At 35.9% G+C, this 60948-nt stretch overlaps 4 protein-coding genes across 5 annotated transcripts; 2 read left to right on the top strand and 2 right to left on the bottom strand.

Moving 5' to 3' along the window:
- Nucleotides 1-15554: 15554 nt before the first annotated feature.
- hykk (hydroxylysine kinase) lies at nucleotides 15555-19473 on the bottom strand. Of its 2 annotated transcripts, none has more exons than XM_005800333.3 (5): nucleotides 19412-19473; nucleotides 18727-19032; nucleotides 17820-17962; nucleotides 17456-17636; nucleotides 15555-17338 (listed from the first exon to the last, which is right to left on the bottom strand). In XM_005800333.3, exons 2-5 carry the CDS (start codon nucleotides 19028-19030, stop codon nucleotides 16902-16904), a joined length of 1065 nt encoding a protein of 354 aa, XP_005800390.3. In that variant the 5' UTR covers nucleotides 19031-19032; nucleotides 19412-19473; the 3' UTR covers nucleotides 15555-16901. The 2 variants fall into 2 exon arrangements, with proteins under 2 accessions (XP_005800390.3, XP_023194960.1); XM_023339192.1 differs by lacking the exon at nucleotides 19412-19473 and adding an exon at nucleotides 19324-19377.
- A 13477-nt stretch (nucleotides 19474-32950) lies between these two features.
- nmur1 (neuromedin U receptor 1) lies at nucleotides 32951-42922 on the top strand. The gene is made up of 3 exons (XM_023339355.1): nucleotides 32951-33032; nucleotides 39063-40004; nucleotides 41715-42922. Exons 2-3 carry the CDS (start codon nucleotides 39089-39091, stop codon nucleotides 42101-42103), a joined length of 1305 nt encoding a protein of 434 aa, XP_023195123.1. The 5' UTR covers nucleotides 32951-33032; nucleotides 39063-39088; the 3' UTR covers nucleotides 42104-42922.
- A 9418-nt stretch (nucleotides 42923-52340) lies between these two features.
- Nucleotides 52341-57873, bottom strand: tctex1d2 (Tctex1 domain containing 2). The gene is made up of 5 exons (XM_005800313.3): nucleotides 57730-57873; nucleotides 56888-57021; nucleotides 56331-56400; nucleotides 54618-54681; nucleotides 52341-54525 (listed from the first exon to the last, which is right to left on the bottom strand). Exons 1-5 carry the CDS (start codon nucleotides 57777-57779, stop codon nucleotides 54478-54480), a joined length of 366 nt encoding a protein of 121 aa, XP_005800370.1. The 5' UTR covers nucleotides 57780-57873; the 3' UTR covers nucleotides 52341-54477.
- A 683-nt stretch (nucleotides 57874-58556) lies between these two features.
- On the top strand, nucleotides 58557-60058 carry LOC102229071 (receptor-transporting protein 3-like). Its single transcript, XM_005800314.3, has 2 exons — nucleotides 58557-58794; nucleotides 59363-60058. Exons 1-2 carry the CDS (start codon nucleotides 58643-58645, stop codon nucleotides 59691-59693), a joined length of 483 nt encoding a protein of 160 aa, XP_005800371.1. The 5' UTR covers nucleotides 58557-58642; the 3' UTR covers nucleotides 59694-60058.
- The last annotated feature ends 890 nt before the right edge of the window (nucleotides 60059-60948 follow it).

Here is a 60948-nt window from a genome sequence, read left to right on the forward strand (position 1 = left end):
TCATATTAAAGATTTGTGGTAACATCTGACATTTGCATTGTGGGCGTTTTTCAAGCTTTTTAATGCTTGAAGGTCTGGCAGTTGGTAGATGCACAAATCTCATTGTAAAGTATTGTGTGAAGACAATGGGTTAAAGGACTAATGTCCCAACAAGATGTAGAAAAATTTATGTACGTTTAATTTTAGTCACATTGATTACTGGAACAATGTCTTCACAGGTCTGCCTAAAAAGAAAAATCAGACAGCTCTTGTTGATCCAGAATGCTGCTGCTCCTGTTCTCACTGAAACTAGGAAGATGGAGCACATCACCCCAGTTCTAAAGTCCATACACTAGCTCCCTGTTGCTCAGTACTTGTGTTGTTTCCGAGATGTGCAGTTAGGTCTTGTGGTTCTGCTCTGCATCGGAAGAACCCTACCCTCAGAAGCAAATATGGAGAAGCAGCATTCAGCTTCTATGCACCACAAATCTGGAACAAACTTCCAGAAAACTGTGAAATAGCTGAAACACTGAGTTCCTTTAAATCAAGACTAATAAACCACCTGTTTAGAGGCGTTTTCTACCCATAATCACTTAAACACTGACACTGGCACTCGACAAAATGTAATTGTTGTCACTGGTTTCTCAGTTCATGACTATGTGATGTTTTTTATGACTTCTTACTTGTGTGTTTTTATTATGTAAAGCACTTTAAACTGCCTTGTTGCTGAAATGTGTTATACCAATAAACTTGATTGATTAATAGTGAATGCTGCAGATGGTTGTGCCGTGAAATATTGCATTACTGGTAATTTGACTCGTCTATAGTCAAATGGCAAGCCAGATTTGTTTTAAATCTGGAATAAACTATATGGGATGCATCTAAATACTTTTTTTGTTTGTTTCAACTAATTTCAGGTATACCTTTTGCTTATTTGTTGCTGTTAATTGTGGAAAACTACTAACAAATTTCACAAAATCACATACATTGGTTAACAGATGCACACTGTTCACATGAGCGACTAAGCCGAGATTTAATGGTCCCTGAGAAGGAATTTTATATATACTGCAAACAAGTAAAGACCCACACAAGCAGCTCCATGTAACATAGGCTTAATGTCTTTTGGCCTGCTTCTGATCCAGGAGGCCAACAGATGCCTCCCTGTGGGTGTTTTTCTGTAAATACAATTTATATAGCTTCTAATTTATGAGGCTACTCCAAGTAGCCAAAAAAAAGACCTTTGACTTCTATTCCCACAGTTTTTCTCCCCTCCATCAGCAGTTCATTGTAGAGTCCTGTTCATAAATGGTGTACAAGCAGAAAACCTATGTAGGAGTTTGTGGAAAGGACAAAAAACATTGTGAATGGTTTTGACAAACTGTTCTGCTAGAGAAGCAGGATTATTTACATACCACCCCATAAACTGAGCCAGAACATTCTGCTGATATTAGGGCCAGATAGTTTTTTTTAAAGCTATTAGACAATATTTCTCTGGCAAAATCAACTGCATCCCTCATTGGATAGAATTAATAAAGGTGACACAGACTGTAGTAAACATGAACAGCCTGGCACCAGATACTGTGAAAAAGTGGCATCCAAAACTTACCCGGCTTACTGTCAGGTTGCATTAATGAAGATGAAAAACTCGCAAAACTAGGTTTAACCAAAGTTTAAGTGCTGCTCACATTTGTCATAGTCACTCCCACAGAAGTGACAACCATAAAGTCTTGCTGTTAGATTGAAATCTTGTTGGAAGTAAAAGGTTGTTGTCTATAGTTAAATGGCAAGCCAGATTTGTTTTAAATCTGGAATAAACTATACGATATGCATCTAAATACTTGCAACAAAAATAGTGTTTTGTAAAAAAAAATAAACAAACTTCAACACATTTATCATCTCAAGCAGGAAGAACACACTATCCACATTGTTAGGAAACCAGTTCACTTGCTGAACTTAGGCAGATCTAGTAAAAAAGACCTGAGTGGAGATTTACTGACTTTTAATATGGCATGATTATAAACGCCTGACAGGCTGCTGGGAGTATTTCAGAACCTGCTGTGTCCACTGGGATCTTCAGGCACAACCCTCTTTCAGTTTTATAGATTGCAGTCCAAAAATTTAAAAAAACCAAAATCCAGTGGGTCAGAGGACTGACTGAGTTTAGTATACTCCAATGGTCTCCATAGTAACCAGACCTCTGTTCAAGATGTGCAGCTGACAATACGCAACATCTGCATGATGGGGGAAATATTAATACAGATGAAAATCTCTGAGGAATGTTATAAGATCCTATTGAATCAATTCCATGAAAAATTAAAAGTAGTTCTGAAGATAAAAGTAGGTCCAACCCAGTGCTAGCACGGTTTGCATAATAAGCAGGCTAGTGATTGTATGTCAGACTAATAAATGAGATAATTTGGATACTTGGCTCTATCATCTTAACATTACTCCAAGTCCTTCTTTAAGAAGCAACATTTGCAGCAGAGAACTCAGATCTTTGACAAGCGTCCAAAATTCCCAAGCTATAACTTGATTGATCTAAATTTAATAAAAGATAAGAAACATCCGAAGCATGTTTGAGCTAATGTACATTTATTGTTACTTGTTTAAAATGGCATTTCTCCAGACGCTGAAAGAATATGAGTATTATCCTTTGCTTTACTGATCTACCTCCATGTGTTTTTTATTTATTAAAGTGAATACTTTCAAAACTTCCGATGTGATCTTAAATCTTGTTTTCAAACATTCTTCTTTTGTAGTTCAGAAGGTTCTGCGGAGCAAAAGACTGATTGATCTGGGCTCCATTTTCTAGGAGAGCCTCCCGGGTTTGCTGTGTTCTCTGATGCTGGCTGGATTTGAAAGCGAAGGAGGCCAACACCAGTTCTCAGAGGGATTTTGCGTCTTGTAGATGGGTGTGAGGAATCCTCCGGGGCTACACTGACCTTTTCGCTCCTTCCAAGTGATTCACAGTGTGGCTGTCGACACCTCCTACTCATTTCTATTTCTCCTGATCTTTTGCCATCTTTCTCCCATTGGTGGGAAGTTCAGTCCACATCCTTCTCCACAGCAGTTTTATTTTAAAATTATCCATCTATAAAAATGTGTGTACACACACCCAAATCACAAAAATCACATCATGAGCGCCGTCACAAACATGTGCTCTGAAGAGCACTTTTTTGATCCACAAATAAAAACAGAAAATAATCTAAATATTATGTTCCCCATTATAAATGAGAAACAAACTAATGAACCACACTAGAAAATGACAGTTTTAATTCTGTTTTCTTAATCTTGCCAGCAGCTGGGAAGCAAAAATCAACCCCAAGTCACCTCAATTTCTTCCCTCAAAGCATGAGAAGATTTTGCAGACTTACTGAAAATTACTGGTTGAATTAAAAGCCCATTTAATCTGAAAACATAGAGACCGTGAAAGAGGCAAAATATTAGCACAAAAGCTCTCTTTAGGCTTATAGCTACTCCTACAACCAGCACAAGCTTACATTGCTTTATTGTCTCAGTAAAATAGGTTTTTTTTTTCATGCCTCAGCATTTCTATTAATTTCTCTTCTTGTCTTTTGATAGATTGTTTTCGTCAAACAGAGAGGAGATAAACACGCATCATTGCATTTTTACTCCCCAAAACTTTTTTGGACTTCTGATTACTTTTATTTTCATTTATTTGTTTTTCACAGCAGCACATTTCCCAGAACAGATTCTGGGCGCTCATCCTAACCAGCAAATCTGTTTGTTTAATTACTCACCCTGTATATTAAAATAGCTGCAACACTATCATACATGCTAACTCATCTTCACCCACAGTGAGGCATATTTCTACTGAGTCACACCGCTCATGCTGACCCACACACACCTACCTTAGATGCCGGACGAACACACACATATATACATTGTGTAGAGCAGGATTAACTGTTCATGACTTGGAGTCTTTTGTTGTTACAAAGTCAAGTTGAAACTCTACTTTGCTGAAATAATGTGGTTAAAATTGTTGATGCATTGACCAGACTTTGCCATTTCAAACTGTTATTTAAGTTATATGGTGCAAAAATGTGCAATGCACTTTAAAGTACATTTCCTCAGATTTTATTATTACGTGATCATCCAAAGTTTTCTTTCACAAAACACCCTCTCTGACCCACACACACACACACGTTCGGAAATACCACTAGCCCTCACGACATAAACCAGATGCACTGCAACAATGTGTTTCATAAGGAACCGGAATGGCTGGAGGTGGATGAAAAGCAAAACCTCTTTTTTATCTGCAGGGAGCACAGCAGCTGTTACAACAAAGCACGTAATGAACTCAAGTGGCTGAAATTAATAAGAACAACAAGCACCAGCAAATTTCTACAATTTTCTCATTAAGGCTACTGTACCGTTAGCCCTGAGGCCTTCATTCTCAAATTTACATGATGAAAAATCCTCAGTTCATTTTAGCTCATGCTCTTCATTCTATGTGCTGAAAGAAATTATATAATTTCCTTTTTGTAGTTGTTCTTCCTCTCTTATCTTGTTTTTTCTTTACTTTATTCAGCTAAAAACAGTGATCCAATAAGAAACCTTATTTTGAAGGAAACTGCTAAAGCTACAAGAATAGATCCTTTATTTAAACTCATTAGCAGACATTGAAAAGGTTTGTAAGACAAAATTATTTGAAAAAATCATTCATACTCCTCTAACCTCTTTGCATTTTGTAATGGTATAACCACACACTTTGTTGGCCTACAACAAAACAGAATCCATAAAAGACAACTTACAGACAACACAAACTACACATTTCCCATTACCTCAACAGTTATTTGTATCCTCAAAACAAATTATAACAAAACAAAGAATACTAATGCAAAAAAAGAAGAAGCAAACATAAACACGCAAAGCAAACGAATAATCAACAAAATAGCAAAACAAAACATGCAAGCAAATGACAACTTAAACCTGCATGCAAAGGGAACAACATCAAACAGCAAGTAAATATGCAACGAAATAACAAAAAGATAAAGGACTCACCATGAGCGGAGTGAGCCCTTGCCTAAATAAAATTAAGTTGTTAATTGGGCAGTTGACAAACCAGGTGTAAAAGACAGGAAGCAGAAGGACTGGGACAAAACAACAATGACTCCTTCAGGAGGAGGCGGCGGCTCTGACGTGGCTGCGCACGTGCGCTACGTACCTGCAGGGTCAGGTGCGCGCACCAGGGGGTGGGAGCCGCGGACAATTCGACAAAAGCAGCCAACTGCAGTCCAGATCCCAAGACAGGTATGTATGAGCTCATACAACTGGAACAAAATCCAGACAAAAGGAAAACCACAACACACTAATCTGGAAACGATGAACGCAGCGTTTGGGGAAGACACGCTGAGAATGAGATATTTTGGGATTCTACAGCACGGCGTCACCACAAAGCTCAGTAGAGATCGTATGTGTGGGCTCGCGTGCGTGGGGGTGAGCATGCGTAATACACACCTGGAATTAAAGGCTATGTTGGTGCCACCCACCACTCACCTTAAAGGTGAACATGGACCAACATGCCATACAGGAGGAGACACGGCAAATATGTGCTCAGACGGTGGCAGAAAACGAGCACTGAACATGAATCTAAACACTCTCTATACTGTATATAATATAAAAAAAAAACAATGTGGAATTTTTCTTTAATTCACTATTGTGGATTAATGTGTTTTATCACATGAAATCATACACTGAGGTAAGAACAATGTGTGTTAAAACATTCATAGAGAATTAATACTTTTGCAAGGAACTTAAAAGTCAGGCTGCACATTTTAAAAAAGGAAACCAACAAATGTATAACTGAGTGTGTTTTAATGTTCAGTGGGTGGCATAATGTTTTTTGTGGTTTGCATTTCTGCCTCCAAGCAAAAGTATCTTATTTATTTTATTTATTTGCTAAATGTTGTTTTTTTTTCAGAATAAATGGGGGGGGAAAAGAGCTTTCTAAAGATCTGTCCTTATATTTCAGTTTGAGAACAAATGCAGAAAGAGTAAAATAACTTCCTCCAACAAAGTCATTCTAAAACTACATGAGAAAAGATGGTTAATGACCCACAATTCTGGAGGGTACAGGGTGATGCACATGTTTCACTCCATTACTTGCTTCTGGTTCTGCCTGATATGGCCTTTCTGTGGCAGATGTCTTTTTTTCTGCCTTCTCACATTTTACTGCAATTTGAATGTGTTTTGTTTAGGATCACTGCCCTTGGCACTTAGGTTTCAAGTTGAGCTGTGCTGTTCTCGATGTTGGCATTAGGTACAGAAAAAATTAACAGTGCTTGAAGGGAGATGTATATAGTCTCTTAAAAGACATACTGTGCTTTGCACACTTTCACTCACTCTTTAATGTCTTTAAATATTCCTAGTAGAAGAAAAGAGACTACAAATAGAAAAGAAGCAAAAGTCCTAGACGTATGGTTTTGATTTAGATTCGGCCCTTTTTACTCAGATAACCTTAATTAAAATCCAGTTCTGTGTGAGTGTGAACTCTTGTTACTCATAAGTCACAGTAAGCAATTTATTGATGTATATATCTGTCCATCCTAGCAGGTTTAGGGGAGCTGGTGCCTTTCTCCAGCAGTCACTGGACAAGAAGCAGCATACATCCTGGACAGGATGTGAATAATTTCATCTCAGACAAGTACACCAACACTGGAGCACCACAGGTATGTGTGGCAAGTCCACTTCTGTGCACCCTAAAGCCACACATCTATCACGGTTGGTGAAGGTGGAGACAAGAGAGAGCCATAATATAAGTCAAATTGATTGATTGATTAACATTTCTCTCATCATTTGATATACTTATTATTATACATATAAACATATAACTTAACTATGATCCCCCACCTAAATCCCCATTGATATTTACATTTTTTTTACTGGTTTCTAAGAATGTTTAATGCATTACATTACATTTTATTCCACATTTTTTACAATAATACAGGGTAAAATTTTTTTCATTTTAACACCAAGTGTATTTTGTACCTGAACTGAAGCTGTTTTTATAATCCAGACTCCCAGTGGAATCAGACAGCAAGCCCCCTTTCCTCCCACATACACACCCAAACACAAATTTTCTTTTTGGCCTCACTCTGAGACTCATTCGCCCCACCAAATCCAGTCTGTCCAATCGATTAGCCATCCCTCCGCGTGCGCCTCTCTAGTGTTGGAGCTGTGAGAGACCGCTGTGCTTCCCACCTGTTCCGTGGAGATAGGCCGTCCTGACGCTTGTTACAGCAAATTAACGTCCAAGATGTACAGCAAAAGCGACATGTGATAATGTGTGAAAGTCTTAATGAATTCATGCCAGGGGCTTTCTGTTGCTCCTTCATTAGTGAGGAGTTTTGTCTCTGTAAAAGAAGCAGTTCATGACAAAAAAAAAAAAAGCAGAGCAGCATTCATCTGAGAGGAACTGATAAGACACAGGAAGCTGAGCTTACCAACTGGGACCACTGTGTTCTCCCAAGTGCTCCTAATTGTGAGACACATTCTTTTGTTCAGAAAGATTGTAGCGCTTGGGTGCTACTGTGATGATGCTTCTGGAAAGTTTATATTAAAGGTGACGTTCTTGAAATATTTTATTTTATTAAAAAAAAACCACAAACAAATAAGAGAAATGATTTCAATTGTGCACTGAAGGAATAAGGAAATCTAACACCAACAAACAAAGCTAATCAATAACTGTCTCAAACCAATTCATAAGTAACTGACATCTGTTGCTGCTGACCTATTGACAGGTTACAAAATAACTTTTTTTAATTTCAAGAGTTGTTTTTTTTTAATAAAAAATAACAGCATCAAGTACAAACTCCAGTTAGAAGGCACGTTGTAGTGGCATTTCTTTGTCTATAATTTCACAGAAAATGGCCAAATTTCATAAAACATGATAAGAGGGTGGAACATATAATAAAGGAAACCATGAGGAACTAGTACTGGCTTCTGGAAGTTTAGGGGTAAGTTGTTAACAGAGAGCCATCTCCTCAAGTGTAGCCTTCAATGATTTTAATGGATTTTTCTCCTTGTCATATTCAGATATGTCTGGTTAATGGTCTAAATGCTCAGCAATACAATAACTAATATGGTAAATGCTGTGCAGTTTATGTATGGAATAAGTAGTGCAGCAATATTTGGAATACAATAAAAATAAGAATCTATTGGCCTCTAAATCCAGCTGCAAAGCATCCCAGGTGGACATGCTCTCAGTATTTACTGGAACTGAGTCAGAAACAAAGAATCTGAACTTCAACAGAATTATTTTTTTATTGCTGCTAAAAGAAGTTTTGGCAAAGATGTTCATGTTTCACAAGAAAGGCTCTCTGTTGGTTTGCAACAGAGGTTTTACACAGCTTGTCATTTTTGCTGTGAATTTGTCACAATAAAATTAACAACTTTCATCACTCCCAGTCTAACATATGCAAACTATTACAAATGAAAGTAGGTTACAGCTTATCATTGTTTAAATTGAAATCACCGCTATACACTCTATACATTTCATTAAACACACCACAGTTACATAATATAAAGCAAATAAAGTCAATCTCTGTTTGCCTTTTCATGTGAAATTTAAGTTTCCTTGGCAGACATTAGGCTAAGCAAAGGAAGTCGACAAGACCCACAAGGAACACTGTTGTCTGAATTTGCAGGTGTCTTGTGGACAGCAGAGCAGCAGCAAGTCTCCACTTCCAGCAAAGACAAACAGTTTATATTATCAGTAGTCTATTAGCAACATGAATAGTGTTTCATTAATAATATGCTGCTTCCTGTGGTCGAGTGTGGATTCTGAGAGATTTTTTCGCACCAGTAATCTTTGCTTTGTCAAAAATGTCAAAAACATCTGACAAAATGACCCTGAGGACTTAAACAAATCTGCAGCGACGGGGCTGAGCATTGGAGGTGAGTTTTGACTGGCCAGTGGACAGAACAAACCCACAGCAGTATTAGATAGACGAGAGGGAATGCATTCCCTCCTGCAGCTTTCTGCTGTTTATCTTTGGGAACCTTCGTGAAACCTTGAAATGTTTTTAGAAATACAGGCTCTTGCCAGAGTGTTCATACATTTTAATGTTTTGTTTCATTGCAGCAACAAAGTTTAATTTGTCTCTACAAAACTGCTCTAGCTCAGTTGAACTGAATGGAGAAAATCTGTGAATTGTAGTTTGCTACAATTTATCACAAGCCAAGTCTTAAAATTTGCTCATTCGGGACTCAACTACTCACACTAGATTTTAACTAGGGGTGTCAATAGGAACCTCACTGTACTGCATGTACAGTTAAGTTTGTAGGAAACTTCAGGGGCATAAATATATTTTACAAGTCACTCTATAGATTATTAAAATATTTATATAAGGTCAGTGATTTTATTTTAGTTATCCAATAGAATTAAAGAGTGCAATTAATTGCAGCAAAACATTTCAATAGGAGAGACTAAGATGAATTAAAATAGCTTGCATTGATATTTAAAATCAATGGTTATCAAAGTTCCTACCATATAGGATTAAATATAATATCAGCAGATCATAGTCAAAAATTAAAACCTTCAAAAGAAGTTGAAGCTAGAAAAGAGCTGGAAGATAGTTTGTTCATTATTATTTAAAACAACAATTATGAAATATCACTCAGCTGTTGCACTCTTGCTGACATTAACTCTAAACAACTTTGAGTTTCACTGGTTACTTTTCAGCTATTGTCTTTATTCCTTATGTTTGACAATATTTTTTAAACCGACTTTAACCTCCTTACACTTTGGAAAGAGCTGCACAAAACATTGACATTTCTGAAACCAAGGTGAAACGTCATGGATTCTGACACTGGAAGCCTTGCATTTTTTAAAAACAATGCTGTCAAATGTTAAAAGCCAACAAACTGACTGTTATGGGAATGTAAATTAATTCATTTGCTGTGTGTTTAAAAAGGCCCTGCTTTGACCTGAAGAGCATGGTTTGAAATGCCAGCAGGATTACCAACACTGATAAATTGGGTTGAATTATGGAGTCACGTCAGTTTATCTTCTGCTGTGGCTAAGATGTGGAACATCAGTGAAAAGTTTTAGTCTAGACAAAAGCCAGATGAAACAGTACGGGTCACTTGTATGCCTCTTTTGGAACTGACTGCTTGAATGCTGATGAACTGTGGTGAAACAGACGGCAAACAAACATGAACCCCGGCAGACTTTCACTGACTCATACCGTGACTTTTTCTGCATGAGTGGAGTTCCATATCGTGAGCTGCTGCAGCAGGGGTAGAGGGCAGATGGTGCCTTTGAGGTGGGAGGTTGAAGGTACACAAGAGGAGTGTGGGTCAGTCAGGCTCTGGCTCAGGTTTTTGTGGTACAAACATAATCTACTTCTTTTTTGACCCACGTATCAAGTTGAAACTAGAGATTTACATTGACCGTGTACAAAGACACATAACCTTTTATTCTCATTGTGCCTCATTCAGTCAGACTGAAGTTTTTTGTTTTTTTTAAGGTCATTAAAGATTACAACGATTATTTTATTAGGTAAAAGCCAGAAAAATATTTTTAAAAATATATACTATAACTTTCTTCAAAGTCAGAAGTTTATATACTACACATTTCATTGGTATTTGGTAGAATTAAATCACCTTGTAGAATTGCTTAGGTCAAACATTTTGGGTTTCTTTCCACAGCCTGTGGAATAGGCTCATAATAGTTTGTTGGAGTTGTGGTCCGTCCCTCCTGACAGAACTGATGGAACTGTCTCAGGTTTGTTGGACGCCCTGTTAAACCACAGTTTTAGTTTTACCCTGAACGCTCCCAAATATTTCTGTTATCCTTAAGCCACTTTGTAGTTTATTTTGGTGGTATTCTTAGGGTCATTGTTCATTTGGAAAATCCATTTGTGCCCAAGCTTTAATATATTAGCTCATATCTTGAGATATTGATTCAGTCTTTTCACTTAATTTTATCTCCTTGTGATATAATCTATTTTGTGAACTGAATCAATCTTTCCTGCAGGAAAGACATCCACATGACATAGTGCTCCCACCCTCATACATCACAGTTGGGTTAAATCTATGGCCATCATGACTAAACACATACCAAGTACAGTTCTGCAGGAACGAAAGTTTCCGTCCCAGAACAAATTTGTAAACTGTAAGAAGATTTTCATATTTCTTTTGGGTTAAAGCTTCTTCTCTTGAGTGGCCTTTTTTTTTTACAGCCAACATCTATAAAAGTTTTTGGTTTGGTACTGGGACTGACATGCATATTTTGTACCAGTACATAATTATCTCTGAGGGACAGAACCAGTCTCCTTCCTGAGCAGAATGATGGCTGAACATTCACATAGTTTATACATTTCTACATGATTGTTTGAACAGATAAATAGGACACCTTCAGGCAAGAGAAAAGCAACTGTGAAGGTCTTTATTTCTATTTCTATTTCTGATATCCTGACTGGTTTATATAGGAAAAACATGACATCTTAATCTGAAATTTCCCAAATTGTTTAAAGGTGCAGTAGCTGTAGTATATATGAATATCTGAAGAAAGTAATTATTGTTGATTTTGTCAATTAGAAATAAATGGGCAATCTTAATTGATATGAAATGTTCAAAGTTTATTCTGATTTTAATATCACACAGTAAGGAAAAACATGTATGTCTTTTTGAATGGTGTATTTAAATGTCTAGTTTCAATGGTATGTTTTATAGTTTTCCCATTTTTAAGATGTCAACTTGCATAAGTGACAAACCTTTGAGAGTTTGTGTAAGATCTCCGGTTTTTGATAAATGCTGAGTTTAAAACACTCTTAAATGTAAGTTTGAAAAGCTGATTTACTACAGAGAAGCTTTCTGTTCAGCATATACAATGAGGAGGAGGATAGCTCCATCTAGAGTTGAAATGATTTATAATAACTCTTGTCTTCAGTCTATCTTTATCTTGCATGAATCTTTTGTAAGATGTTGAATAGCCCTAAAATTCATCTTAAAGTCACTATATTCTAGTTATTTTTAGCAACATGCGTGTAGCTGTGTGGCTTTTCCTGAGTTCAGTTGTCGCCATACAAATCTGTGTTTCTGTGCTTTGAAAGCAAACAAACATTGCTTTTCCTTTTTAGAATACAAATGCTGTATTTCTTTGTTGTGCTTTTAGGTGTAGTTTTATTAAGTTTGGTTTTACTGTACAGAAAATTCTTAGTGCATCATAATTTCAAGGTAAGATGTGTGTGTCTGACTATAGTCCTTCGGCTTTTAACAGGAGTGCTTTTATTGACAATGCCCCATTGTTGTAGACAGGTCAAGGCAAATCAGTTTCAACTAAACAAATTCCAGACTGATGATACTGAGGAAGCAGCCAACACATCTGGAGACCACGACTTCCATAACCTTTGTTGTAAGCTTGTAAAGAAGACTGAGTGGCGTCCTGCACAGACACACTGAACAGCAGCCCTGCTTGTCATTTGTTAAGGGGGGGATGGTGGGTGACGAAAACATGAACTTATCCACATATTTCAGTCAGAGTGCAGACTGAAATATGTGACAGTGCATCTTATTTAAAAAAAGGCATACTGTCAGAAATATAATGAAACTTTAATTTCAATCTTTCAACTCCAAACACTCTTTTCTCTTCTGCCTACATTAGCTGTCAGCTTGACTGCATTATTTATACAAAACAAAATATAGTATCTTTGTCAAAACTGCAAGCTACTTTCTCAAACTGCTATTTTTTATTTAAAAGCCATTTATAGCTGAATTAGGTATCACAAAGATAACCGTCTCATTTTCTTGTAACCTCCAATTATCTCGGAATTCATCACAAGGTTCATTACTGAATGCTTAAAAGTGAAACTGCTTTTATTCAGCAGAATAATTATGTGTTTAAATAGTTTAAACATGCAATATTTAGTGGACCGTTTATCTGAAATAAATGTTGTGGGTAAAAATCTCACCATTGCTTTTCTTCCTCTGTGATGCTGGAGAGACTCACATTTTAACAGTGGCTGTTGTTTGGCTGGTCCTCCAGAGGGTTCTGTCTGGTTTATATGAGAAAGTTGTTTCCAACGAATAGATTCAGTACAAAGCTTTCATTCAAGCAAGAAACTGGACTCAGACCAATCAGTTGGACAGTTTTCTGAGTTGTGGTTGCTACAAATAGTTGTCATGCATTGTACGCTAGGCTGATTTCTCCATTTTGAGTGAAACTACGCTGGGTTTTTTGCAATTATTTTCCAAATATCATACATGCATTTAAGTTTTCAGTAAGTTTTTGAGCACATCCTCTTTACTTTAAAAACTTAGATTCAAAACTAAAGACCTGGCATAAATTACATTTTTCAATTTCAATTTTCAAACACTTTTCTCTTAGTTGCAGTCTGATGGAGTTTTTTATAGCCTATTTTTCTGATGAAGCAATTGGATTAGGAAACCTTTACTCTATTTGTGGAAATTCTTACACTGCATTGAGACAACATTGTAAAGCATAATATAATGACCACAGAAACCTCAGCTGAACTGATTCCAGAAGCCTTCAAAACATCTTGCAAAATATCTAATAAAGCAAGGGATTCATCAGTCTTCAAAGTGTGCCATATCAAAGGGTAGATTGAAAAATTGTATTTTAGGCTTATTTGCGTCTCTGGGCTTTAGAATTTAAATAACACCAAAAAAATCTCAAATTAACGAAGTGTTCTCTTCTCAGGATGAAACAGAAACAAAATGTTCATTTATGTAGAGTACGTCATTCCATCAACTTAAACGTCCCAACTTTAAATTTTCAGACTGCAGATTCTGCATTAGTATTTCCATTAGCGCTGTGCCTACCTTCAGATGTGGTTACACAAACAAAAACAATCATACTACGGTTTTACATTTGGAATTACAAGTGTAAAACATGACTTCACTAAGTAATGTAATGTTTAATGTGGGCCAAAAGGTGAGCCTGAGAGAGGCAGTGGTGTTTTCATCATAAAACACTCCTTTCCTCATTCTCATTGCAGATGTATGAAAGCTGAAACTTATTTCTTAATCCCCTCAAGCACTTTCTATCCACAGCACGGGCAGCCGAGAAAGCTGATTACTCTAACTGCAGCCACATTAATCTATAAATTCAACCATATGTAAGCGAAAGCATAATGTTGGCTGTGAAGTTAACGAGTTTAACCTAATAACCTAAACTTTACCATCTGTGTAATTATAAACAGCTGAGTTGATTAGGACTTCAGCGCTGAGTAACACTGACAGGTCTGCATACCTATGCTGAAAGCTGAATACTGTAAAATTTGACACGCTGCAGATAGAGCTATTGCTTTTCCTTTCTACATGGTTGTCAGCAATCAGTGAAGTTCATTCCAAAAGAAGTCTGTGCTGCGACAGTCTGTAGTGCTCTTAACATTAGTTAGACCTAACAGAAACACTGAAGACAAAAAAAATGAAAAATGTTTTCTCTTAGTGCTTATCTCAATGACTAGCATTTAAACAAAGAACATGTGACTGTTCTGTCAATCTTTTGTAGTTCAATGCAATGTTAAGAGGATGTTTTCGACTTGCACCTTTTTAGGACGTAAAGACTTTAGTGATAATGAAACATTTTTGATTTGGAGATATGTTAAATAAAAAAAAAGATTGTTATTCTATTTTCATCCTGCTCGACTTTAGCTTTCGCCACTATTAGTAGGTGTGATATTTTAGTTTAGTCAAAAAGCAGTTTAGTTCAAAATTATTTGGAAAAGGTATTAACGCAGCTCAGTTCAATCCAGTTTTGGACATTTATCCATTATCTACCTGCTACTCCTTGCAGAGTCACAAAGGGACAAAGGGACAGGTGGACGCTGGACAGGCCGCTAGTACATCACAGGACAACATAGAGACACACAGCTTTCTGAAATGAAAATTATTTAACTTTTTCACGATTTTCAATATTGCTATGCTGTACTTTCATTTATTCCTCATTTAAAGTTTTATTACAGTGGAGTTGTAAAAGCCACCACACGAGGGCAGTATTACATCATATTTTATTCAGACTGCTGATCTGTCAAAAGCTCACTGGAGGTGTGGTGTCATTCTACACTCTTAATCATTTCTGAAAAAAAAAACTTCACTTCACCTCTAATCTATTCAAATGATAATTACATTGATCAGGAAAACATGTATCTTGTGTAAGAGATACAAATACTGTATGTTGCTGAACAACAGCAAAAAAAAAATCACAATATGGTAACTAATTTGCCAGATTAAGATGTGCTTTGCTATATAGACCTTTGTACAGTCAGTCATATAAGGCATGTTTGGGAGTAAAGTTAAATACAAAAAATCAATCATTTACCAGAAACCAAAAGACGTTACATAAGAACAACATACATGTACAAATCAGAATAGTTAAAGTTCACCTGTTGACTCCATGTGATCATTTTATTCTGGATCCTGAACATGAAGCATCTCCTACATAAAGTGTCAACTTTCAAGCACCTCATCTTTCACTTCCACCTGGTTTGGTTGAAATACTGTACACTGAAAAAATATAAAAGCATGTCCAACAAAGACGGATTAGCGATAACATAAAAATGAAAAAAAAAAAAAACTTTAAGCTATTTATTTGTAAACCATTGGAAGCACTAACTTTAATTTGTGAAAGTCTTGTAAGAAAAAACATTACTAGAAAGGAAACTTTCTAACAAGGCACAGAATTCATATCAGAGATTCCAGCATTTGTTGCTTTTTTAAAAGAAATGTACAAAAGCAAATCACTTCTCCTCACATTCAACACATGTTTACTGGGTTTTCAAACAGGGCAGCTTAAATGTCCCCAAATGAATGTTTTAAATGTGGACCAATGTTTTATGGAAGAGAAATTATTTCCTTCTTAGTGAATTGTCTTTTACAAAATCATCTTGACATAAAATATTATATTTATTTGAAAATCAAATACATAAGTGCCTTACGATATAATAAATAGTTAATTTAGTAAAGCTTTGAATACTAAAATAAAAGGCATTGTTCACAAATGAGCGCCTGTTATTTAGAGCAAGTCTCACTGAACTGAAGTGCTTAAAACATAAAAGACTTGACTCCTTAGCACTCAGTTAATCCAGAAACTGCTGAAATATTCTCTGCTAATCATATTTTAGGATAAGGTTTCAGGTGTACTGTAATTTAATAGTTAAAATATCATTCAAAATTAAATGGAGTAATTCTATTTAAAAAGTGAAACTGAAATTCAAAGCACATGTACTGATTTGTTTCAACAGTCTATAATAGTGTGATCTGCACAGCCAAAAGAAAGACTGTAGTGTGAAGTTTCCACAGTAAGTGATGCTTTGGGGAGCCACGCCATCTGCTGATGCACTTGACTGCTTATCGTCAAGTCCAAAGTGAGCACAGACACATCTACCAGGAAATATTAGAGCTCTTTATGCTTCCATCAAAGCTTTACAGAGATGCTGAGTATATTTTCCAGCAGAAGAAGGCACCAAAACCTACTTTAAAGCTAATGGTGTCATTGTGCTTGATGGCAACAAGCCTAATGTAAACACTGCAAAAGGATCTTTAGTGTTTGATCAAGAAGATAAGGTAGACCAGAACCAGGAATGCAGACATTACATAGTTATTCGAGCAATCTGGGTTTTCTTAGCACCTGAGCAAAACTGATCACTTCCATGCCATGATCCAGTAATTCCCTCCAGAGAGGCCCAGACCAAGAGAATTAACTGTACACTATATGAAAATATATCTTAAACTAAAACTATTTTGTTTTTTACATAATATTCTATTTTATGTTGGATTTTAATTGTCTATATGTCATAATCATCTGAATTAACACTGTGTATAAATTATTATACGCCATTATTAAATTAGAATTTACTGAAGTATTTCTTTCATTCATTAAATGAAGTTAATAAATGAAAGTCTTTGAATAGAAAATTAACATCTTTTTCTATTCAAACACTGAGCTGAGCAGCATGGTCAAACCAAACCTTCTCCACATGCTCTTTTCCCAATTCCCAGACTTTCTGAAGGATCTTAACTCCCTTTCTGGAAGTGATCATGAGGTACTCTTCGTTTTCTGGGTGCAGCATCACGGAATACCGAGCCATAACCAGCGACTGGCAGAAGCGAGAGAGCACCAGCACATAGAGGCAGTCTTTCTCGTCCTTGTTGAGGGGGATGACGCTTTCCCAGCCTGCGAGGACAGGCCCACCCACCTCGATGGGATCAGGATGCTCAATCATCATGTACATTATGGTGATGGCAAGTTCATTAATGTAGTAGCCACTGTTCATGTCCCCGAAGTCAAGGATGCCAGAAATCTTGTAGCCATGATTGTCATCGGGTTGCATGAGAATGTTGAGGTCATTAAAGTCACCATGATTAATACCTTACAACAAAAAGGAAACGGCTTTACTAAAACCTTTAGCTCATCTTTGCCTGCATTAAATCTTCAAAAGGAATTTAATTTTATCCAACAAAGAATCAAGCAAATAAATGTACTCACATTTGCGAAAATTGGATCGTCTGGGGATCACAGAGTTTTTGTACTGATCAATAACAGATTTCACAACCTCCTGAAGTGGATCTCCATCTAGTACACTCATGTATTCTTCCAGGAGACAAATGTTTGACAAGCTCCAGATAAAGTTCTCCCTCTCGAGAAGGCTGAGATGAGGATGCTCCATCTAAAATGAAAACAAAAGCAGCTGAATAAAAATAAGCATGTACGTATTCAGCTTGTTTTAGTTTTGAAAGCTTAGCAATGCAAGATATGCTTAAAGTAATGTAACAACTTCAAACATTTTCATTAGCAGCATTTTCGCTTTAGAATAAAATGTTAAAGTTTCACTGGAGTGTATCCATCTTACCTTTTGAAGGACTTCATCCATTCTAGCAGCCATCCTGCCAGTCTCATTTAATAACGTTGGTGTAAGAGGAACCTTAGAAACAGTCACTCCAGGTAAATAAGTCAGCAGCCGGACCAAGTACTTCTGACAGCCGTACCCACAATCTATCACAGAAAAAAACAGAAGTAGCCTTGCGATTATTTTCCTCAATCTTCAACCATATAAATAAAGAACTAATGTGCTGTGATCTTTTACAAGGACGTGTTCCTCATTACAGCTGTACTTGGATATTAATGTTAATGAGGCTGTGAACTTGTGATTTTGAGAGAGAGAAAGGGCTTAGAGAGAAACTACAGACATTGTTGTTTTCTGCATGTCAAAATAGGAACATGTAACTTCAACCAACACAGGGGATCTGACACGCCTTGAGTTGGGGATCAAGGTCTCTCACCACAGCAGATAATATTAAGTATTATTCTATTTTACACATGACTGGAAAATAAACTCATTACAACATACAAAATTTCAGAATTTAAATAATTTAGTAAAGCAAACTGAAGTAGTTACAGTGCCTCGCAAAAAGTATTCACACCCATTGCAGCGACAAAACATCCATGTGTTTCATTGAAATTTAGTCATCAACACTAAAGATTGCGTCATATTCGAAGCAATCTGTAGTGCAATTTCTAAAGATGTAGCTCAGTGAGTGTTGCTCAAAAACTCTATCCACTCAAATCCCCTTTCAAAATGAGTTTGCACCACTGAGATCACAATGGCAATTTCAAAAGCAGTGTGACCTAAATCAATGTTTCTATGAAAGAGCACTACAGCTAAAACTAAGCTAGCATGAATCCATCTTCAAGAGAAGACATACACAAAACTGATTTCAGCTACACTCCACATATTTGAACCAATTCTTGACTCATACCTATTTCTTCCAGGCTCATGAGTTGTCCTGAGGTGGTAGGCATGGCTGTTTGAGCAGGAAGTCCATTCTGGTAGAGAAAGGACATGGCATAGGTCTGCAACTCAATGATGGTGGGGTTCTTACTGTCCTCCGTGTTCATGATTTTTAGGACGTACTCGCCACCCTCAGTGGGAGCCACGTAGAGGTTCTGGTCATCATAGCTGGGCAGAGGGCGTATTTCTGAGGCGGTCAGATTGTAGAGCCTCTTTATGATCTCAGACACCTGAGAGGGACTGAAGTTGGGCTGGGCGTTTTTCACTGACATTTCTGACAAATAAAATCAACATATTAGCAGAGGAGGCATTACTAAATGCAAATGTATTTGACTAAATCTGCATAAAACCACTAAACACCAAAGTTACAAACTATTTTGTTGTTGTTTAAGAAGTCAAACTACATAACCGTATTTCAATTAAATATTAAATGCAATTATTTCGCCGCCGTATGTTTACGTTCATTCACAAACTTCTTATGAACACAGCTGTTTTCACATATGGAAGAATCCCTGCTCCTGAACACGCTATAAACTTTGAACTTCGAGCAAAAAGACTCACGTACTTCGGACCGTAATGTCATTACATTCAAGCAATAAGCCTATAAACACGGGAACTATTAGCAGATATGCTACCCTTATTAAGTAACCTACCTTTAGCGGAATGAAATCACAGAGATAACTGTCAATGTAGTCTAGTATTTTCCACAAAATGCACAATGTGACTCATAAAAACAACGACATCCGGTAACTTCCTTCAAAATAAAATCCTTACAAATATGCTGGATTTTGGAAAGAAAAAAAAACAGTATCTCCGGGTTACCCAGCTTCCTTCCACAGTAAAAAAAAAAAAACCATGCATGTCAAATTAAATACTGTACTACAAATTTCCCGTTTTTGTGTGTGCATTTGTCCCATGCGTCTCTGTCCTGGTGAGGGACTGTTGAACTGGCCAGGATGTACTCTACCTTTCATCAAAAAGATGGATAATTATTGTTTGTAGTAGTAATAGTGATAGTAAATGAAGAACTATGCAAAAAGTATCCATTAACAAGGGCCTCACCACAATGATATGGGTTTAAAGTTTTATTCATGACAGGGGTTGGAGGGAAGGATGGACAGGATGTGGAGATGGTTCATGAAGGAGACTTGCTGTTGAAGGCTTTTGAGAAGATTCAGAATATGGTGGCAAAAGTTTTTCCAGCACTGCTTTTTCTGACTTCACAATAATATTCTAAAATATTCTATTTCACCAAATTCTGCCAAAAAGGAAAGATATGTTTGAGTGGAAAAAATAAAGAAAGTATAAGATATTTCTCCAAAAGACTAATTTTACTGATGAAATATTGGACATTTACATAACCAGTGGGGTTTTTCTTTGATTTCATTGTGTTTTTGCAATTCAGTTTATTGTAAATTACTTTAAAGTAGCATCAAATAGAACTGGGATTTTTTTTTTTTTATTCTGTCAATGAATGCTCATTTTATCTTTCATTGAGGTCTCCTCTCTGAAAAACAGACCCATATGGACCCTAAATGCCTCACTAACTGTTTTCCAGCTTGTTGCTAAATTTATCTGTCTGCCTTTTGAAGCTGGGAGGGAAGCTGAGGGTAGCAGATCACACTCCTTGTTGTTGCTAATCTTGCTGTTCTTGTGTCATGTTATGTGAAGGTTCTAATAAAACCTATAACACTAAAAATATTAAATCAAATAACTTTACCAGTGAAGCATTTCTATTACAGCTGGTGATAAGTTTAACAAATAAATGTTGAAAAAACATTTAGAATCAAAATATTTTTATATTTTTATGTTTTGATGGATACAGGTAATTGCTTGCGTGTAGAAAAACTAATTTTAGAAGAATGAAGGTGTAGTGAGTTAGTTGCATAGAACCCAAGCTACAGAAGATTTATTTCTGGTCACTGCTCGGTTTAGGCATCTATTTAGTCTTATTTAGAAACATAAAAAATCTTATTACAAAAATGTACTTGTCTAAAATTGTTTGTGACATGCAAATTGTTTTTATCTGGATTGCAAGTAAAACATCCTGCACAACCAGCATAACCTGTCCATTTTATTTGGCTGGCTAATCTTATTTAGCATGCCTGATCTTTCTCCTCATTGGATCTACTTGGGTTTCATGCAAATTTTATGGTTGTTGTTGTGGGCTTTTCAAATGGTTCACTACAAAATCAATGCTTACACCTTGCACAACCCAGAGCTATTGGGTGCGCAAGAGAGAAATTTGCAAAAACAGAAACACCTAAAAGTAAGAGTCTGGGAGAATTTTACCGGCAAAATGGATGTAACTCAAAGTATAGCAGTAGAAATAAATGAGTATTTTACTTTTGCGAGTGAGAGGTGGCTTCTCTAGAGAACGTTTCCACACCTAGAGTCATAGAAATATGTCCTAGTGCCCTGTGATCTAAACACTACTAGTTGAAGAGTAGCAGTGTATGTAGCAGATCTCAAAATTGTCTAATTATTCAAAGCACAACAAGCACTTCATCCATAGGCATAAATCCCAGGGAGGACGGGGGGCCGATGGGGATCCAGACCCCCCCAATCTTGGAAAAGTCTATATTGTCCCCCCCAAAGAAGTCATGAAATAAATCTTTGTATTTAAACAATGTCAATATAAAAAGGCAATAGAAACAAAGAACAAAATAAATCTGCCATTCATCTAAGAAGAAAATAAGAATTAATTTTAGGTCCCCCCCCCCCCCCCTCCCATTGTTAGAACAATGGTTCAGTAGAAAGTGTAGGAGGAGCAACAGCAGTGCTGAATGGCACAGGCTCCATCAGAGCTGCTGAGTGAGGAGCTAGGTGTTGCTGTGGCTCTGCAGCAAAAGTGACAAACCCTCCAGTAAGTAAATACTTAAAGCAAAAGACATGTCACACATTTTATTTACTTTCACTGCTTAATAGGAAGAAACACATCAATTTGTTTTTCATTTTGGCTGAATCATGATAAACTGCCACCTTATGCCTTGGAAATCAAAACTAGCAAAACTGCTTCCCAATACTTCCCAAATATTCATTTGCTACATCGCTTTCATAAACTTGGCTCCTTTTTCTGTCGAAGGTAACCAGTATTTCAATTATATTTAGCTCTTTAACTCTTACTTTAATAAGAAGAGTTTGAAACTGGAGAAAGTGACTGAGCGTTAGCACTAGCCGACAGCTCTGTATGGGAGCCGAGAGCAAAGGAGGTACAGCAGCTGACAGTAAAACAAAATAAAGTATGCCTTTATTTCTTATCATCTTCAATGTAGAGCCTTTAAAACCACAAAATAAAATCTGAATATTTTTCTAGAAAACTCTGGTGCTGACCCTTAAGTTTACGTTTATGATACTTTCCAATTATTCAATTTCTACATATTTATTGGTTCTCAGCCATCCAAGGACATGAAACATGAAAACATTTTTAAACCATATTTTACGTTACATTTGACTGTAACTTTGCCGACCCCCCCAAAATTGTTCTTAAAAAATGTCCCTGTTTATGGTTCCCCCCAATAATGAGATGGGATTTACGCCCTTGACTTCATCTTTGAATTTTTAAAGTGTACATAAAAAAAAATCTATCCTTTGTGGCATATAGACAGATATACTCTTATTGTGCTGCAATGCATGGATGGTCTTCAACAATGAATTTATTTATGTTCAAACTTAACTTTACAGTTTTAATTTATCCTTATTAATTCCTGGCTAAAATAACTTTTTAACACTGTAGCAACAGGCCCTTTCCTGCTGCTACTTGCCCAGCATGTAATAAGTTAAAGTGGCTGCCTCTGATATAATCAGAGACAGTGTTCTTTAGTTTGATGAATCTGCTTTATGGTACTGGGGTGACATTATAATTTGCTGCTATAATCACAAACCCAGCAAGTATGCTGCTTGTGACAAGCGGCACAAGAGGCACATTAAGATGGAAATTGGATGAGAGCAGTCCAGCTCACATTTAATTATATTTTAAAAATCTGATTGCGTTTTCACACACTGTTAAGGCATCACAAATGATGAAAAGGTTTTAGCAAATGATACATTGGTTTATGTTTACTTATAGCTAAATAAAAGGTAGCTTTGTGAAATAGAGGCAATGTTATTGGTCTAACTCATTCACAAGCTCTTCCACCACAAAGGGAAATAGCTTAAAAAAATCTTGCCTGTGGATAACAGTGAGTCTTGTCTTTGGCTGTGTGTGTCTACATCTTTTGAAGTGCTTTGCCAGATTTGGGTAGGGTGTGTATGCATGTCATGCACATTTCAGTGATTGGCAATGAGGTTCATTGCCCGCAGTCATCTTCGACAACCTGTCACAAAGCATTCTTCCTGAACAACAAGAGGCGAGGCTCGAAAACTGCGTCAGTTGGTTAGGTCGAGCTGGAGCTTTTCTGGCAAAGCACAAGTCTACAGTTCATGCCACTGAGGAAGAAACCTTCATTTGGGAAACATAAACAATGTTGCAATTTCTGAATGAAGACGGATTAATTATTCAGTTCTAACGACACTAACAAAGTTTTGACAAGACCTTAATTTATTGTTTATGTTGTTGCTGTTTGCACCACTTAGATGCTACTGTGATGAAATAATGTGAGCCTTTAATGCTCATTTTTATCTTGCTTTTATAAAAATGAAAGTTTAGTGGACTGCTCTTCGTAATTGAACCCCCTCACAGAGAAGAGATGTGCTCATAATTAACATGCAATGTGTCTCTAGACTCCATCTGCCTTCTTCTCCATATTTATGAAATGGCCTTTGGCTTGTCTATCCAGCCCCATTATACTCTCTCTTCTGCTCATGACTTGATCAAACACGGCATGAGCAACACACGTCTAAGTTGGTAATTGTAAAACAGACACCGCTGAAAATCAGCTTTGGTCTCTTGCACATTAATTTGTTCCAGTAATAAACAAAAACAGAACATTGATCGTATTTCTTGACATCGAGGATATAGCTTACATTCTGCCATGCCTAATTAAGTGCAGCTTCAGCAACGTTTCCACAAGTAATATGACCCACACCTCAATTAAAAAATCTCTAGATTTTAATTTCCAAGTTTTCTTTAAAGCATTTTTCTGCTTCCCAACAGGTAAGATACATAAAAAACAGTCACCAAGTTAAATTGAATGTTAAGCAAACAGGAAGATATTACTTCCTCTGAAAATCAAAGTTCCCTGCCACTGATGAAAATTGCTTGTTTTAATAGGTCACCTCCACAAGCCCAATTAATAAGTTCAACCATTTCCAGGAAATAGATTTTCTCTAATGTTCAGCTCTTGCACCAAAACATAATTTCTGCGACACAAAACCTGTCTCTTTACTAAGAACTGTGATGGCTGAACACCAGTGAGTTCAGGGGAGGCAGAGCCTCACCTGTTATCGTGGAAAAATAATATATAATGATAAAATAATTTATATTGCTCTTTTCACCCCGTGGTTTGTACTATAAAGCACCTATTTTTTATTTACCTTAACCAATTCTGATTATTTTTTCTTCAAAATCGCCAAATTTTCACATTTTCCCATTCAAATGCTCAGAAGCGCAGCCAGTGAGATGTTAGCTGTAACACTGAGCTGAGCCTGACCTGGGATTGCGCAACCTCTCGCTAACTGCACTGGCTGCCATTCTATGAGAGCATGTTCCTCCTGTCTGTATGCCGCCAATAAAATGGCTAAAAAAACTTTTAATGTATGAACTGATTTTACATAATTTAGCTTATGTATATAATGTACAGTGTTTTTTTTGTCTCCCACTGTGTGTGTAACGTGTTTTGTGTGCTGAGGAGTGATCAGAAACGGCAGAGAACAGATTCGAGGTGAGGCAGGCAGTTCTCTTCTCTGTTTTCTGTTCTCACTGTGCTGTAACTTGAGTGTTGAAATCAAAGGCAAATTTTGGAGCAAGAAATTATAGCCAACACTGACTGACATGGCTGGGAGCACTTACACTTAATCAAACAAAATGCACTTTGAAAAATCTGTACATATATCTCATCTTCCCTTAACCGCAAGTCCAGACCATTTTTCCCTATATTTACTTTTTATTTACATCTGCAATGGTAAAATATGTTTTTCTGATGTGGCACCGGCCTGCAATAGAGGATTTTGTAGAGAACGACCCAGGGCTGAACCCAAGAATTGTCTGTTCTAATTTGGTGTGAATATGACACTGACCCAGAAAGCCCAACGCCATGGAAACAGCTCCAAATGCTGTTAGAGATATTCTGATTGCTTCGCTTGAGCTTTTTTTTGCTGAAACTGAAACGTAAACATTTCATAAATCTAGCTTGTTTCGCAGCTAGCTGCTTGTTTCAAATTGAAAACGGCAAAGTCTTTTAAACCAAACCTGCATAGAAAATTCCTAAAACTGTTTTCACAGTCATCTTTATATTCCGTATAGCATCCACTCTGCTTTTGCAATAAGCCTGAAATAACTACACCTTTTCTGTCAAACACCGCTCAAGCTTATGTGAACTAACTAACGTGACTGTGCGTTAAATTGCTCCTGCTCACAAAGAATTGATGAGAATGTATGAAAGAAATACGATTAATCTGAAGTGCATCTCAAATAAAAATGTCAATGCACTTGCTTCTAGCTACAAAACTAAACGTGAGGAGATAAATTATAAATTAATATTTTCTTCAAAACAGAAAACTGTTGATTTCTAAAATGTGTCAGTTATTTCTGTTCGTTGTATTTGTTAGAAACACATTAAGAATATACATATCACCTGAATACAACTTCTGATTCTAGACTTTGCAACAAGTCAAATGCATGTTCATCCCACATCAGAACAGTATGTCCACAGGGACAAGACTCAAAGCATAATAATAGCAGCTGCAGGTCACTAGCTATAACGACTAATAGGTGCTGCCAGATATATTTCAAGAGTTATGGAGGCTGCTGTTCATCAAATCACTTGCATGGCGTACATGGCTTGGTTCAGCTTGTACTGCCTCTGATGTGGTAATTGAAACTGGTAAAAGCTACCAGGAGCTGCTAAAGGAGACAAATCTGGTCATGGTCGACTGAGGCAGAACCAGTAAAAGCCGGTCCTGTGGAGCAGTGGCTAAATTCATATGGTCTGCAACAATGCTTTGATCAGTGGTACATGTCATATGCATATATATATATATATATATATATATATATATATATATATATATATATATATATATATATATATATATATATATATATATATATATATATAGAGAGAGAGAGAGAGAGAGAGAGAGAGAGAGAGAGAATATATATACATATATATATATATATATATATATATATATATATATATATATATATATATATATATATATATATACAAGCCCAGGTGTTACAATTACGAGGAGTGTGCAAACAATTGATTGGTGAAATCTGCATTGTTTTTGACAAATTTTCCAAAGCTGAAGTGTGGTTGAGTTAGTAAAAACATTTTGTAATGTTACTTGAAATTTCAGCCTTTCCTTTCTGTTTTCTGGCATTCAAACAACATGGCCTGTAGAGGGCCTAATATTTATAGAAACAGCTCAGTAGTTATTAATTAAATCAACAATCCCATTGTTGTATTAATTGGTGTACCTATAAGAACTATAGGTAACAAAACATATAAAAGACGTGACGATAATGAGGTGTGGGCTGGCAGTAGGTCCATGATGATGTTTCTCACTGATTAGCCACTAGAGATGGGCGCCAGTGGCACTGGTGACCTTGACAGAATTAAGCAGGTACAAAAAATGAATGAATAATTTAGTTGTGGCAGCAGTAGTGTCAGCAGATATGAGCTGAACAATTTAAATGGCTATGCTTGATTCGATGGTATTTGTGCCGAATAATTTCGTATTCTTGTCTGAAACCACATTATTATCCCCATTTATTGCGCTGCCATTCTTATGCTAGATTATGAGACTCTCATGCAAGATTATTGCCTTATCAGTTCTATATAAATCTACCACACAATCCAGTTCTGAAGAAAAGGTAAAAACATGAAGTATTCACAAAATGAGTTTGAAATGAAATGGGATGTGGTTGGATCGAGGGCACCGCAATGTGCCATGCATTGTGAAACCATCATTCACTGAAAACGATGAGTGTAAGAAGAAGAAAAGAAGGGTGATCGCGTATTAACATCCATCAGGGCTATGGAGCTTTGGTTATTTTCTGTTCCAGAAAAGCATGAATGCCATTTCATACCTTTATATCAGGAATATTATTCACTTCTTTTGTCTGCCTGTGTCTGACCTGAAATGAGGACCACCACATTGTTAAAATATAAAATTGTAGGATTATTGCCAAACAATCTGGTCCTATCATGATGTGTGACTGCAGGTATACATTTATGAAAGTAATGTGTGACATGCATTGTGTATATCTCTATTGTAAAATCCTCTAAGCTGTTTTCCTTTCAGAAAGTTCATATTTTGTGCAGACAGTTTAATCAATTGAACTGATCTTAAGATGAAGATTCACACTTGAAGGACGGAATTAAAACTGGAATCTTGAATTATATTTCATGTTTGCAGTAATAAAAATGTAATTTTTATATTTATACTTAATGTAGTTCAGTAGCCTGATGTTGGCAGTAGATATATCAGCTTTTTTCTCCCTTCTCACAGTAGGACATCAACAAGTCATTTATTGCAAAGTGCTGATTCAGCCCATCACTTTGTGTTATTTAAAGTGATGGGCTCTGGCACTCGAACCAAGCTAAGTTAAACATTTTCTTGTTAATCCGTATCAGAATCTACCAACTATAAATGCACCCTATCACTGAAATTACACACCTAACTCAGTCAGCCTATGTTTGAAATTTGAATTTTTCATCCTTTTGGTAAACATTACAACATGCAACATCACTTTACAAAGCCTAGCAAATGTATTCATACCTTAAACATTTTATGAACAACACAAAGTGAAATGTTTGGTAAACAAAAAGCTTTAAAATGGCGTAAATGAGAAAATGTATATCAAACTTGATATCCTGACATCCTATGATATTCTTAATAAAATTCAGTGCAACATGTGGTCTTCAGGAGTCACAGAACTTGTCTATCTGTATGTAACTTAGGCCAGTATAAAGGTAGCTGTTCTATGAAGGCCTTGGAGGTTTGGAGAACATTAAAGAATAAACAGCAAAGAAACACTACAAGCAGGTCAGGAATAATGTTTGGATAAGGAGTCGCCCAAGTGGGACAACTTCAAACCTACTAAGACCTGGTCATCCAGCTAAAATGACTGGGAAAGATTTTTACATTACAGCCAACATTGACCAAAACTCACAAACACATGACTACAAATGTTCCAAACTTGAGTAGAAGAAGACAACAGAAGTCAACACTATCAAAATCATATTTACCTGTGGTTCAAATTTAGATAATTTTAATTTGCATTTCTTTTTTTATGGCGATGTGGGACAGAACAGAAATATGAAATGTCCAAATTATGAGAAGATATGCAATCACCCCCAGTTGGTTCTTCAAATTGTCAATTTTGGATGTTTCCATGAGAGTTTGAATGGCTTAGCTTGCTTTAGTTGTCTTGAAATATTCTGTGAGCATTACCTACGTAAATTAACATTGTCCAACGAAAACATTAAACTGTTGACTGATGTACTTCTCTTCTAACCCAGCAAATATAATGTCTTTAAAAAATCTTGAAAACCGCAGTGCTGGACATTGTGAGAAATACGTTGCATTTGCGATGAAAAACAACTGTCTGTGCACGTGCAAAGTATTCTGACAACATTCTGACCAAAGTCTGCAGTAGTTGTGTCGGTTTTAGAGCAGAGACATCAGGTGACAGATGAGACCTGAATGATTTAGAATTTAAACCTGATTCCATCATACTGCTTTTCTCAACAAGTAATTTCATTTCTATTGTCTGCATGACTTCACATCACATAATGACTGATACACACAAGAATAAGTATGGGGAGAAATCAGTAAAAACATGTCACTACAAACTCTAGCCCTTATTTTCAACAGTTTGTTCTTGGAAGTAAGTTACAAGGTTGACAGGAAAAACAGTGTGATTATCTCTGTTGTGAGACATCATTGCCTGAAGATGCTGCCAACAAAGGCAGAAAAATGAAATAGGTTCTGAAAATGTGAGCCAAATTAAAGATACATCAGACAGAGACACATATCAAGGTTCAAGAGTCTTCTGGAGAAAACAAATGAGAGCTGAAAGTAGTTTGTCACATACATTCAATTTTGAGCACAAAATATTGGCTATACAATGTCCCTGTTACTTGCCTTTAATGGAGCAAAAATGAAAACAATGCTTTTATTGAGGGGTGGCGTGATGATGGGATTCTCCCCATGACTGTATGGATTACTCCAGTGTTCTCCTGCAGTCAAAAGCATTCATGCTAGGTTCATTGATATTTCTAAATGGACATTACTAGGGTATGAATACATGTATGTCTGTGAGTTTCTTTTGCTGTATCCAGCTTCTACTATCAGCTTGGAAAAACTTAAATAATTGAATATAAATTAACTGTATGCTTTCAAAATATTTATAAGTGATGAAAGTATCTTAGACTCTGGTAAATTCTGAAGTCTTTGCTTAAATCTACTGTGCCAAGTCAAAAATGCAGAATTCAGTCCAGAAATGAAACTTTAGAAACTATAAATTGAATGTCCTTTCTAACAGAGTCTGATGCATTTAGGAGGAAAAAGAAAAATCAACATCTATGTAACTCATAATTTTTACTCTTGATGTGTAAAATTACAACATTAGAAATAAAAGCTCTGACAGACCTGGTCATGTGTTAGATATTCGCAAAATCTAACACATTGAATTGCCAAAGTAAAAGTACTGGCTTGTGTCCTGAACTATTCAATCATATGACATTAGAAGATGATTCATAGTGAAGCATTTGTGTGAAAATAGTGCGTTACTGACACTGGCAATGAAGTTAGTTTAAAAAAATACACCATTTGTACTCTTGACTAAAAAATAATGAAGCAAAAAGACAATTTTCCTGTAGCCACTGTGCCTTGCTAATGTATTCATGTTCTTTCTACATTTTATGACATTACAAACACAAGTTCCAATTTACAGGACAAAATTATGAAACAAAAGGAAAATGATATAGCGTTTTCAATATATATATGTTTTTTTTTTCAACTAAAATGTAGAAATTGTGCCAGTTTCCACATTATAGTTCCATTTATTCTAGTACCACAAAAGAAGATGCAGCATCTTCAGAGATCACCCAATTAATATTTCATGTGTAATAGAATCTCAGTATAGATTAAGTTTTTCTCTTAAGACTTTTTTAGAAAACAATGGTGAATAAATTGCCCCATTAAGACCAAGGAACGCAGCAGACAGATTATCCCACAACTGATGAGCAGCAGTAGAGAAACCTCTGCTCCCTCTGAGCTTCCTCTGAGAGGAAGCTCAGCTCCTGCAGGAGCTGCTGTTCATCTGTCCTGGTGGGCCAAAAAGGTAAAAAGGGGTGAAGAAGTTCAGGAGGTAAGGCGGGACAAGGTCATTCAAACACTTATAAGCAAAAACAAGAATTTTGAAATGAACTCTAAAATGCACAGGCACCTAGTGAAGTGAGGTCAGAACAGCAGGGATGTTTCCACCAGTCAAAAGGCGTGCAGCAGCGTTTTGACAGTCATTGCTCTCTCGTCTGTGGATGGGAGAGCAATGACCGACTCACTCCAGCATGAAGTTCATCACAATAATCTAAGTGAGATGAAATAAGAGCAGGGATCACTGTTTCAAAGAGAAACATGTCAGTTTTGCCAGCTGTCTTAAGTGATAAAAATAGGATGTCACCACTACTTGCCATTTCAATAGAAGATCAGTGTCTAACTTAAAGGGGCGGTGTATAGATAAATAGTTTTATAGTCAAGTTTATTTGTATAGCACATTTTGTATGACACATTCTCATGTGTTTTTATGTCTTTGTATTTTTGTGTTTTTGAACGGCCTTTTTTGCTGAAATGGTGTATACCAATAACCTTGATTGTTTGATTGAAGAGGAGCAGCAGCGTTTTGGATCAGCTGCAACTGTCTGATTATTCTTTTAGGCAGACCTGTGAGGATACTGTTGCAGTAATAAATGCAACTTAAGACAAAAGCATGAATAAATGTCTTTAGATCTTCCTGGGATACTAGTCCTTTAATCTTGGAATTGTTCTTCAGGTGGTAGAAGACCGACTTTGTAATTGTCTTTTTGTGTCTCTGAAGGTTCAGGTCTGAGCTTCCAGGCCTGATTACTAGTATCTCGCTGTAATAGCTGAAGCTGTGTGCTGACTCTTGATTGTTCCTCTTTATGTCCACAGATAATTACTATTATCTTATTATCTTATATTATGTTTTCTCTCTGTTCAGTTTGAAAAAGTTATAGCCATGCCTTGATATGTTCTAAGCATCTATTCAGTGCTCAGATGGGTTGAGTCACCTGGTGACATTGTAATGTAGAGCTGTTTATAATCTGCGCAGCTATGGTAGCTAACCTTATTACTTGTTATAACTTCAATGGTATAGCTACAATGAAGTGAACATTATTGTGTCAATTGTGTTAACTTATCTAACTTTAGCAAGGAACGTGAGCACATAACAGGAACCACAAATAGAAGAATCCAGCAAAGAGTGAAAGAGAAAGAAACAGTACAAACTGAGAGAGTGATTAGTGGAACAATAAACAGGGAATTTGATTGTCTGAATGTGTTTTATCTGTGACAACGCATGAATAGTTTTTCATCATCTTGTCATAATATCATCTGACTACAATGCACATCGAATTAAATTAATCTGAGAATGCCATTTTGATAACCACACAGTATGTTAAAAAATAATTAAATTCAGACTTGGTTTTATTCTTATTTACACCCTATTGAAACTTCTCATGACTCCTGTTTTTCCTGACTGGTTCTTATAGCCTTTAGTCTGTAAACCTGTAAGATTCTGTTACTTTTTGCACTGCTATTCACACACTCGAATTTCCCCATTGTGCGACAATAAAGCATTTTATTGTTATTTTGTTCTATTATAGCTTTGTACTGACTACTGACTAGGTTGAAATATATTTCATCGTTTTAAGATTTAGAATTCACTCCAACTCTTGCCAAGAGAATCAATTATGACTGAGCTGTGACCTTTAGAGCTCTCTGATTACAAACAAGTATTGTGTTTCCAGCATAAACTGCCAATAAGGGAAAATAACAAGCACAACCATCTCTACCTCCTCAGCTGGATCACCCATCTGTTTGTCACCAGTACAGAAAGATTTGCAGCAGCGCACGACACATTCTGCCGCACAGCTCTTTTTTCAGCCACATTGACCGACTCTTCACTCAATCAGCGCAAATCTTAAGAGAGATTTGTGTGACAGTTCCTCTGCTTGTGATTTGTTGATGGTTGCATGCATATTTAGTTTGAAAGCTCACCTAACGCTGACATACTTACACTTCCAAAGTCCACTTTTTGCTCTTGCATCTTAAAACACACACAACAGTGAGAAGGAGGTGTAGATGGTGAAAGCCACAGAGCAGCAGGGTTTGGGTGTAAAGCTTGAAAGGCCAAAGGCATTCCAACAGCAGGAAGTAAATAAATAAAAGGTGCATGCAAATAAAGACAAAGGAACCACCGATTTTGATTTTGAGTGGCAGGAGGATCCACTCGGGGGGTCTGTCACCTTGCTGTTATGAGTCGCTTGCGCAGTTGTTCCTGAAGCACCATGTTCCCAGTTATGGGAACAAGCCTCTGTCCTCTGTAGGGGAGACATACTCACATCGGCAGGAGCAAAACTCCTGCACCGTAGGAGCTTCTTCTGCTTCCTTCCTGCAGCAGGCGAGTAAAACACTGCCCAAATCCCACATCAAGGAATAATTCCACTCCACATGTGGTGGAACAGAATAAAGTGGTAAAATATACTTTTTAGAAAAGCATTAAAACCTGATGCATCGGGGATTTCTGACATGACAAGAAGTGCCGATCAAAATATCATATTCTCACTTATAACTTCAGTAATCGCCTAAAGCTGCAGAGGAAGTGTAGTAAGAATTGAACATGTAGGTTTAAATTCACGTGTGTGTGAGAAAGAGAGAGAGAGAAGGAGAGAGAGAGAGGGTGAGGGATAAAAGAGAGGGGGTGTGTATGTGTGTGTGTATTTTATGTATGTGCATGATTTGCAGTCAGGCTTGAGGAGAGAGCAACAGACGAGGTGGAGAGTGGACTCAGATGACACCACACCACAGCCTCTAATCTCTGTTTACAGCAAGGACCCTCAGCAAAGCAACTCATTGCAGGTAAGGAGATTTATGTTTTCTGAAAAACATACATTCTGAGTTCTGGGATGAGTTACTGTAATGGATAGCCAAAATCTATAAAAGATATATATATATTTCAACCTTTCTGTTTATATCCTTCGTTGATGTGTGGCATATAGAACCTTGTGTCTATCACATTATAATTGAGCAAATAATATCCAAAAACCACATTTACAAGTCACAATTTACCATATTCCTGCTATATGATAAAATTACTAAGTCAAAATTCTGGTTTCCTTTGGTGTATTTAAATTGATTTATTGCACTATTTTAAAGTTAGAATGAATTTACTTGGGTTTATACAAAGACAAACTGACATTTTATCTTTTTTATTCATAAAGTAATAGGTTGAGACATTATATAGGTTCAACAATAGGGTTGTAATATAATGCCTGCCAAGTCTGTATATCAATAATATGAACAGTGGTATTATGTTAAAGTCAACCATTAAAGCCCACAGAAATCTCTTGAATAGCATATAAGCATGATTTTGCGATTAAAAACTAGATTTTATTTTTGTCTCTGTACCTTATTTTGATGTTGCTGACTATAATTGCATTATCGAACAAATTAACGTTAAAATAAGATGTATTTGTATTAGTTTTTTCCTATGTAGTTGTCCTGCTTTAGAGTAAGGTGCTTTGGAAGAAAAAATTATAATGAGCAGTGAAGCTGTCAGAAAAGCCTCGCTTTCTGTTTGAGAACAAGAAAACTGGAAATATCTAAAGAAAAAATATATATGTGGTTCTATTATTTCTAAATAGAGAGGTAGATCTGTGCTGTGTCCTCCGCATGCTTAACGGACAAGAACTGTTTCTCATGCAAATGAGTTCTTAAAATGAACCACCATAAAAATGGAAACTTCCTGTTTGGAGTAATGTCCTAAATCTATTTTGACCCTGAACAACGGACACTGTTAAAGAGACAGGTTACTTTTATAGGCAGTCATTCATAATTTCAACTGCTGATTTTGATTATTCATGACAGGATGTGAGAGAAAGAACGAAGACAAAATGTATAAAACGTTCAAACTTAAATGGATTAAATACTAACAGTTACATTGTTATGTATAACTGCAAAAGAGAAAATGTTGCTTTAGAGGATATCAGATTTTTTTTCCCTCTGGTCTTCTCCCAAACTAGGGAATCAGTTTCCTTTTAAAAATCATTAAAACGGGGTAAAGGTTGGTTTGTTGGAAAAATATTCACCATTGGGAGATCAGGTGTGGCAGCTGCTTCATGTTTTTTCAGAAAATATTAACTTTCTTTAATCATTCTTGGTTACTGATCAGGTTTTCCTGGACTTGATTTAAGTAAAATAACTCTTAGGGGGAAAAGAAAATTATTGTCATTAAACATGCTGGCTTGCTATAAGCCCAAAGTATTTTTTTTTTGTTCTTTCAAGTTAATATACTTATTTAAATGTCACAATGTTACAATGAGTAACTGAAATTTTAATCCTTTCACAGGCTGCTGTTTTATGCAGAATTTCAAACCTGCCCACAGGGCATCTTGGTAATTACAATCTAAACAAATTAAAATGCTTTGCTAACTAAATATATTCCTTCTATAAAATGTTACAAGACATTATCCTATTTGCTTCACACAAACACATAACTGACCTCTTCCTTTCCCAATTTCATGCTCATGCAATTTCAACCTCCGCAGAGTGATGCTGTCATATCAATCTTTAGCTTGTGCCAATGTGCTCTGCCAAACAATATCAGTTTATTGCTCTTGGTAATTGAATATTTTTGTTTAACTATGAAGATAAAACAATCATAACACTGCTGAAATTATATGCAAAACTGTATTTATTCTTTGTTACTTTTGAAGATTTTATAGAGTACCGTAACACTATTAATTGTAATTTTGTTTTCTGAAATATGACCTATTATGCAGGATGACTATGTTCTCATTCCACACCAAGGGCTTTAGTCAACAAGAACACACTGTTCCAACATTAATGGAAAGAAAAAAAAAACTCAAACACATGAAAATGAAAGGAAACTGTATTCCTGCTTTTTGATAAAATTACACTTTTCTGTTGTTTACAAGTAAAATATTTATTGAATTCCTGTTAAACTAGAAAAAGTAAATGCTATCTATGCCACCAATCCAGAAAAGTGAAAATTTTCATGTTAATATTTCCACATTTGTATTAAAAAAACTCAAAAATCTGTACAAAAGAAAAAAAATGAAAGAAATTGTTACCTGTTCATATGAAGAATCGAACATCTTTTTAATTCTTTCCAAAATCATTTTCTTATATAGATGACCAATTTTCCAGTGATTCACATCCAAATATCAAACATTATTTGTACTCAGTAATTAAAAGTTCATTTTTCAATCTTTATTTGTGCATTTTCAATTAGATTTTTTTTCTGTCAAAGATTTCCAGATCATGCAGTAAATTTCATCCATTCATCTGTTGTCTATACTCACTTTTCCATGCAGGGTCACAGTGGGGCTGCGGGAAGAAGCTGGAGTACCCAGAGAAAACCCATCCACATTAAGAACATGCAAACTCAAGGCTGGGAGTTGAACCCAGGACTTTGTGCTACTGTGCAGACCCATGCAACAAAACAGAAACTTTCTTCATAAATGTCTCTTTTTAAAAATAAAGAAATAGAGTAAGAAATAAATGCTTATTTTAGGTTTTAAAAAAATCTCTAATTTCAGTAACAAGAACTGAATTGGGATTGCCCCGTGCTGTAGCTGGTGGCTCTGTTACCTTGCAGCTTGAAGGTCCTGGGTTTGAATCCAAGCATAAAGTCTTTCTGAATGGAGTTTACAAATTCTCCCCATCCACGCAAAGCTTCTTTCCAGGAACTCCTTCTTCTTCCCACAGTACAAAAACATGACTGTTCAGTTAATTGGTCTCTCTAAATTACTGTTAGGCATAATTGCGTACATGCATGGTTGACTGTCCTGTGATGGACTGGCGACCTGTTCAGGGTGTACCCTGCCTCTTGCCTGATGACTGCTGGAGAAAGCAGCTCTTGTATAAACAACAGATGGATGGATAAATAAATTGAATTGGAATGAACTCGCTCCAATTTGTATGATGGGACTTGCGAAACACACTGAACAGCTCAGTGTGCCAGGAAAACCTGCTCTCTTAATGATAACACTGACAAAGAGTTCTGGACGTCATAAATAAGGACACAAACAACTGAGTGGAAGTTGGATGTATGGAATACGAATACAAAATTGTATAAATCATTGTTTAGACTTAACAGCTTTTTAAAGTAGCAAAATTTTCTGTCCTCTACTGTCCAGCAAGCTTAGATAGTTTGTTCACTTTCAAACTATAAAAGTAGATCCTGCTGAGATACTGGCAGCTCAGGTGTGACGTCAATACCCTTCCCCACCGTTGACTTCTGGAGTAAACAGATCCCAGTATGAGTCCGTATTTAGAAATGAAGTCAGATGGTCCATTTATTAAATAACCTTATATGCCATTTGCACAGGTGATGGTAGACCGACATTGTCATTAATACACTGATCTTCAAAGGCCGTCTGTGTGTAATGGAAACAAGCACAAAATCTCTCTAAGAGCTTTTTTTGCAAACCCATCAAATGTTTCCACCAGTAAAATATTTCCATTAATGCTTTCAGTTCAAAGAGGTAGCAAACAGACATGTTTGTTATTGCATATGTTTTAGATCTAAAAAAAATAAATAAATCCCATTAACTGACCAAAGTTAAAGTAAAGCACAGTTTTTGCCTTTTCTTGTTCAGACAGTCACACTTAAAATCAAATATTTACATATTTATACCCAGTGAGTGAATGCATTCATGTTTTTTGTTCTCACAGACATGAAAAACTTTTCATGTTTTAGGTTTGTTTGAATTACAGGTATTACTTCTATTTAGTAAAAGACAGAATATTGAAATGGAACATTTTATTATTTTGCGTATAATCAAAAGTTTGCAAAGTTATTATCCCTCCAAACAATTTGAAAAGTACGAGAATATGAACACAATATGCACATGATCTTGTGAAGAGGATGGCAGAAGCAGCTGAAGTCAATGTCCACAGTTAAGTGACTAATTTACTGATTTTGTCTGAAAGTTAAAGTAAAGCACAAGGGCACTGAAAGGGCACTCTGTGAGGCAGAAGCCATGACTCTTAAAAAAATTGAAAAACTCAAATCCTACATTTTTGGTGAGATGTCTTGTCTGTCCAGAATTTGACAGAGAAACAAACTGAGACAAAACTGAATGCTAAATCAGATAAAATTTCCTGAACATTTTATCTGGGGGAAAAAATGGTTCTATTCATTATTACTTAAAAAATATATATTTTTAAAAACTGCATCTTTAAGAAAATATCAGATTTGAGTCTCTTCTTGCATCCCTCAAATGTTTACATCACATCCACTGACATCAACCAAACAATGACTTCCTGTGCAAATGAGCTATGAATATGCTTGTGCTCACTGAATTGTAGTCTCAAATTAGGAAGATTTCTGAACCATGTGGCTTCCTAAACTAATTCAATCACTCACTGTCAGGAGTGAACCTCCTGATCAGAGTAGACAACAGTGGATGCTGATCAAATTCAAAGTATGGAGAATAACATAATGAAAAGAGCAGAAAGATATAAATCAACCACTTTCTCAATGCAGTGATGGTTGAAACCTGTTAAATTCTAATTGTGACTCTATTTTCGTCATCACCAGTCATTCTTTATTCTTAATCAAGCATGTTAAAAATACCTCTAATGAGAAGTGATGCAATTAGTTTTAATGAATCATTAGTTTCTTAATTCGTTCACAGTAGAGGAAGCGGTACAGCACAGTGAGAAGTTAAATAATATCTCAATTTTCCCTTTTTTTCATAATGAGTTTAATGCACAAGCTTAATGAGGCCTTCACTGGTTACACACAGTTCACAGTTACAGTTGGGACAAGAAAACAGTAGGATTTTAAATAAAATCAACAAATATAATTAAATCTGTGTCTCAGTTTGTAGTATTGCTTGATCGGTGTATGACCAATTTCCCTTAGGTTTGTGGTTCTTGAAGTTTTTTGATGCCCTTTTGTAGCGTTAAGAATATTAAAAAGATAGATTTGATAGGCTTTTTTCAATAATTTTTCTACTTAAAAACCAAAGATGCTACAGAATCTTTAAAGAAAATATGAAAAAATGTGGTTAGTCTTGATTTTCAGCTGCATTGAGTTAATGAACGAGCCTTTCCACTTCATATTTTCAGATATGCAGAAATTTGCATTTCTAGTTATTTACATTTTTGCCCCTTTCTCTTTGCAAAACAGCTCAATCTGAAACCTAACTTACTCTTTTTATATCTTGCCACTGATTTTCAATTCAGCCCACTCTTGTATTTTGATCTGGCCATTATGAAGATGTTTTGAGTGAAATAATTGCAAACTAACTTCCTTGTACCCGGAGAAGGAAAGCTTGCCCATGGTACAATGCTACCACCACCGATGACAGGTTTGATGTGTGCATCCCACATGGGGCTTTTCTTGTAGGCCTAAAAGTTTAATAAGATCATAATCTTCTATGAGCTTGCTTCAATCTGTACATGTGTCAAAATTTAGACTTCTTGAATTCTACTTAAGCTTATTACTAAAGATATACATTTCAGATTGGTAGTTGTAAAAAATATAGAAAACAATTTAAACCTTTTGTTTTTTACTTAGCAGACAGGCATTTCTTGGTGTTGATCTGTCACACAAAGTCCCAATAAATTACATTTGAAGTTTGCAGATGCATTGTGTGAAAATGTAGGAAAGTAGCATAAAAGCATCAACGCAAGTGCAGTCTTGAAACAAGTTACCGCTCTGTGACATTTGATTCCCGCTTTCCATCTCTGCACAAACACAATATCTCCCCATCTACAATATTATTTACGTATCTGTCAAACTGATTTGTGACTTATGATTGTTCCTGTTTCCATATCGTCAGACTTGTTGTTTTATAATCTATTGTGAAGTAATGCAAATGTCACGCTTTTACTTTTGCTTTTCCTGTTTTCCAGATCCTGAGTCCGATCACATCCTCACCATGTCAGATAACTGCTCTTTTGATCTAATGCCTGGGAATGAAGAGTGGCTTTGTCCTCCAGGACAGCAGTGTGTCAATATGACTACTGGCATGAATGGCAGCCATATTGGCATAGATGATTCATGTTTGACAGAGGAAGGATATCTAGAAAAATATCTGGGGCCTCGTCGATCATCTGTGTTTGTGCCTGTTTGCCTCACTTATTTGCTCATCTTCTTGGTTGGCGTTATGGGGAATGTGCTGACGTGCACTGTCATTGCACGCAACAAGGTCATGTGGACACCAACAAACTACTACTTGTTCAGCTTGGCGGTGTCAGACCTGTTGGTGCTAATGCTTGGTATGCCACTGGAGCTGTATGAACTTTGGCAAAACTACCCATTTCTTCTGGGAAAGGGAGGCTGCTACTTCAAAACCTTCCTGTTTGAGATGGTCTGCTTGGCATCCATCCTCAACGTGACTGCGCTGAGCATCGAACGATACATTGCTGTGGTGCACCCACTGAGAGCAAAGTATGTAGTAACACGTACTCATGCCAAAAGGGTCATCCTCACTGTGTGGGGCATGTCGGTGCTGTGCGCTGTGCCAAACACAAGCTTGCATGGGCTCTTCACCCTCCATATTCACTCTGCCGGTCCTGCTGGCGACATAAACCTGGAGATTCCTGACTCAGCAATCTGTACGGTGGTGAAGCCACGTTGGATGTACAACCTAACCATCCAGGTTACCACCTTCGTGTTTTTCATTCTGCCCATGATCACGATCAGCGTTCTCTACATGCTCATCGGGCTGCAGCTGAAGCGTGAAAAGATGCGACAGGCACTGGAAGCCAAGTCTGGCTTTGGAAACGACAGCTTCTGCAACATCCGCACTCAGCAGCAGAAAGCACGACGCCGACAGGTCACAAAAATGTTGTGTGAGTTCACGTTCTGTCTAATAGATGACATTTTTAACTTTTTGAAACATCTTTATCTTTACTCAATACTGCGTCATTTTCAGTTTTTCTTGTTTTTGTTACACTTTAAGATGCCACTTGAAATTGATTTCTTCTTTTATAAATATAATGAAAGAAGGTGCATACACAGCCTTTAAAACATGTTGTCTAGCCTTTCAGCCATAAGCAGAGATTATTTATTTTTATCAGGGGAGAAGATAACACCAGCTAATGTGTGTGCAAGTCGTAAAATATGATTTCACAGCTTTAATTAAAACAGAGAAAATATAATTACGGTGTTAACAATGTAAGCTGTTTTTAGCTTCTGACAGTTAAGCTGAAAATGATTCCAACCCCTGGAAGATTTAGATTTACATCTGCTAGAGTAATTAATCATTAGCCTGGCAGATTTAATTAAACATGCTGGTAATTGATAATTATACCAACTTGTTTCTCCTGACTAACCGACCCAGACTTGAAGCTGCTCGATAATTTGTGTAGGAAGCTAAAATTAGGGTGATGGTAACAAGACCTTCCAACCTCACAGACTTGGAGTTCATCACCAAAGATAAATTGTTCAAATACCTGTAGAAACTATTGAAGGGTTTTGATTGTTGAAATGCAGGCAGGCAGAAATTGTTTCACCAAATATCAAGTTGGGTAAATAATTTTCAGCATGCCATGTTTTCCATAAAATGTAAATAAAACAGATAACCTTATATTCCTTAAATCTGTTGAATTTTAGATTTCTTTTAAATTGATGTAGTTTTGTACAGACATTGACTTCCTCACCTAAGCTACTTCTTGAGTCTGAAGGTTTTCTTGGTAGCAAATTTTGTTTTGCTTTATAACAAAATTTGGTGAGTTTTCAGTTAAACTAAATCTCCAAATTGTAGTATTTTGAATTTTAAAAATGGTGGATTCGTATGGTCTCTAAACCGGAATTATGGAGAATTCTCATTGCTTTTTTTAAGTTGAAAATTATATCTAAATTACATTTATATATATAATCTCAGACCTGAGTTCGATAGCAAATGTATGTGAACATATGTAAGAGAGAAGTATACAAAGTACAAGAAATTATGACGTAAAATATCTTTTTTATTTGCCCATTATAGAAATGCTTCTGGCAATCTTGTATTATGAACTAACAATATCATGTTTCCAGTAACATTTATGATCAAGTGTTTGTGCTCAGTGACTCTTTCTAGAAGAATATTATCAATTGCAATCTTTAATTTGATTTTGGTTTCATGTTTTCCAAATTCTTTTAATCTGTTAAACAAAGCCAGCATTCAGAAAGACTTTAAAAGTGCATCGGTAAAGGTGCAACATGAGGATAGCAGCTGTTCTGTTGTTAGTCAGCTTTTGGTTTTTAAAGCTTTCCAGTCCTGATGTGATTTAATCCTTCTGCTGAGCTCTTGTATGAGAGCTTCTCTAAAACCACAGGAGGGCTTGAGGAAGAGCTCTAGGGCCTCCATGAGAGGGATAAAGTGCACATTGATGCACTTTCTGTTCTTAGACATTTTTTACTCTGATGTGAAGGATTAAAACAAGTCCAGAAAAATAATAAAATGTTTCATCATGGAAGCATATTTTTGAGGCAAAATATGCTGGCAGCATTAATCATTGACTTACTTTCAAGATCCTTGCCACACACGTCTAATACTCTTTCTCTTCCCTTTTTTTCAGTTGTCTTAGTGGTGGTTTTTGGGATCTGCTGGGCCCCGTTTCATACGGACCGCCTCATGTGGAGCTTCATCAGTGACTGGACTGATAGCCATCATAAAATCTTTGAGTACGTGCATATCATCTCCGGCGTGTTTTTCTACCTCAGCTCAGCAGTCAACCCGATCCTTTACAACCTCATGTCCACCCGCTTTAGAGAAATGTTCAAAGAGGTCATGTGCCATCGGCCGCATCATATCAATCCGAGAAAACACTCTCTGAGTGTGACCCGGGTGACGCTGCGCAGCACCCTGAGTGATGCACCACTCAGCAACGGCGCTGTTGTTGCTGAGGCTGACATGGTGGCAGATGGGGAAGGAAAACAGAAAGATGAGACCAGTTTTTCATGTTGAAGAAAATCCTGTGGGGTCATGTGAAAAGGGAAGAGCCTGTTGTTTAGAAAAACAGGCTTGTTCTTAATCAATGCCTCCATTATCCACCATCAGCAGCAACGTTTACATGAATATGACAGGAAAATGTTGTCTGTGGAAATGAATTATGTGAAAACAGCACAACCTTCTGCTAACTGATGGAAAAAATTCCTAAAATGTGCTAAATGTGTTGTCATGCTAAAATGTAAAGAATTGATCAGTAACTCATCTATCACCTATACGACCGCTAAGCTCATCTGAACACATCAAGACTTGAAGAACCATGAATGTATTTTAGAATGTCTGTTTCAGGTTCCCCAGATTGAAGCCTCACAGCACTTTAAAAGAATAGTTTGTCTTATTTTAAATGTCTTTCTTTTCATAAGTTGAAAGGACTGTTCGGGATTTCTGAAGTGCAGCTATAACATGAACTGCACATCAGGAAACCTGGACTATCCCTTTAATGCTGTTGGAAGTGTAACAAATGTTTAAATGGGACACTTATTGAAAATGTTGTATTCTACAGCTTTTATAAATGGGGTGAAACAATGATTAGCAAGAACTCATTTGAAACTGTGACACTGTATTTTCTCTGCATCTCTGTATATGCCGGTGTAATAATTCTCATTATTATTAAAATACCAACAACCATGACAGATTAGTAGTATTAGTAGTATCAGTAGTGTTAGTACAAAATAATGAAACATCATGGATGCTATTGTGGAGGATTAATCATCAAATTTGTGCCTGTATCCAATCAGTTGTTGATATATGATGGTGTTGTTTGGTTCTTCTTTTAATCATTTCTGCTAATGTTTTAATCTTTTTAATTGTTTGTATCTTTACTTTAACAAATTAAAATGTGATCATTTTAATCATTATTGTGTTTTTCTTCTGTGTATATATAGATAGATAGATAGATAGATAGATAGATAGATAGATAGATAGATAGATAGATAGATAGATAGATAGATATTGATATATATGAATGATTTTGATCTGGTTTCATTAAAAGTATATTTAATATGGAGGTTGTAGGTCAAATACAGACTCAAATAAGAAAAGAATACTGTTTACTAAAAGCCCAATATGAAGCCATTATGAATGTAAGAACACTTACTGAGTTAACATTCAAAAGAAATGAAATCTCCTGAAGATCTTTTACAGAAACTGGAGTCAAATAACTTAAACCTGTTTGGCATTTTCTAATGAAAAAATGAATAAATTCAGCTGCCTTGACCTGCAATCATTCCTCAGGCCACAGACAGTCAACAAAAACACTTAGTAGGAGTCTCCACAAATTCTAGGAAATACAATTTCTGCTGCTTCCTCCTTGAAATAAGGGCATCAATTGAGGGTCTCAGCTATACTCCATATAAGTGCAATGCAGCACAGCCAAGGCTTCATTGCAAATTCAATCCTCAACAAGAATTTTGTGTAATAATATAATTACTGAGGTGGTTTTTCATAGAAAAGCTGGAGAATTTATTCCATGCGCCTGTCTGAAGCCGCTTATCTTTGCTGGGTCATGATGGTGAGGCGGTCAGGAGGGCCTGGTGACTAACTCAAGGAAAACTTCAGACTCAGAGTGGATTAGCTGTTCTCACAACAATATTTTTATTCATAAATGTCTTTTTGTGATTAATTAAGGATTAAAAGAAAACAACAGCTCATCAAGACATTAATAAGCATGGTCAGTGTGGAGGAGAGAGACGGGGGAGGATTTTGCTTCAGCGACGCCAGCAGCGAGAGGGCGAGAGGAGCGAAAAGAGACATTTAAGATAAGTTATACACACACACACAGCTCTGACACATACACACATACCAAAACTGCCACTGCACTGAAGACTGCTTGCTACTAACCCTGTTAGACCATTCTAAGTAAAAATATGGTTTTGAAATAAAAGTTTTAAAATAAATAAATGATTAAAAAGCTGAACCATTGTAGGTTCATTTGACCTCTGCCTAAATGCAGTGTGTGAAGTCTTCAATCTTGTCAAATCATCTGGAGACTGCTGCACCGCGACTATGTGTTAAACACGTGATGAATGGAAGCCTCCTCCCCATGTAATTCATGACACTGTTTCTCAAAACCAGTATCCACAATAAGAAGCTATAAAAATTTAAGCGGTGCGCATAATACAGATTAGAGATTAATCTAATTTTCCTAGGAAAATGGGATTTTGCAAAGTAAAAATCTCTTTAATCTTACATATCAGAGAAAAGCGTTTGGAACAGCTGCAATTCATGTTCTCTCTCCTTTCTGTACTGCATGCTGTGTTCTACTTTGTTCATTTTGTAGATGTGTCCAGCAAAGGGTCCAGCTCAAAGCACTTAGATAAGGTGCTGAGAAAAACACTGCAATTTCAGCAGGCGAGCCTGCATCAAGTGCCATCTTGCAGCATTTCCAGCAGTGACAAAACACCTGAAGATAATTTCCTGTTGTGGAGTGCTGGTGTCAAAAGTTCATGGAAAAAAAAAAGAAGCTTCAGTACTATAGAAAAGTGAAGGTAAAACTAAAATACCTTGCCTAAGTTATTTCCTTTTTTACATTTTGCTAGATTGCTACTTCAAACTTCAGTTTTTTGGAATTTGATTGATTTTAGGTTTTTAAATGATGACCAACACAAAGCAGTGCAGAATTTAGAAGTGAAAGGAAACTCATAAATGGATTTCAATCATTTTATTTGCAAGATGAAATGTGTGGTGCATATGTGCAAAGACACCTGACTCAATACTTTGTAGACCTGCTGTGATTACAGCATTTTACAGCCTCCAGCAGGTGTTTCTCCAGGATTTACAGGTACATCTGTTTACCATGGGTATCACAGAGTATCAAAGGCATTGAACAGATTTTACATTGTTTAAAAAAAATCATGAACGCTGTGTATCATGTTCCTTCCACTTCCAAATTAGTCACTACTATGTGTTGTAAATTATAAAATAAATACAATAGAGTTTGGGTTGTGATTTCACAGTAGTAATGTGAAAAGAAAACATTTATGAGGCAATGAAAACATTCATTTCTGATTATTTGTACTGGAGATTCTGGGACCTGCACACTCCTCAAATGAACAACACTAATCCTTTTGCAAACACACTTATTTTTCTTCCTCATAAATTCAGGGTATTACAGCTGCCAGCCTCTTAAAGAAATGCTGAAACATGCAGCAGGAAATTTTCAGGGTATGAAAATTCATCTCGAAACCCAACCATGGTGTCTCCATGCTCAGGGTCAGATAATTAGATTAATTACAGTGACGCTTGACTAAAACTTTCACCTTTTGTGATTGCTTAAAACCCTCAAATTACACCTTTTAGATTAATGAGACTTTAAGTTCTCTCTCCAACAAAATCTTATGGTTTGAATATGAAAACCAGGTGTGAAATGGTACTGAATAGGGAGCTGAATGCATCCATCTTTAAGATGAAAAGACCATCTATTCACCTTTGACTTCACTTGACAGGACTATTGTCTGCGCTTCTCGTGTTCCAGCGAGCAACTGCTCAATTTCTGTGCTCACGTGAATTTAATCTACATGAAGAAACCAAACATTCTGAGCTGAAAAATAACTTATTTTGCAAGTAAATTATGTCCTTGAGAACTAGAAAATAAATAATTTCTTCAAAAAGGAGGAATTCAGGTTTAGGCTCTGGAAACTGACAAAAAAAAAAAAACAGTAACCCATTTACCTCCTTACACACACCGCTTTCTTATACATACACCCTCCATACCTATAAGCACCCCTGGCTATGTGAATGAATTAATTGATTGTTTTGGAGGAGGGGATTATTAATTGATTTTTACATTGAACAGTCATTGGCCTCCTTAACCATTTCTTTGTTTATATTTGTCACACTTAAATGTTTGTGATCACCAATTTCTTTTTCTCTGGACAAAGAAAAATAAGTACATGGAAAAAGTAACTTTACAATTAATTCTTAATTCAGAATAAATCACATATTTAACCCAAACATTATGATGTATGAAAAATGTGTCAGAGTAGAACATTTAAGTATTGCACTTTTAGCAGGCTGGTATTCAGGGAGTTCAAGACCTGCTAAAAAAAAAAAATCATTTTCATTTTTGTGCTCATTGTTTCCTTCTAAGGTAGAACGAAAGGGTATATGATGCCTTTTTGGTGAAGCTGGTGTTTGACATTTGGATTTATTTGTAAAATTAACATGCATATTAATAACAGCCTTATCACAAAATGATCAACTGTATGCAGCAAAAACAGTTTTATGAGACTTCTTAAATAAACATCTTTAAGTCACACAATCTCTGGCTCTGCATTATCACTATTGTAATTATAATGTAAATACTGCACCCAAAGAATAATTAAAATACCATTAAAGCACACAAAAAATTAGTTTTAACTTACAAAAATGTAAAATAGCGTATGAAAAATGGAAAATTATTTGAACTGTTCATTACTACTGTCTGCACATTTTTTAAGGCTCCTCGGTTTGCTGAGATGATTCAAAGGCTTGCATGTTAGTTTAATTGGTGATTCACAACTGATTGCAGTTGTCAGGAAGAGTGTGTATGGTTGTTTTTCTGCCTGAGCCAGCTCTGCGATGAACTGGCAATCTGTGCATGGCAAACTTTCCCTTCATTTATCATTGGCTCTTACATTCTCCATCGTCCAGTGATGCTGGATAAGAAGAAAAATTATGAATTCACGCTTGGGTTGTTTTGCACATCTTTTCACGACATCATGTGATTAGAGTGGAAATGTCCACTCTGAAAGCCTGCAACCACTGTAACCCACTCACGCAGGATGAATGTCATTAATCGGCCATCAGATACAACGTACTGAACCATAATCACAACCAAGATGTCAAAACATTACTGGCAGAGTGATATGTTAAATTTTCTAGATTAGCAGGGTGGTGGTGTCCTCCTGGATGCTTTCACATGCAATCTTTTACACATTCTCAAAAATTAAGTGCCACTGTCGTGTTGGGTAGAATAATGTGTGCAATAGAGTAAAAAGTGACTCGATGATATGGTAACGTACACACAAAAAAAATCACACACAATATAACTATTGATCTGTTTGAGTGAGTGTTGATTCTAGAAGATGACTATTATTGTTTTTAATGTAAGCATAAATATGTTTAGAAAGTTCTGGACATATTAAGGGTGTGCTTCATGAAAGTAACAAAGTTTATTGAAATGACTTACAAAATGGGACTTAGCTACAGTCCTGCTATAAAGACAACACACCCTATGTTAATCCTAGGATTCAAAATAGAAATAATCTGGTGTTAGTGGCTGCACAGAGCAGCAGCTGCTCGCCTTGCAACAGGGAGGTCCTTGATTTTTAATCCTGACTTGAGGTCAGGATTCTAAAAGTCATGTTGAAAAAATTAAGAAATTAAATTCAATTTCTGTAATTTTAGACATAAGAAATACTCTGACCATAGAAGCTTCAAAATTATACATAAATGCCACAATTGTTTTATACAGCTTATTAGCAAACTGGTTTGGTTTTGAAGTGAAAGGCAGTAATGCCTCTAACACTAACTCATCCTTTATTAGACAATGGAAATAACTGTCAAAGTCTGAACTTAAGTTATGAGTGATTTTAGATGATAATTTCTAATTCAGCACCACTAGAAACCATTATGCTTTAGACAAGCATCACAAGCGTTCAAACAATTACTCGAGGATCTCAAATCTGAAGCCGACAATTTGTGATGATGTGAAGAGTGACCATGTTTCACAAGTACCGATAGCACACAAAATGCGACACTAAACATCAATTAATTGACTTTCTCAGAGGATCCAGCGAGACTTGTTGTCACATACGGTGATTGCTGATGAACAAAGAGCAGCGACAGACCCACAGTGTTCAATATCTGATAACGAAAGCACAGAAATCACTTTTAAAGGGCCAATTACCATGCTATGAAATCCTATAGAACAAAGGGAACAACACACTTCAAGAACACACACACTGCAACCGGCCATTTTCTCTAATTACACTGACAGCTATCTATTAATGGCCAGCTTGGCAATTATGGTACCACTTTAGGGATTGTGAATCATACAGTTCAACAATTATAGTTAATTTATAAATATAATTAGAGATCAATTTATAGTGGCAGCTGGATTCATTGCATCACATGAGAATGAGTGAGTCCTATAGATATTTTTATGAAATCCAAAAATTGCTTTTTTGTGGTCCTTTTGTTTTTTCATAAATGGATCAGCTTAATCACTACAAAATTTTATGGGAACTACTAGCATATGATATGATAAATGCTATGATAACTAGGGACATTTGTAGTTTGCTTGTAAACTTCAAATAGCAAAAAGGAGAAAAAAAGGCAAACTAACTCAGTTTTTTTTTTTTTTAAGTTTGATAGCATCTCATATTGCAAGTGACAGGCGCTTGCATTTAAAATCTTTCTGTTTTCATATTGGTATTGTGCCTAATAGTATTAGTTTAATTTCTACAAAATAAATGTAAACATTCTTGTTAGATAAGAATTGCAATGCCTTGAAACTGCTCTGAGTAAAGCTCATAAAAAAAGGTTAAAGAAAAGCATAACTATGATTTCCTCTTGATTTTTAACTTGCACCTGAACATTTTCATTCTCCAACTATTTGCAGTCCAATGTTACTAAAGATGGCTCACCTTTTGACTTTCAGCAGCAGAAAATATCTATAACTTCTCAAAAATCAGGACATCCATGTCTTCTATGTTATTCAAGTAGTAATAAATAATAGCATGGATAGCATGGAACTCTGTTTGTGACAGCTACTGATTGTATGAGTGGCATGTAGCAGGTCATGTGGATCCATCAACTTTTGGAGTTCTATATGAATTTAAACTAAATAGGCCCAAAACAACACATGTAACACACAGGACAAAAAGCTCACAGAAATGGGCTGATTACTTTCCTCATCTGTTGCATGAACACAAGAATCGTGCAAAAATACAGCTTTACAAATTTGAAAGAGTGCCCAATTTTGTTTTTAACTATAAAGCTCTAGTGTAAATTGAATACTACTTTTGGTCTAAACGTTTGGGAAAAAGAGGATATAATATCAAAGCTTTACACAGAGAAAATCATGTTTCTATTTATATCTGCATATCAGATTATTCCAATTTTTAGGTGTATCTATAGACGCAGGCATACGGTAATATTGCTTCCAAAAAACTTAAAAAGGAAAGATTGAGCAGGATATGACAGAGGCAGCTGTTGCCATGATAACAGACCCAAGTGGAGCAGGACCCAAATGTCAGCATCTGTAATCATGTATTCACAAGGAAACACATCTAAAGCCCTGCTTAAGATGTAAAGAGCTGTTTTTGAGACTCAACAACGAAGTTCTAAAAGAACTTAGGAATTAAAAATACATATAAGAGATTTTTTTTTCCTTTTTATTGACAAATGACAGAATTCATTGGGCTTACATCAACATAACCCTATAGGATTACAGGACTATTTTTTTTTATTTATCATCTCTATGCTTGTTTTTTTTTTTTTTTTTACAATTTAAAGACAATAAAAATGTTGTTTTTTTAATTATTTGCTCATTAATTACATTTTTCAACTATATATATTTAATTCTCTATATTTAGACAGTTTTAATGGGGAATGTTTTGTTCTTTTCTTTTTCAAAGAAAAGAGAATAATTACAAATTCAATTTTCAATTGCAGTTTTTTGCATTTATATTTGGATTCAACCAATAAAAGCTTTGAAATATTTATATCTGTACTATGCATCATCTACATTTATGTTTCCGTATAAAAAAGTATTTAACAGATTAGACGTTCATTTCTACTTGTTAGTCATCACACCTCATATAATTTTCTTCATTTGGGTCTCCTGCAACGACCCTGGATTTATTACACCTCAGTTCACTGAGCTGTTTTGATGGTTGTTGAGGCCTTTTAGATCTGGAAGAAATTATTTCAGGTTAATTTATTTTGCTTGTCTCCATGACTGCACCAAAGAAATGTATGCCCATGTCATAATTGTCATCCCAGGGTGTCATAAGGAAATTAGTCCCAATGTTATCAAGCAATCATCACAGTATTACAACATCAAAACAATTTTCTGAAAAGGAATATTATCAATATTTTATTTATGGTTTCTATAAATGTCCAACAAAACCTATAGAAGTAAAATCACCTTTCAGTCAAGTTTCTGAATCCAGAAATAAACCTGCAAGATCCTCCTCAGGCAATGTGTATATGTAATGAGCATATAGGTAATTTGCCTAATTGACTCTGGGGGTTTCATCACTTCACTTGCTCACTTTTCCTGTCTTGTTACACTTCATTCTCAAATGCTGCTAGATTTTCCGCAGGGGCACTTTTCTGAAGTCAGGCAGAGAGGTTTATGCATAAACACAAAAACAGAAATGTCTGAAAGGTACTCTACATCTGATTTAAGACAAGTCTGTTTCCTGAACAAATTAGGGAAAGAAAGTTGACAAACTGCTGGACTGTGATCCACAGATAGGTTACTGAAGTTCAAGTTCAAGGACAGGCTTGATTTCTGGATATAAATGTGGATGAGGATTAGGATTGTTTATTTTGTGTGTGTATATATATCCATAAGAACAGTGTGTTCTTATATATATACATGTATATACACACACACACAAAATAATCAATCCTAATCCTCACCCACATTTGTATCCATAAATAAATATATATATATACATATACTGTATATATATATATATATATATATATATAGAGAGAGAGAGAGAGAGAGAGAGAGAGAGAGAGAGAGAGAGAGAGAGAGAGAGAGAGAGAGAGAGAGAGAGAGAGAGAGAGAGAAAGAGAGAGAGGATTTGACTTGGCATGTTTTACAGATGAGTATAGAGCCAGCAACAAATTAAATTGACTACATGACAGTATGCTTATCATCAGCTTTCTCACATTATTTAATAGAAATATTACTTCCTAAAAGGTAAACTAAGATTTTTTTCATTACTTAATTTCCATAGTAACTGCCGTCATAGCAACTGAACAGGCTTTTGTATGGATTCAGGGAGAAGAAACCATGGGAGACTTTGCTTTTATTGGCCTGCAGGAAAATGTTGTCCTAGCTCAGAGTCAAGCAGCTGAAATGAGTACATTTTTAAATGATCATAAAATTATATATTTCACTTTAAAATTGTACATCTCAATAATTTGGAGTATCAGATTTAATTTAATCATTAATTTCATTTAAAATGTGTACCACTTTGATAGGTTGATATATTCCTAGCAGTTATTTCTGTTTGTTATAATTATGGCTTTCAGCAAAGGAGAACATAAAATTCAGCTGGATTGACCAATTTTTAGTACATGAATATGTCACAAAGTTTATATTCTGACTTGAAATTAGTCCAGCCATGAAGGTAAGCCTCAATAAGTTGATGGTAAAAGATGATGGCTGTTCAGACTAATGTATGCAAGAGCAATTACCGTAAGTGGAAGGAAAAAGTGATGTGGAGAAAGATGCATGAGCAGTAACAATAACTTTTTATTATTCTTATTTTATTGATCTGACCAATTTTTGCATATTTATGAGCTGTAAGCAGCTGTTATGAAATAATTAATTAAAATAGTATTAACTTCATTTTCAGATTTTACTACTGAAATAATAACGTTTTAATGATTAATTATATCATCTATTTATATGCAAAGCACATGAAGTAAAGCATGGCGTAATAATGTCAGATCCTCAGGGTAAATTATAAACAAATATAGAATGATGTCATAACCAAAAGCTAAATGTAGTCCTTATGAACAGCACTGGACATATTAATAGAAAATAATCCAAGATGCAGATGCAGAGTGTTCTTAAAGCTCTCAAAATGTTTTAGGAAATACAAAAAACGTTGGTTCTGAAAATAACTGCACTTCACTGAGTAAACTAGGACAAGTAGTAACATAGGAGAACCAATATGAAAACTAAACATTTGGCCAATTACTGCTCTGGAGCCTTCAGGTGTGTGATAAAATAATGACAGCACCAGCTGCAATTACTGACAAAACCAAAATAGCTCCCCCTCTACTTAAAAAAGTTTTTAAGGTCATTTTAAAACTATTTGAAATCTGTTTTTCTACTATAAGACGGATTACTCACAAGCAGAAATGTTTAGGACGTAATTTTCTCAAGAGACCACATAAGACATAGTCCACCTATAGGTCAGTCCATATAATGCAGCAAAAATATTGTCCATAACCTCAGAGTCTGCAGGTCTCAGTTAGAGCTTTAAATGATATGATTGAGGACAGTTAGACAGTTAGAGGAAAACTGAACAAGTGAGGCTGAAAATTTAAATAGGGACACTGTCTGCCTTCAAAGATCAACAAAAGACCATTTTAAAGAGCTGCTGCACATGTAAAAACTTAAAATGAAAAACATTGTTTGAACAGACAGAAAGTAAGATGTAAATACTGTAATAGGAATATTACAACAGAAGACACATAAGGTATTGAAAAAATAACAGTGAAGAATGTTTAGAAACTATGAAATGGAGAATCACTGAACAGCAATTTATCCTGGAATAAAATCAAAGGCCCCAAGGTTCAATAACACCAACTAAACCGTACATGCATTACGACAGTGGCCAGAAGCACAGCAGTAAACAACAAACTCTGCTGAATAAACATAACCCGGGGATATATGCACAAAACTATTTGCCAGTGTTTCTAATTTTGAAACTGTTGATTTGATCTGCTCCTACCTTAGCCTGACCAAAAAACATCCCTGTGTGCTGATGTGGTTTGCTCACATTTAAATGGGTGATTATGCATTTAATGTACACATATTAAATGACTGATAGCAGATTACTGGGAATTCTCCTAGACCAGGGCTGTTTACATTATGTAGTCTGCTAAAAAATAGAAGTAATATAAGTAGAGAAGAACATTTCTACAAGCTCGGGGAATCCTACCTACCCACAAACCACTGAGTTATAGTGATGTTTTTGCTGCAGCAGACATCCTTCATTATGGAGCAGTCTTAGCCAAAGGTATGGTCATGACCAAAGAATGATTAGGATATTGTTCTGTCGCCAGACTTTGTGCTTACATCAGCAGATAAGGTATCAGTGACAAACACAGCATCCAGATCAAAGCCAAGAGATAACAGATTGTGCAGAGATAAAGAAGACAGGAAGACAAATTAATCAGTGAGTTGGATTTTTAAAACATTAACTAAGAAGACAATTGATTTAAAGCTTCGCTGGGAACGAGACGAGAAGACAACAAAATGCGTATTTTCATTGTAACAAATGATTACAATAGAAGAGTATTTTGTAATTTCCACATTAAGCAAACCTTCAGTTGAACTCCAGGCACTCAATTTGACAGCAACTATCTGTAAAATATGAAGTTTATGTGGAAGTTTAGGAAATGAAACGGTTAAAAAAAGTAGATGTTGAATTTTATTGGATTCATTTAGAGGGAGATGTGAGACAACTCAGACATTGTAGGTAGAAGATGTGAGTCATTTTGTAGGAACAAAAACCTCTTTTCAGTCATAAAAAAAATGAAAAGTCCCATGTGTTTAGCCTACTCTGTTTGGTCAGCAGCATGTAAGGATATAGTTTCATTTTTCATCATTAATGTCTTTACTTGGCTATTTTTTTCAGCTTAAATTTGATGACAGTATTATTTTCCAAATATGAACAGTTTCTTTAACCCGTTATAGAAGATGTCTGTGTAGCTCTAAACATTTAAATTGCTTAGGCATAGAGTCCAAAAGGACATTTGAATATTCCCAGAAAACTAAGCTAACGCATAACTGTGAAGGAAGTACTAAAATTTGTAGAATACAGAATAAAGTGGTAATAATTGTGATGCTACCCAGATATGTCCAAATATCCAGATTTGTGTTGTCTTGTTCTATAATTATAAAAGTTGATTATCATTTCTGTCATGATTCTGACATTTTCTGATGCAGCAGCTCCAAAACATAAACAATAACATGTGTTGGTTAAAATAATTTATTTTTATTGAATTATCCTTTAAAATAAAATGAATTTGGGAAAGTTCCTTTGCCCAGCTGAACTGACACCATCTAGTCAGCACCTGGGAGTCCAGGCTGGCACATCATTAGGTGCAATCCAGAATTAGCTGTTCAAACAGCTTCTGTCATCAATCTCTATCTTGTCAAGTCAGAAAATTACATTGAGAGCATTCATTATATTATCACTACATCAGCAAAGGTCCTGTACAGGATGTGTGAGAATCATACTTCTGAAAAAGACAGAAATGACATATTTCCACTCTCCAGAAGCTGAAGAGCTGGCAGTGTGCCGTCTCAGAAATGTTCATTTCATAACTCTATATATAAAAGGATTTGCTGTCATCCATGCTTCAAGTCTTCAGTAATAATAGCTTCCAAAAACTGTCACCACACAGAACAAGCTGTCCTATGGGATAGAAACACATGGTTTAAAAAACAAAAAAGAAACATTCTCAAAGAAACCTTTATTGTGTTGATTAAATCTGACGGAGTGCTTACATTCATGAAAACATCTTCTGCATAGTTGTCCGTGTCTGCGTCCCACAAACACCTAGCAGACATCCTGAAAAAAAATGTGTCAGGAAAGTACATTCAAAGCTGCAGAAGGTAACTTTAATGTTTTAACATATTTATTAAAACCGTCATTCTGTCCTAATAGTATGAGATGGATAATTTTTGAAAAGCTTGAGCTTCTTGTTACAAATTCTGATGAGATGCTAGATGCTGACTGTCACTTAAAGACTTCCCTTCCCTTCTTATGTACCGTTTACTTACATAGATACCCTGGAACTTTTAAATGACAGCCGTAACATCAGTTTTATTGAAATCTTTTGTAAAAGGCATCATTGAGAAGTGGAAGAAAAGTGATTTGTGATTTTAACCGTTTTTAAACAAATAACATTCTGAAAAGTGTGGCATGCATTTATTTTCAGCCACCTTGAGTCTTTACTTTGTAGAATCTCATTTTGTTCCAATTACAGCTTTTAGCTCGGATTTTTTTCAGAACAGGCCTGTAATTAACTCAGCCTCTTTCCTTATCCTTCTCCCAACTGAAGAGTAGTACCGCCGCAGCATGACACTGCCACTTTTACAGCATCAATTGCATTTTCAGGATCATATGCACTGTTAGTTTTCTGCATAGATAGTGTTCTACATGTAGGCTAAAACATTTTATTTTGTTGCCATCTGCAGGGAACCTTCTTCCACATGTTCACTTTGTCACATACATGACTAATACCAAACTGTGAATTGGATTTTCTGATTACTTATATTTCTTCTTGTCTCCCTGTCACAGATTTCTGAAGTCCACAACTATTCAGCCTGAGCTGTGGATCTCTGCTCGTCTTCCTGCATTAATGATCTTTTTGCCTGGCAGGCACATTAGATGATTAGCCATGCTTTTGTTGGCTTGTCAAATCTTGGGATATTTTTCAGATGCTTCTTTGCATAAAAAAAGAAAATCACATAACCATTTTGTCACCTGTGTAATTGATGTGTAAGTAAATCAATTAGATTTCCTACTTGTAATATGATAAAAAGTGAAAAAACCACCCAGAGAAAGGAACGGAAATAATATGACAAACATTTTTTAACATTTCCCTGGAACACAATTAATTTAAAAATACAATTAGAATATATTTTATTTTGAAAACTTTGCAGTGGTATTAAATTGTTTGTGTCACTTTGGTGGCACCAAGTTTAAGTTAAGTACTCAAAATCAGAAAAATGTGCAGAATATGTGCAAATGTTTGACAATCTGTCAGACTCTTAGCTAGTAGTCTGTTTTCTTTTGCTCCAGTTAAAGAGTCTCCTGCTAGATACATACAGTATATTCTATAATTTTCTTCTATTTATTGCTCTTTGCAGAAGGCAAAGTGATGGTCTTCCCATCACTTTGCTATATTAGGCAATATTTCCAATGATGACAAATATTGTATTTCTTAAATGAAGGGACAAAAACATAGAAAAGACACAATAAATGTCTTTTACCATAAACTTTTACCATTCTCGCTCCATTGCTCTGTTATGATATAGATTCAAAGTTGATGACAGGCACTTTATAGTAACACATGTGTTTGTTTAGCGTTGTGCTTTATTCCATTCCTTCCTAACGTTTTTCTTTTAAGAATTAAGGGCTTTCTAAATTGACTGCATGGTTTTTAACAAACAACTCAGTCTGTTTTTTGTTTATGAGTAATGGATACAACTTACTTTACTCCTTGTCCTCGTTGTTCTCCAATGAGCACCTGCACAACAATCTTGTATCTGTCAAATTCTGCAGCTGTGCACAAAACAAAACAAAGTTTATTTTAGTGGTTTATAAAGTACAAGCCATAAATTAAACAAAAATAAAGTATGTCAGAGCTTGTATTACATTTATAAGATGCACAGACATAATATTACAATGTTGCATGACTATTTTTCTTTTTCATGATAGATATTTTGCCGTTGATGTAAGTTGTAGGCCACAAAAAGTAAGCTAGTATATTCATTCTGATTTTATTTATTTGTATCTACAGTTCTCTTCTCTCAGTTAAATAAATTGAAAGCATGAGCGGAATATTTGGTTTACATTTTATTTTGCTTGTTGTGTGTTGACACTGCAGAAATGTCACATCTTGGTGAAGTTCAAAACATTTTAAGAAAATATCAACTCATGTTGTGGTTTCAGTGATAAGACAAACACTACTGGTTAGGAAATTGGTCTGAACATTGTATTTTTCACAGCGTGCTCAGGGTAAAGCCCAGGAGGAAAATGCAGAACTAACTCTTCACTTTGTCCTTTACGCTCTCTGCCAGTGAACGGGTCAGCTCTGCGACAGTCTCTGGTTCGTACTGCACATCAGAAAGACGCTCCCTCACAATATTACGGATGTATCCCTTTACGACGGCTGGCTTAAACCTGAAAATTTAACAATTCATAGAAACACAAGAAAAGAAACTTTAGTCTCAGCAGAGGTCAAATATTAGCATCTATTTTTACCTACTATCCAACATATAACTAATCTATTTGCCCCAAGTAACATTAATATAATATTATTGTGTATATTGAGTTTGACATGATTGTGAATTCATCAACTTAGTGAAACTCTCATTCATGGTGACACAGTGAACACTAAACTCTATTTTTCATACACAGAACTAATTGCAAGCAAAGACCAAAAGCTTGTCAAATGCTTTGATTCAGATCAAAAGGCAAATTAGCTAACAGTATTAATTTAAAACGTCCTTCAAAATTACCCAGTTGTTTAACTATTACTTGTGCTCTGATAAGCTGCTTGCTTAAGAGCGTGTAAATATCAATTTACTCAAATAACTGTACATAAATATTCCAGTAAATACACATACAAAGGAAAAGAATGAAACTAAATGGAAGTTTATTTATTTACAAAATTGTAAGCACTATCGCTTTACCGTATGTAACTTGCGATGCAATAAGTGTTATCTTAAATTAGCACAACCAGGTTATATAGTAAGGTAAACTTTGTACAACAATTGGTTTATCAATGGTCCGACTTCGAAAAGCTGTCGTTAGCAAAAATCTCGCTAGCAACGCTTTATATTTCAAAAAGAAAGAAAACACAACATCAAACTACTTCAGCAAACTCACTTGAACCGATGGTTAGGTCGGATGTGGTACGTATCTGATTCCTCCATCATGTTTGACTGAGATATAGTGTCACGAATATAAAAAAACAGGCGAATGTGTTCACACGCTAACTTACAAGATTAAATCCGTTGCTATAGTGACGATTGACGCCCATTTCCGGTTTCAAAATAAGAGCACGTACCAGCGTCATAGAAATGGAAAAAGAAAATAAAGCTGGCAGGCTTGCTTTAGGGTGCTTTTTTTTTATTATTGAATCCGTACTCAAGTTTTTGGCCTCCGCCTTTCTATGGAATCAGTAAGCACTACTCCAGTTTGGTTAAAATCACATAACTGTAAATAAAAAAACCATCAATTATCAGTTGTTGTTACCTTCAAAAGTAATGATGCTCTTTGATTTTGTGTATGTGTTTCACTAAACATATACCTTATAGGTTGGATAATATGCCAACACAACGTTGCACAACTGTGAAGTGGAAGATAAAGGCCACAAGGTTTTCCAAAACAGTCAGAAATAAAAATCTGGAGAGTGCGGCATGCTTATTCATTCAACCTGAGTGAATATTTGAAACACTGTTTTTCTGAAATTACAGCTGTGAGTATTTTGTGGTATGTAGGTTTCCAACTGTATGTTATTCTAATACATGTAGTTATCACTTTGACCAGCAGGTGGAAGTGTTTCTCTCAGTTTTATAACCTTTAAGTTTCGTTTCTGTATCTACATTTCATAAATTGTCTTATTCTGAATAACTGAAACTTAACGCAGTGTTTGCCCACTTTTAAGTTTCGTTTTCCTGAGTGAAGCATCCCTCCCTCTGGGCAATGCTGAGTCACATTCACAAGCTGTTTGACAACTGTGCAGATCAGCTGTTCCAGCTCTGACTCTTCTTCAATCATCTACTTTTAAAAGATAAAGATGGAACAACAGGAATGGATCCGCATCTTTCAGATGGAAATTGAAACACTTAACCGAAAAGAACACACTTGGCATTTGGAGTTTGATGAAAATATTGACCCTGATAATCCAAACATGGGCTGGAAGAAGTACTTCAAGAAAACAAGTGCAAGGTTAGAACTATACTGTTGATTCATTTCTTCTGCTAAATTTTGGATTTCAAAAAAATTGTAGTAAATTTGTAAATTTATCTATCTAAATGTTCACACATTACATACATGTTGAAAGTATTTTGCACTAGATCCATAGACAAGTGCTTAGACAATTCTTACCTCATTTTTGTATGATGAATTACTGTCTTTAGAAAGTTAAACATCTTATTGTCTGGCATAAGTAATTTACTCTGCTATAAAATCTCACTGTCTAAAGATCATTCTAGCATTTTCACTCAGAAATTGAACCTGTTGATCCAGTGAAATCAGATAGTGGTTACTGAGGAAGATAAAAATAGATTTACCGTAAAAATCCACAACCACATGCCTTGTAAATCAACATAGCGCAGCAACAGTTGTCCTGTTAAAAGTGACAGATCTTTCTGATTTTGAAATCAGAACAAATGGCTCTGTTTATATATATATATATATATATATATATATACATACAGTATATGGCTGGAGGAACAGCATGCATGCTCATCTGTGTAAACTTCTTATTGAAGTGTCTTTTTTTTTTTTCTTAAAGATTCAGCTGTACCTCATGCAGGAGAAGTTGGCCTTCAAACCGGGTCATGGTGGTTTTCCACATGCGCCTTATGAATGGGCGGGGCACCGTCAAGGTGAGGCCTTTGCGCCAAAACTGCAAGACATGTTCCAATGCACAGATGGTGAAACCAAGTGTGGAGTCCGACAACATTCAAGTCCTCATGGAGACCCTGATGGAGAAAATAAGAATTAAGTGCTACCAAGAAGATCTTGGAGAACATAACAGGAGGCCCAGAATCCTTGATGTGCAGAGTCCCCATGAGCCTGATCATTGTGAGGGATGCAAGCTAGGAATTTGTACAAAACAATAACCTAAACACAATCTCTCTCTTTCTCTCTCTCTCTTTTGCTTTCCCTCAAATTCAAATGAAATATGTTTCTTAATATATTAATATATGTAAATATTACTATATACAATATATTAAACACATTTTTGTAAAGGCATGTGTCAGTGACTTGTCACTGTGGTAAACTGAAGAATAAATAAACATAAGAATTTTTTTTTTTGCCTAGATGAACATTAAAACAAAATTTTAAACATTTGATTTCTATATATTGTTGTAAAAAAGAAACAATTTCAGAAAACATGTAATGCATTGTGTACACAAATACGTAAATTTGTCTGGATTATTGTTAATGTGGTGAAACATGCAAATAAAAAGATGCTGATTTCAAAAATGAAACAGTCACTTTTACTTTTGTCAACAAAATGTGTGCAGGATTTTAGGTAATTATAAGCCTTTGGTGCAGGCCCCTTGTTATCTTAATTATATATAAAATGTGTATTTAAGAAAAAAAATTATTTTACCCTTTTCTTTTAAAAATACATAAACATTTTAACAGAAAGCTTTTTGAGGCAAACCTATCAGGGTCCCAAATACTGTTAAAAAATGTATTATCTTTTGGCATTTGAAGATCTATTGTTCTTTCCAGCCTCACCTGCATTATGCAATCTCTGCGTCATGCACCTCAGGTGCAGCACATCAGCATCGGACTACGCCTCATTGTAACCACTCAAGTTTTAACTCCAACTCCTACGCGCCTTCTCCACCCTCCTTCTCACGGCTCCATCAGGCGTCCACCCACCACTAGTTTACGAGCCCTGGGGGAAAGACATCTCTAATCCTCATCCTAAACTCCCTATCCATGTTTATCGCAATTTGCAGCGCCTACGTGTGGTGCCAGTTGCTTTTTTGCCTTTATGAGTTTCTTCAATTTGAATTAATAAACACTACAGTTTTTATTCCTGTACACGTCCTCAAAGAAAGCATCATTTTGAGAATTAATTCAAAAAGCAAATTTTAGCGATGATAGCCTCCTATACATGGGTAATCCATCCAACCCAGCAAGACCCTCCCTCACCTAATTTGTTTGTTAAATCTATAAAATGTTGGTCTGTAATTATTTCATGCTTTTATTGTGACACCTAATAATAGGTGTCTCTGCAAGATTTCTTTTTTGAAGCTTTTTGCATTAGAAAAACTGATATATCAGAAAGAAAATGCATTAGACAAAGGTTGACGAATTGGAAAAATATTGATCTTTCAAGTGGAAGCTCCTCAGTTA

This window comes from Xiphophorus maculatus, chromosome 9, assembly GCF_002775205.1.
Source record: "Xiphophorus maculatus strain JP 163 A chromosome 9, X_maculatus-5.0-male, whole genome shotgun sequence".
In the NCBI taxonomy this organism is placed as follows: Eukaryota; Metazoa; Chordata; class Actinopteri; order Cyprinodontiformes; family Poeciliidae; genus Xiphophorus; species Xiphophorus maculatus.

What these genes read in the sequence shown, in the direction of transcription:
- nmur1 (XM_023339355.1), top strand. Translation starts at nt 39,089, where the DNA reads ATGTCAGATAACTGCTCTTTTGATCTAATGCCTGGGAATGAAGAGTGG. An exon ending in ACAGGTCACAAAAATGTTGT is followed by an intron (nt 40,005 to 41,714) that starts GTGAGTTCACGT and finishes CCTTTTTTTCAG; the next exon opens with TTGTCTTAGTGGTGGTTTTT.
- hykk (XM_005800333.3), bottom strand. Translation starts at nt 19,030, where the DNA reads ATGTCAGTGAAAAACGCCCAGCCCAACTTCAGTCCCTCTCAGGTGTCT. An exon ending in CATGAGCCTGGAAGAAATAG is followed by an intron (nt 17,963 to 18,726) that starts GTATGAGTCAAG and finishes TTTCTGTGATAG; the next exon opens with ATTGTGGGTACGGCTGTCAG. An exon ending in TGGATGAAGTCCTTCAAAAG is followed by an intron (nt 17,637 to 17,819) that starts GTAAGATGGATA and finishes TTTTCATTTTAG; the next exon opens with ATGGAGCATCCTCATCTCAG.
- LOC102229071 (XM_005800314.3), top strand. Translation starts at nt 58,643, where the DNA reads ATGGAACAACAGGAATGGATCCGCATCTTTCAGATGGAAATTGAAACA. An exon ending in TTCAAGAAAACAAGTGCAAG is followed by an intron (nt 58,795 to 59,362) that starts GTTAGAACTATA and finishes TTTTTCTTAAAG; the next exon opens with ATTCAGCTGTACCTCATGCA.
- tctex1d2 (XM_005800313.3), bottom strand. Translation starts at nt 57,779, where the DNA reads ATGATGGAGGAATCAGATACGTACCACATCCGACCTAACCATCGGTTC. An exon ending in CGACCTAACCATCGGTTCAA is followed by an intron (nt 57,022 to 57,729) that starts GTGAGTTTGCTG and finishes TTAAATTTTCAG; the next exon opens with GTTTAAGCCAGCCGTCGTAA. An exon ending in CGTAAAGGACAAAGTGAAGA is followed by an intron (nt 56,401 to 56,887) that starts GTTAGTTCTGCA and finishes TTTTGTGCACAG; the next exon opens with CTGCAGAATTTGACAGATAC.